Consider the following 71655-nt stretch of genomic DNA (forward strand, 5'->3'; position numbering starts at 1 on the left):
ATATTTTTGTAATAATTAACTAGATCAACTAAATACATTTTTTCTAGCTGTACTGAGGTATAATTGACAAATAAAAATTGTGTATATTTCAGGTATACAAGGTGATGCTCTAATATATATATTCATTGGGAATAACATATGTATTAGCCCATGTAGTTGCCATTTCCTTTTTATTTTTGTGGTGTGAACATTTAAGATCTAACTTCTCAGTAAATTTCAGATATATGATAAAGTGTTTTTAGCTATAGTCACATTACTGTACAGTAGACATGCTGAACTGATTCATCTTTCATAACTGATGCTGGTCAAAAGAATGTCCTAGTTTTCATCTCCTTTACTTCATCCCTGAACCATGATCACAGTAAGCGGCCGTTGTCTCTTAGCCAAGTCTTCAGAGCATCTAGATTCACAGTCTCAGAAGTTGGCATCTGTCATGGAAATCTACATTGTTAGCTCATCAGAGGTATTTCCACCACTCCCATGCTGGTAGGAGGTCCCAAGAAGGTGACCCAGGTCCCCAAACTTTATATTTCTCTCAGAGCCAGTATCAATCAATCCTTCCATGAGTGAATGCTTAACTTACATCAGTTCAGGACCAAAAGCACCAACCTCTGTCTATCATGACTTCTATGAAGGCACAAGTTCTACTTTGCTCCTTTCTTACATTCTTCTGATTTCCCTGGAAACACAGTTTTTAGTTTCTTGTTTTTTTTTCTTTCTTTTTTTCTTTTGAGACAGAATCTCACTCTGTCAACCAGGCTGGAGTACAGTGGCACTATCTTGGCTCACTGCAAGCTCCGCCTCCCAGGTTCACACCATTCTCCTGCCTCAGCCTCCCGAGTAGTTGGGACTACAGGCTCCCGCCACCACACCCCGCTAATTTTTTGTTTTTTTAGTAGAGACGGGGTTTCACCATGTTAGCCAGGATGGTCTCGATCTCCTGACCTCGTGATCTGCCTGCCTTGGCCTCCCAAAGTGCTGGGAGTTTTCAGTTTCTTTAGATGCCTCATCATATTGGTCTTACAAAATGCAGAAGGTTATTTCATTCCCTTCCTTGGTTCAGAGATTAAGGATTGTGTCAAGTCTTACATACCCATTGCATACTTTCTCAATTCCCAGCTTAATTCCTTACTTAATTTCCTCATAACATTTCGATTAGGAGACAAATTGTCTTAATGTGGCATAAGGTATGGTCTGTATTTTACAAGGAATAACTTAGTTTCATTTACTTTGTCAATAGGTATTCAGGAGACGGAGGCCATATAAGAATTTTATTTACGTGATACTGAGAATGAGTCACTTCAGATGAGACTCTCTCTCATGATGATATAATGAATTCTCAAGCATCTTTTCAATGCAGATGAATTGAATGATTGGCTGGTCAGAGGCTAAGATAAAAAGATCCCTGCATTCAGGGCAGCCATTAAATGCAGTCCCTGCTGCCATATCATGCAGCTGTTGCTCACTGAGGTGTGGGAAACTAATTTGGGAATTTTTTTGTGAACAAAAATGTTATCTGCAAATATGAGAGATTATTCCTCTCATTGTTAAATAAACTCAAGTGCATGTCTTGCTAGTGCTGACTTCCAATGTCATTTCTACTATATTGAGAGTTAAATGTAAGTGTCCTTGGCCAGAAAGAGAGGACCTCAGCTTGGATCAGAATCTGTCCTTTATTAGCTACATAACATCACATATTAATTTTTTTTCAGGTGAAAAATGAAGGTAATAACAGATGACCATCTGTTTTGAGAATCAAACTGGATAATACCTATGGTATGTGATACGTATGTGAATCCCATATCAGGAATGCTTTCAAATAAAACAAAACACCATATGAGATGAAGATGGTTCAGAGTTTATTCAGAAACATATAGCTAAGAATCTCTGCTACCAGGGACATAACCCAAAGTTATCATGAAAAGAAGAAAGAAGGATACAAGAACCATGAGGAGGATATTGAAAACAAAAATATGATTGCAAAGATTATTGATCAGTTGCAGAAACCTAAATTCCTTAGAAGCAGAGAATGAAGCTCATGACTTTAGAGTCACAGCTGAGACCATGACTCCAAATTGAGAGCACACGAAGCTGGCACATGATCCACAAGGTGGAAGGAAAAGAGAATCAGGATGAAGTATTCTGCCCTCCCTCCAGCAGATTCCCAAGATTTTAAACATGCAGAGAATTCATAAAAATTTGGGTGAGAGCATGGTGGCTGTCAGCAGCAAAGTAAATTAGTCACCCAAAAGATAAGTCAGTTGAGCAGAAAGTTGTTGTGTGAGGACGGTGGTTCTCTTGGGACTTGATCAGCAGCAAGAAGGCTGGCAGCAGTTGGTCACACAGGTGGGCTGGAAGCAAGTGGTCCTGCAGCAGGTGGTCTCACAGCAGGCTGGGCGGCAGCAGGGCTGGCAGCAGCTGGAGCCACAGCTCTGGTTTAGGCAACCAGGCAGGCAGACACATGTGGGGTGGTAGCAGGTTCTTCTGCAGTAGACAGGTGCACAGGAGCTGGTCTGGCCACAGCTGGACCCACAGCTGGTTTGGCCACAGCAGCTGGACCCACAGCAGGTGGGCTGGCAGCAGGGTGTGCTGCAGTAGGAGGGCTGGCAGCAGCTGGTCACACAGGTGGGCTGGCAGCAGGTGGTCCTACAGCAGGTGTCTTGACAGCAAGTTGGGCGGCAGCAAGGCTGACAACAGCTGGACACACAGCAGGAGGGCTGGCAGCAGGGTGTGCTGCAGCAGGAAGGCTGACAGCAGCTGGTCACACAGGTGGGCTGGCAGCAGGTGGTCCTACAGCAGGTGTTTTGACAGCAAGTTGGGCGGCAGCAAGGCTGGCAACAGCTGGACACACAGCAGGAGGGCTGGCAGCAGGGTGTGCTGCTGCAGGTGGTCACACAGGTGGGCTTCCAGCAGGTGGTCCTGCAGCAGGTGGTCCTGCAGCATGTAGGCTGGCAACAAGGGGAGCAACAGTGGGTCATGGTGTCAGGGGTGGAGGGTGGGTTTCTATTCAGAGGTGAGTTTCCCAGAATCTGATGACCCCTTGCAATCTGGACCTTTTATACACCTGGCCTCCAAAGTTTCCACCAATCAGCAGGACTTTTCCTTGTTGCTGTTTACATTGTTTTTCATACTCCCTTTGCGATCGTCAAAGGGGAAGTTGTTGCTGAAATCTTATGAATCTGTTGAAAGTAAGTGTTTAATCTGTTTGTTAATTGAGAACTACTCATAAAAACTTTGTTTCAGATAAAAGGAAATCAGTCTCATTATCAGCATCATTCCTGCTCTGACCATCATCTGGTCATGTGATAGTTCCTGGTGATCCGGGAGGCAGATAGTACTCTCTGCCCCGCCTCATGGTTGGCTGTATGTAGACTGAGAAATGTCTGTGGGCAGTCGCGTGATGCTGATATATTCACAGTGATGCATTGAATCCATGCCCGGCCCCAAGCCTGTTCACGCACAAAAGTCTAATTCAAGAGTAACAAGCATCATTCTCGCTACAACCTACTCCCCCTGTGCCTTCCAGTTCTCTTAAACTCACTGGGGAAAGGGTATTTGGCACAATGTGTTGCAAAATGCAGAGCTACACCAAAGCAGGTAGGTAGAAAAAGGAGTCCACTGGGATTCAGAAAGCATCAAATGGTTTCTGTGATAGTGTGGCCATTTATCCCCATTTGCCATGAGAATGTGGCACTCTGTGTGACATAAGTGCTCTAGATTCGGGCAAATCAAGCTGAGTTCTGGTCCTAGCTTGTTGATTCTAACACTTTTTGTATTTTGTGGTTTTTTTTTTTGGTGTGACAGAAAATTGTACATGTGCAGTCATGACTCATAAAAAATAGTAATAGTTTTCTCCACTTTATAAGAGTATTTTCAATCTTGCTTTTTTTTTTTTTTTTTCTGCCCTTGTCCAGGCGTAGACCCACCAGGACAATGTCTAATAGAATGGTGTAGTGTGTATCTTTTTATATTCTTTGGATAGAAAGGAGAACTCTCAGTATTTCACAATTAATTATGATGCTTTCTGTCTTTTTTGTAGATTCATTTCATCATAGCAACAGGGCTTGTTCTATTCCTTATTTTCTGAGAGATAGAAAACTGAAAATGTATTGAAATTTACAAAATCCTTTTTCTTTATAAGCTGAAATAATGTTATGATTGTTCTACCTTTTCCAGTAAATGTTATTTTAGTTTATGTTTTTTGAGACAGAGTCTTGTTTTGTCGCCCAGGCTGGAGTGCAGTGGCACAATCTCGGCTCACTGCAATCTCCACCTCCCGGGTTCAAGAGATTCTCTTGCCTCAGCCTTCCAAGTAGCTGAGACTATGGGTGCACACCACCATGCCTGGTTAATTTTGTATTTTAATAGAGACAGGGTTTCACCACGTTGGCCAGTAGATTGCCAACTCCTGACCTCAAGTGATTCACCTGACTCGGCTTCCCAAAGTGTATTATTTAAAAAGTTGACTAATGTTCAAATGTTAGCCCAGTCTTGTATTTCTGTTCTCCATCTCTATCATTTTATTTCAAAGATGATGTACATATGGACTCTTATAGTATTTAATCTTTGGTTATTGACTTTCTTTTGAACCTGCATAATTCCCTTGATATCATCCAAGTTATTGAGTGTATCATTTGTTTTTTCCTTTTTATTGCTTATTAGCAATAAAAAAGTTTACTTTCATTTGTTCCTTTTTATTGCTTAGTAGTATTCCAAGACATGGGTGTAGCATAGTTTGGCTAGTTCAATCATTTTCCTGTTGAAGGGCAACTTGGCTGCTTAAAGGTCAGATTTAAAAATTTATTTATTTAGAAAAATGTATTGTGGCTTCCTACTTGTGGGTAAAACTTGCTGCTTTTTAGTTGCAAGACACGCTGTTGAATAGTAGTATTCTTGGCATTCTTGGATTTAGTAAATTTATCTTTGTTCTCTTTATATCTTGGCTTTAAGGCTTTTAAGAGTTTCTTTTTTTTGAGACGGAGTCTTGCTCTGTTGCCCAGGCTGGAGTGCAGTGGCGCGATCTCGGCTCACTGCAAGCTCCGCCTCCTGGGTTCACGCCATTCTCCTGCCTCAGCCTCCTGAGTAGCCGGGACTACAGGTGCCCGTCACCATGCCTGGCTAATTTTTTTGTAGTTTTAGTAGAGAAAGGGTTTCACCGTGTTAGCCAGAATGGTCTCAATCTCTTGACCTAGTGATTCGCCCACCTCAGCCTCCCAAGGTGCTGGGATTACAGGCGTGAGCCACCGTGCCTGGTCAAGGCTTTTAAGAGTTTCTTAGCCAATCTTCTATTTCTTTGTGGACGAAAGAGTTCTAACATTTTAGTCTTTCTTGTAAGGATATCACTCTTTTCTTATGATAATCCAAATACACTTTTCTGGGTAAACATTAACTTATGTCTCAGTTAAATTTTGAAATGAACATAGGCACAAAACAGGCAAAATGCGTTGCCAGAAGTATAAAAATGCAGGTTGTATTTATTCCTGTGGCCTATCTAATTATGGCTAATATTTAGAGGACTTCGGTGCATTTAGCACTAACCTGGTAATATGGTTGTTGGGAAAAATAATTTTTGAAGAGTTTATATCACTCTTTTAAGTCATAATTTATGTAAGACAGAAATGTTTTTCAGGTATTTGTGACTGGGTATTCTATTTTGAATTGTTTCTCTCCTAGAAGGAGCATGTAGGGAAAATTACTATATCTTATAGGAATCCATACTCTTAAAAATGAGATTTTACATGACTGACCCTGAGGACAATTATACATTTTAAAAGATGAGCATGAACATGGATAGGAGGGATAAAGGACAACAATGAGTCATCAAGTAAAAGGGAATAAAAAAAAGTCACAAATGTATAGGTTTGTAAACTGGGAGTCACATTAGAGATATCTAACCCAGAGATTTTCAAACAGTGAAGTTTGCCATCAAGTAGAGTCCAAAAATGGACTTGACAGTCTATACAAATTAATTATATCCTAAAGCTAGTGTCTTAAAAGCAGTATGGAAAGGATTATTTCAAATATACTATAAAACAGGTAGTCAAATTCAGGAACAAAGAAAGAAGGAAAGGGAAAAAAGGAAGAAAGAATAAAATAAATGAATGAAAGATGTACAGAATGAAGAAAAAAAGGAGAGAATTTCATTTGTTAAATCAAAACAAATTTCCTTCAGATAAAACATTCAACATAAAAATGAAACTGTTCAGTGACCACACCTAGCCGTGGATCCCAGCCAGCAGTCACACATCAACAAAAGCCCAGGCAGCAGCCCCACCGAACCTCAGGGCCTGGGCAGGAGTTTTACCCACCCAGAGACCCCCAAGAGTAATCCCTGCCTGTTCACAAATGCTACCAGCTTCCCCATCCACAATCCCAGGCTGGGCTAACTGCTGAGAGTCTTTCCCTGCTGAAGGGAACTTGCAAAGTGTGGAAGAGGAGACTGTGTCCTCAAAGGCACAAACACCAATGTAAGATTGCAAGGATTTTGCACACACACACACAAACACACACACACACACACTGAAATATTATTAGCCATGAAATGAAGAAAATCCTGTCATTTGGGACAACATGGATGCACCTTGAGGACATTATGCTAAGTGAAGTAGGTCAGACAATGAAAGACAAATCATCTCATTTACATGTGGAATCTAAAAACTCATAGAAACAGAGGGTAGAATGGTGATTGTCAAAGACTGTGGATAGAGGAAATGAGGAAATGTTGGTCAAAGGGAGAAAATATTCATTTATAAGATGAATAGGTTCTGAGGATCTAATGTACAGCATGGTGACTGTAGTTAATTACACTGTATTGTATATTTGAAATTTGCTGAAAGAGTAGATCTTAAATGTTCTCACTATACACACTCAAAAAAATGATAACTATGTAAAGTGGTGGAGGTGTTAACTAATTTGGTTGTGGTAATAATTTCATAATATATACATATCAGAGCATCAGGGTGTACACCTTATATACATACAATTTTATATTTTAATTGTAGCTCAGTAGAGGTAGAAAACATGAAATTGTTAAAGTACTAGAAGAAATCATGAGAGATTCCTAAACATAAGCTAAATTTATCTCAAACACACACACACACACACACACACACACACACACAAACACATCATAAAGAATAATAAATAGTTAATGTAAAGTGAGCTCTCCTGAGTCATCAGCAGGCACCAATTGTCACGGCTTCTCAAGGGCATGATTCTTTTCCAGACTACAAGGTCTCCTGGAAATCTTAGAGTTGTTCTCATACACCACAATGGGGCTCACAGGGTCTTAATCCCACAGCATCATGGAAACCACTTTTGTCCATTAATAAAATACGATGTCTGGGTACATCAGAGCCAGAGAACAGTGCAGGCTCAGAACACCAGCCAGCGCACCAAGCAGGGGTCCACTTGGGAGCCCAGGTTGTTTTCATTCCAGTTGAATCACCTAGAAATTAGGAACAGGGAAGGAGTAGGAACTGGCTAGGAACATAGCAGCATCGTAAGAACACCACAGTTTGATTTATTAGACTTGTAAGCACCTGAGAGCAGAATGGGAATCTCTATCATTCATCCAATCCCCTCCATCTGGCTCTTGGATCTCCCTTAGAAACACCACCTTGCACTGAAACCCCTCCCCTGATTATCTGCAGGGGCGGCCCAGTTCATAAAACATCTTCATCATGGTGAGTCAGACATTTTTCCACCCCCTTCCCTGGGTTCCTTGACCCCTCAAGGGTGGGATGAGTTGACGAATTGACAACATCGCACATTTTTGAAACAATAGTCAGCCATCCCTACATGAAAAATTATAGGCTGATAGCCTTTGTTCTTGATATCTGTTTTCTGCTTTCTTTCTCTCTCTTCATTGATTTATTTTTTGAAAACAAAGATGCAAAGTGTGAAACTGGATCAACAACTTCTATAAGGAAGCAGCAGAATAGATGGCACCTTCAAGGCCCAGCAGTTCAACAGAGAAAGCAAGAGGGCTGGGAGTGAATTAGAGCAAGACAAGGATACGGAGTCATCCAACTTGGGTTGGCAAGAAACTTTTGGAACCTTGGGAGACGAGTTCATGTGCCCTGTTAGAGCTAGGAATGCCAAAAGGCAAAGTCATAAGGAAAATCTGACCCAGGGAGCAAAAACAATGAGGGACTTAAATCTTTTAGTATAGCTGTTCTCTGATGCCAACATTCCCCAAGAGACCCTGAATCTGAATTTTGGAGGGTTGTTTCTGTGGAAAAGGAACTTTCCACAGAACCTTCACGGCTTAGTTGTCCACCTTAAAACAGCTCTGTATTTCTCATCAGAAGCTCTAGAAAATGGGTCATAATTCAGAGTGCAGAAGATGGAAAAGGGATAAGTCCTACAGTGTTCTTGTTCTCACACCAGTGGTCATCTGTTTCACACTGAAACCTTCACAGGCCATCTGACCCATAACGAACGAGCCATCAGACTAAAATGCAGTTTTATCCTCCTGAGTCACCGAGAAGAGTCGTGGGCCTGTAAGAATAGTAATCACCCAAGAGTAGTCAAGATGTGTTAAGCAAATGAGGCTGAAGCACATAGTATGTGCTTACAGGCAGATGTCACGTGGCAGCTCTAGGAGGAAGTTACAGTAAGAGAGACACAGGAGTTGGTTCAGGAAGAGCTGAGCTGAGGAGCCCGAACACATTAGGGAAAGGAGATAGTGTTTCCATCTGTGTGGATGAAGTTAACCAGAACAACCAACTTGCCTAATTTGATAATTGCCTACTTATCAGGACAAACAATAACAAGGAAAGAGTGCTGCAGCTGATGACATCAGGCCTTAGCAGGGTATAAAAGAGGATCTGGGGCAAGGAGACTTCCAAACCTTCCAAACCCACCTTCCTGGAAACCCACCCAGAACCTCCACCCTCTGACACCATGGTCAACTCCTGTTGTGGCTCTGTGTGCTCTGACCAGGGCTGCGGCCTAGAGAACTGCTGCCGTCCCAGCTGCTGCCAGACCACCTGCTGCAGGACCACCTGCTGCCGCCCCAGCTGCTGTGTGTCCAGCTGCTGCAGGCCCTTGTGCTGCCAGTCTGTGTGCTGCCAGCCCACCTGCTGCCGCCCTAGCTGCTGCCAGACCACCTGCTACAGGCCCCAGTGTTGCCAGTCTGTGTGCTGCCAGCCCACCTGCTGCCGCCCCAGCTGCTGCCAGACCACCTGCTGCAGGACCACCTGCTACCGCCCCAGCTGCTGTGTGTCCAGCTGCTGCCGCCCAACCTGCTCTAGTGGCTCTTGCTGCTGATGCCCTCACCTACCCTCACCTGCCTTTATTCACCAGCATTCTTGATAGAGTCCACCTGTGAACTGAATCATGCAAGACCAACTGGACAACCTCAGTTCCAACCAATTCTTGGATTGCGTTTGGCCTCCAAATATGCTCACCCAACACTATGTTGCTACCCTCTACCAAATGAATACAAGTTTGAATTTTCTCTGAAATATGTCAACTCCCATGTTCCCTGAATTGAAATATTTGCTCTCTACCATAATTTATCACATGGAGCTATTCCTCTATCTTAAATAAATTTTAATTTTTGAGGCATACAAATAATATATGGGCATTGTGTCTCATTATTTTTCCTTCTTGAATTCTCGTCCTTACCTGTCAAATTTTCTACTGTTCTTCCCTGCAGAGGACGAAGACCACAGCAGATGATATCAGGGGCTCCACTTCTGTTCTATCAGCACTCTCCATTCAAATACAGGAAAATGGTTCCTTAGAGCAGGCACCTGGAACTCTGCCTGAGGACTTTCTCTGGATAAAGGAGCAAACTCTGGGCTGGAGACTTAAAGCCTCTAGAAACAGCACTCAGAGAATGAGTGGGAGTTGGTAATATGTACCCTGGCTTGTCTCCCTCCGGGGGGGGTTATGTCAAGTTTTCCAGAGGTCCTCATTGGGATTTATTCCAGATGCCTACATGAACATTCTGATCATGAACTCACTCTATAATGACTTTCCCTCCTTCCCAGGGTCATTTCTCAAGTTTCCTCCAGTGTTTCTTGGGTTAATTGCCCAAATATACTACATGTTCTCAGATCCTCTTTTGTGGGTTTGCTCCAGAGGGCACACAGTCTAAAACAGCAGTATTCCCAATCTCACTATCAGTGGCCTTCAAAATGTTTTTGTGCAATATGAATGGTTACCATAGATTTTGGTCAACTCTTGAGTTTATTGTCACCTGAATGGATACCTCTGAACATTTTGCTGTTTTTTTTTTTCTTTTCAGTTTTTGTGCATTAAAATGTTTTTCTATTATTTGTTCATTTACTTTTTTGGTCTTCTGTAAAGCATTTTAATTTTTAAAGTGTTTATTTCACTATGCACATTTGTTTTGAAACTAGCTGTCTTCGATTGCTTTTTTCTTCCACATCATTTTATCTGAGGGATAGGACACAACCACTATGTTGGTTATTCTTATCCTAAAAAAGGCTATATTGAAAAAGGTTTCACCCTGAGTCATGCTGCTAAGTTGGAGGCACCAAAGAAAGACTTAAAACCGGGATGTTTGCACGAGTGATTTTTATAAGAAAATGCTTTCAGGAGAAATCAGTAAGGAACTGTGGGAAACAGAATAGGATTGCAGAAGAGGCTAAGCCCAAAAGGATTTTATTCTCATTTGACCCCACAGGAAGCTCTAGAATGTGAATGGTATTACAGATCCATCTTTCTGAGAGGCAAGGTAGTTGGAACTTTGCAATACTACATCAGTTACCACCAGCTATGGGCCACATGGGAGAGGAAGAGGATGCAGAGAGAGCAGAATCCTCCAGATGAGGTGGCTCCTGGAAGCTGAGGACAACTACCTGGAGAAGCGTGCAGGCGAACACAGGGAGCCGCTGGCTGTCCTACTTACACTAGCTTGGGGATGGGGCATCTTTCTGGCAAATGGGATCAGGATAGGGAGCCCTGTAGTCCACCTCTGGCACTGCTCAACTCCAGCTATTTCTCTTGTTAGGCTCACTCCAACTGGTTGGTCACAGTTTCTAGAGAAACGTATGAGAGGAGGGGTCATGGGCACCCCCGCTTCTGGTCTAGGTCATTTGCTTGGTAGGGTAACCCGAGTCCTCATCCTGAGAGGTCTGAGCCTTGGTTACCGTGTCCCTATCAGGCTTGAGCCCTTGAACTTGCTCATTTGCAGTCAAGGCTGGAAGTAGAAGCACCAAGCATGCCCCAGGGGATCACTTAAATGCTAAATATATTCCTCCCTGTCCCCAATGGCATAGCAGCGGTCCTGCTTCCTCATGATGATGAGGCCAACTGCCAGTGGGAATAGCTCTTTTCTTTATGGTAACAACCATAGTTTTAATTCCAATCAAATCCTTACTATGCCTCCTGGAGGTGGCTCCTCCCCTCTTGGAGCCAGGACCTCTCCATAAAACTTATAGTTATTTGGGAGGGAGCATAAATTCCCTCAGGTGGCTCACAGGGCATGAAGGTGAGTGAGCAACTCCTCTTTCCACACTTTAGTTTTCTGTATTAACGTATTTTACCTATTGTGGACACACTACCATGTGATGGTGATTGGTGTAATAATTCTTACTGCATCCAGAAGAACAGCACTCCGCCTCACAGGGTGTCATCTTCAAGCTGGGATCTCCGTTACGGCTTCAAGAGGTGGTTGCATCACACTATCCATTCAGTTGTTTCTGGATGGTGCAGTATAAAGTATACTGTGGATAATAGGGTGGATAACAGGGTATCTACAGTTACCTGCCCACTGCTACACATCTTGTGCTCCATATGGGGTTGATTAGTCAAAGGTGTAGTTAGGTAGAATTCCACACCGCTACATCAAGTTCTCTTGGGCCCCCATGTAACGGTGCTGGCTGAAGCACTGCAAGCAGAAAATGCAAGCCCATCGCCTGACTGTATGTCAATTCCATCAACAGCAAGTAAATGGCTGATCCCCTCATAGGATGGTACCTTATGAGGGACTCCGGGCTGCTCTCTTGCTGGCAGGTTGGATATTCAGCAGTGGTGTCCTGGTATGCTCTAGACATGATGCTTAAAAATACTACCAGTGTGGCAGCCTCTGGAATCCTTGTCTCTTCTCCTCCAGAGCACATTGATCTTAGCAAGATCTCCACAGAATTCACATTTCGTGTTCATCAAGTCTGATTCACATGGCATTGTCAATATTGTGGGTCAACATGCTGTATTGTAGGATGTTCACAATGCCTAGATCTTTTGAGACGATACTGTGACAAAGATCAGGAGAATTAACATATCCCTGGTTCAGCACAGAGTGTTACCACCACTGTCTGTTCCAGGTGAAATGGATTCACCTACTATGCTGTTTCCTGGTGGTTATTGAAAAGGATATATTTGCCAGTTTGGTTGCCACATACCCCATATTGGAGACTGTGTTCATTTGCCCCAGAAACGATTCTACATGCATCAATCACATTGACTATAATTACATTTTTATTTGACAGGGTTTGCATTCATCCACTGTCATCTGCCATGATCTAGATGGTTTTTGTTGGTCTAAACTAGTGAATCATATGAAGGCCATATTCACCTCTCCTGCATTTTAAAGTCTTGAATATGTCTCTAATTTCTTGCTTTTATCCACTCGCTTGTGTGGAGAATGTGTGAGAGGTCCCAGATAATGTAACGAGCTTCCACTGGGACTTTCCTATTGTAATAATTCTTACTCCGTAGGTCAAGGAATGTTATTGGTGAACTCTACATTGGAGAACTGACCCCATGGTAGGTCTGTGCACCCTGTGAAACTACTGTAAGACTAACCTGGACCAAGACTCCATTTATTTTCTGACCATCATTATGAGATCCTAATGGGGTTTGTGTTCACATTTTGGGTTTCCAGCTTTCAATGTCAACTCAGATCTGGTATCCAACAGCATCCAAATGCATGGGTATTCCACTTTCCCCTGAGAAGATGGCTGTGGGTATTTATGGGAAAGGACTAGTGAGGCTACTATTTACTGTGACCCTCTTTTTGGGAGGACTGGCCTCTCCTTTAGTTGATACATTCTAGGTCCAATAATCAACTCACATCTGGAAACTGGATAAAGGATTATGAATTTCCATTGGAGCAACTTCCCATTTTGCTCGTTTAATCTTAAGCTCTTGAAATATACACAGATGGAGATACAGATATACAGTTGGCCCTCAAATGAGACAAGTGTTAGTAGTGCTAATATCCTGTGCAGCTGAAAATTAAAGAATAACTTTGACTTTCCCAAAACTCAGTTACTAATAGCCTAGTTTTGACTGGAGCCTTACTGAAAACTTAATCAACACACATTTTGTGTGTTATACATATTGTATTCTGTATTCTTACATTAATGTAAGTTAGAGAAGAAAAAATGTTACTAGGAATATCACAAGGAGGAGAAAATATATTTACTGTTTACTAAGTGGAAGTGGATCATCATAAAGGTATTTATCTTGGTCATCTTCATGTTGATTAGGCTGACAGCAGAAGGAGGAAGAGGAGGGGTTGGTGTTGCTGTCTCAGAAGTGGCAGAGGCAGAAGAAAATCCACGTATAAGAGGACCCATGTTGTTCAAACCCGTGTTGTTCAAGGGTCAGCTGTAGATATAGATTATATAGATATAGATGTAGCTAGCTATGGATATAGATATAGATATGAGTATAGATATAGATATTGATCCACAGAGTCTACAGTTATTCCTATGCCTTTTTGGCCACCTATGTCCTATTCTGAGTACCACCATGTTCTGTAGTCCATAATCATAGATCTCTGTGAGTCACAAAATACTCTCCTTAGTTTGCCATTCTTCACTTGCTGCATATCATATAATTATACCTACACTAATTCTTAAAGTTAAATGTTATCTCCTGGCTTTGCTATTCTGAGATCTTATCATCCCCATTACTCTTGGGAAGCTTAGTTCTGTAACAAAACTTTTTATCACAAATGCTGACTTTATGGAATAGGCACTCCTAAATTTCTCATTGATGCTGGTTACTCTCTTACCTGCTCATTCCTTACTGCTTTAGTAAACAGAGTGTCTCCAAGACTCACCCCAGAAACATAGTCAGCTGCTTGGCCTTAAGACAAGAGCTATTTTAATATTTCCACTTCTCTGTGCTTTTTATTTATTTTGAGACAGAGTCTTGCTCTGTCTCCCAGACTGGGGTGCAGTGGCTAGATCTCAGCTCACTGCAATCTCTGCCTCCCGGTTTCAAGCAATTCTCCTGCCTCAGCCTCCAGAGTAGCTGGGACTATAGGTGCATGCCACCACGCCCAGCTAACTTTTTGTATTTTTAGTAGAGATAGGGTTTCACCATGTTAGCCAGGATGGTCTTGATCTCCTGACCTCATGATCCACCCGCCTCGGCCTCCCTTCTCTGCACCTTTTGATCCCTTCCTCTTCTTCCATGGGCTGTGTGTTACCAGATAAATCTATACTAGTTATCTACTGTTGCCTTATATTATCACTTCACAACTTACAGCTTAAAACAACACACATTATCTCACAGCTTCTGTGGATCAAGAATTCAGGCATGCCTTACCTATGTTCTCTACGTCATAGTGTTTTACAAGACTGTAATCAAGGTGTTCACTGTTACTAGAGTCTCATCTAAAGCCTCAACTAGGAAGCAGCTACATCCAGGCTCACTATGTGGTTGTTGACAGGATTCAGCTCCCAAGGACAATTAGAGGGAGCCTCAGTTCCTTGTGGGCTGTTGGATGGGGGCTGTCTTTGAGTTGTTACCACATAGATCACTGTCTCTTACAGCAGCTGGCTTCATCAAACCCAATGAGAGTGAGCGTGAGAGCAAATCAGAGCTGGCCAATAAGAAGAAGGTAACAATCTTTTGTAAGACAACTTAATCATTCAATGTACAGTATGATGTTGGTTAGAAGTAAGTTACTCAAAGGGTTGGAATTACTTAAGACCGTGAGCTCCAGGAAGCGGAAATAATGGGGCTAACTTAGAGGCTGCTGCCCCAGCTCTTACACAATGCTGAGCAAGATAATCAAAACACAAAATACACATCCTATGATTCCATTTAGACTACATTTTAAAATGTGGGAAAATAAGTTGTATTATTATGGATGCATATCTAGGTTGAAAAACTATTAAAAACACAGTAGAAAGATTTAAAATCAGAATAGCAATTACCTCTAGAATGGAGGGAGAGAGACACGGTCAAGAAAAGACATATAGGAGCACCTCTTATGGATGACAAGATTCTATTTCTTGACGAAGGCTTTGGGTACATACATGCTTGCTTAATAATTATTAGTTATATCAATAATTAATTAATGTCTATATGTTATACATTTTTAGTGTATGTGTTTTTCACTTAAAAAGTTTTTTTAAAATCCAAGGTGAACTGAAATACTCATCGTATTTAAATTTTAAAAGTCAAGATAAAGCAGTGATTGAAGACAGTTTAGAACAAAGAGATTTCCTGAACGGCATATGGGTATTCATATTATTTTAAATATTGCTCTAATTACACATAGCACTTCATACCAAGAATGGTAACATTGTTTAATGCTTATTCTTAAATATTTTAACACAGTTTCATTTTTATTATAAATAGGAACTTAATTGAATGGGAAATATGGTAATTTATCTATCAATTAGACATGCCTTTTGTAGGCCTCTCTATGTATTTCACAGTCTTATAACTAAGTCACAGTAACTCACCTAATGAAATTACATTTTATCTCCAAAGTGCATACTAGGTTTTCATTCCAAAAATTTCAGAGTACTAACATAATAGATGTCATACCTGACAAGAGAAGCCCATTTCCCATGTCATTCTTTAAAGGGTATGTTAATACGATGTGTCCAGGTTGCGGGGTAAACACAACACATGTTCTTCAGTGTTGATTGCAAATATCAGCTGAGTTCACTTCATTCTAATTTCCTTGATGTTTACCTAAGCGAGGTCTCTTATCATGAACTTCTAAAAAGACAACAATAAAATTAGTTTAAAATTTAAAAATGAATATGAAAGAAAAACTTACACTCCTTCTACTACTCCATATAATAAAAGAAGGACAGTTTAGATAGACTTGGCATAACTTGTGTGTGTGGTCCTCAAGTTAATATCAAGTATGCTTCACTAGATGGTGAGTAGAATTCAGCAGCAAATACATAAAATGACAGACATCTCGCTTGCTTTTGAGGCTCATTTTGTAAAAATCCAGTGTGCTGTGTCTATAGGAATTTCCCATGGTGGTTCATGCCCTATTGCTCCATTATCATCCATGTGGGATTGTCAGTTTTGGTATTAGAGTCATCTAAAAGAGCAAAGATAATTATCAGTGTTTTAGTTTACAATACGCCAAATTCAGTGTTTAAAATCCAGTATCATTTTCTCTACTATATAGATACTACCAATTGTATTTTAATTATTTTAGTTGCTTCTATTCCCAATTGAATATTATACAATGTATGTCATACAGACAGTTTAAGCAGATGGGTCTCAAGCTTGGCTGCCCTTTACCTGAGAAACTTGAAAAATTCTGGTGCCCAGGCCATAACTGATAGCAGTTAAGTCAGAATGTTTCTGAGCAAGAGTCAGGCATCAGTGGTTTTTAACACTCCCTGAGTGACTCTAATATTCAACCAACTTGTAGAACCCCTGGATGAGGGGTTGTGATTCTCCATACATTTCCCTACATTCAGAATGTACCTGCCTTTGTAGCTGTGGTGATAGGGTTTTCTTAATTTCCATAAATTTATATAGAAACCTCTCGCCTCATAGTCAAAACCTTTTTCTTTTCTTTTTTTTTTTTATTTTTCCTCAGCCCCTGATATACAGCAAATCAAATAAACACCTCCCTCTTCAGGACTCCATGTAGCTTCACAATACAATTGTTTCAATCTTTCACGTTCTCCAGCTTTGCAAACACAGCCCACAAAGTAAAGACTTGTAAATCAAGTGTTTGCTAAACAAGTTAATGTGATAGAAGTATTGCAAGGTGCTTGGTCTTTAATGATCTTAATTAAGACATTTAAGGACGCTATCATAGAGTGAACAACTTGTCTCTTACTTCTTGGGACTTCCTAGTTTTAGCAATGAGAGCCCTGAGTTCAGGGAATGCCCTCAGATTGGGCAATGAGAAACAGTTGGTCACCCTACCATGACATTGGCTGGTACAGTTAAAATGAAGCCCTGGCCATCATTAGTATAGCTCTGAATGAACTAGTGATGCATGCATCAACATTGCGACTCTCACAGCCACATACCAAGGCAAAGATGACAGACAGAAAAAAACAATTATGCTGAATATTATTTGTTTGAATTTTCAAATCAAAACTAACATATGGTGGAAAAATTATTAGAACATGGCTAATAATTTCCCCATATGGCTGCCTCTATGAAGTGATGAGTTTACTGAAGTGACATTTGGGAACTTTCTAGTATAACGAAAATGTTCTCAGTACTCATCCATTTTCAGACTGCATGAAGAAATACCAGAGACTGGGTAATTTATAAAGAAAAAGAGGTTTAACTGTGAGTCTCTAAAAAAGACTCACAGTTCCACATGGCAGGGGAGGCCTCACAATCATGGCAGAAGGTGAAGGAGGAGCAAAGGCACCTCTTACATGGCAGAGGCAAAAGAGCATGTGCAGAGGAACTGGTCTTTATAAAACCATCAGATCTCACGAGGCTTATTCACTATTATGAGAACAGCATGGGAAAAATCAGCCCCCTTGATTCAATTACCTCCCACCGGTTCCCTCCCGTGATACCACAGCACCACACATGGGGAGTACGGGAGCTACAATTCAAGATGAGATTTGGGTGGGGACACAGCCAAACGATATCATTCTCTATCTTGATAGGTGTGGGGGTTACATGGATGTACCTGTGTATCAAAACTCATCAAACAGTACATTTGGACTTTGTTCATTTCAGTGTATGTAAATTTTATGATATCATAAAAATAAATACAAACTAAATTAAAATATTTATTTATTAATGAATCTAGCAAATTGTCATGTTTGCTAATTTGTTCTAAGTATGATTCTTTTAATTAAACTATCATGAGCTCCTTTGAGGTTACTTTATCACAGTATAATACTGTGTGTGTGTGGTGTGTGTGTGTGTGTGTTTGTGTGTTCCTTCTAGCAAACTGTGAGCTCCCCGAAGGAGAATCTACATCATATTTGTAATCCCAATGGCTGGCAACTTGTGTCTCTCAGATGATCCATTTAACACCTCTGTTTTATAAACAAGGCAGGACCTTGGGCCAGGTGCTTCTGTAAAGCTTGAATGAACAGAATAAAGCAGGAGGTGTCTGTGTGTGGCCATCGAACCTTCAGCATTTACATCATCTGGGCACTTGTTACAACTAAGACTCTCCCCAGCAATCAGAAACTCTGAGAGTAGGCCTCGCAATTCGTGTTTTGACAAGCCATACAGATGATTCTAAGGCATGCCTGAGTGTGCCCACTACTAACTAGGGGATAAGGCAAAATCTTAATTCAGTAAGCTGGAATTTGCTGAAGTCTTCTGACATTTCAGATTGATTGAAAAAATGAATCTGGTAATTTCCCAGCACTGGAACTCAGTTCTGATGAGATGCAAATTCTGAACATTCAACATTTTTGCTGTACTGAAAAATATTCAAAATTAAAAATGAGATGAGGAATAAAAATGAGGCTATGACTTCTAGAATCCAAGAGACCAGCTGGAGAGACATGACACAAACCTGTAAGACAGCAAAGTGGGAACTTAAGAAACTAGGACCTTTTAGTAACACCAGCTATCCAGATAAGTAGCCTCCCGGAATTTAAGGATGTAGGACAGGACCCAAAGTTTGAAATATCCGGGGAAACCCATTCCAGTGGTGTAGAGGTGATCAAGGTCACATAAAGGAAGAGCTATCTCTTTCCTTATTGCTCAAAAATGACACACAAAATAGGACGTTTTCTTCTCATCCCAGGCCAGATGCCACACTGAGCAGAAGGGCTTTCCTCTCCCTTGGTCGTTGGAAGAAACGTGAAATTGGTAGTGTAACTGACTAAATCTCATTCGGGTGGGGGTACAGGAAAAGAGAGTGAGAAATGTAATTTCAAATGCAAAGCATCACTTGATAGCCCTGTGTGGAGGAAGAGGAAGATAATTTTGGTCTAGAAGATGCCATTGAGGTGAGAATCGAGGAAAGGTAGATGGTACAGATCTTATTACATCTGGACAAGAGTATTTTCTTCCCAGTGATTTTAAACCATTAAATGGACAAACATTATTGTGTAATCTGATAATTATTTAACAACTAAATAAACAGAAATAAGAAAAACAGTGACAACAGGAAACTGGGGCAGTATATAAGAGCCTGTGGCTCAAGGAGACTTCTAAACTCCAGAACCTCATTCTCCTGGAAACCTACCCAGAAACTCCACCCTCTGACACCATGAACAACTCCTGCTGTGGCTCTGTCTGCTCTGACCAGAGCTGTGGTCAAGATCTCTGCCAGGAGAGCTGCTGCCGCCCCAGATGCTGCCAGACCACCTGCTGCAGGACCACCTGCTGCCGCCCCAGCTGCTGCATTTCCAGTTGCTGCAAGCCTTCCTGCTATATCTCCAGCTGCTGCAGACCCAGCTGCTGCCAGACTACCTGCTGCAGGACCACCTGCTGCCGCCCCAGCTGCTGTATCTCCAGCTGCTGCAAGCCCCAGTGCTGCCAGCCCACCTGCTGCCGCCCCAGCTGCTGCATTTCCAGTTGCTGCAGGCCTTCCTGCTGTATCTCCAGCTGCTGCAGACCCAGTTGCTGCCAGACTTCCTGTTGCAGGACCACCTGCTGCCGCCCCAGCTGCTGTATCTCCAGCTGCTACAGGCCCCAATGCTATCAGTCTGTGTGCTGCCTGCCCACCTGCTGCCAGCCCTCCTGCTGTATTTCCAGCTGCTGTAGACCCAACTGCTGCGTGTCCAGCTGCTGCCGCCCTTCCTGCTGCCAGACCACCTGCTGTAGAACAACCTGCTTCCGCCCCATCTGCTGTGGCAGTTCTTGCTGCTGAGTGACCTGCTCTGGATTTGTGCACCTTCTTTCCCCCATCCTTCAGTTCAGGCAGAAAGTGTCTTTTCAGAGAACTTGGGGACTTCCTGATGTCATGAAAACAGAGGCACGGACTGATTTGAAAAAGCCCAGTCTCTTTATTAGTATTTATTCTCTTTTATAGAAGCTTTTTATTACTATTGAATCTGAATTTACAGGCAAATTCCACATCACATGTCTTAGAATTCTCTATTCTAATTCAATATATGTAAAACTTCAAATGTTACCCTTCTAGATGTTTCTTTCTACTGTTATTCTGTCGAATCAATTTTTATGTGGAATTGTTTGATGTTCCTCAATAAAACTTCATAGTGTTCAAAAGCACCAAAAATGTTTATCTCTTTTCATTTGTTATTAATACAATGGTATGTATTTCTGTCTCTTTTTCTGCACAACACAGGAGTACATGTTGTCAAATACCCTCATAATTAAACCATTCAATTGGCATTCTCCAATGAGATTGTATCCAAGCCAGAATTCAGTCTCACAGTAGAAACAGGAGAATAATTTAAGAGACATTTTTAAACCTAACACATATAGTATGAAAGCTGTGGAATGTAACTGCCAGCACAAAAAATTGTTTTTAATAAACTACCTCCCATGATGTGATTTAAACTAATTTAAACAGAAGCAGCTCAGTGTAGAGTATATTCTGTGGACTGAGAATTATGCAGAGTTGAGGCTGAATTCTGACTGTACTGCATATCAACTATGATCTCAGACATGGTATTTAAACTCTGTCAACCTAGGATTACTTTTCTCTTAAGAAAGGACCATAATAACTCAAAAACACATGAAGATAATCATAAAATATCAATGAGATAAAGATGCCTGATCGATAAATAAAAGCAGGCTCTCTTTTACTACCAATTAGCCTCTGTTTTTTTTTTTTTTTTACTTTTTGTAAATAACTATAGATTTTGAAATAACTATAGGTTAACATGAAGTTGAATAAGACAAAGTTCCCTGTACCCTTCACTCAGTTTCCCTCAGTGGTCACTTCTCATAGGACCATAGTACGTGTCAAATCCCAAAATCTGACATTGGCTCTAAGTTCTAGGGATCTAGTAACTAGTATGGTGATTGTAGTTGATAATACTGTATTGAGTACTTGAAATTTTCTGTAAAAGTAGATCTTAATTGTTCTCATTACACACACAGAAAATAGTAACTATGTTAGGTGATAGGTTATTAACTAACTTGGTTGTGATAATCAGCTCACAATATATGCATATCAAGGCATCGTGTTGTACACTTGATATATGTAAAATTTTATTTGCCAACTGTACCTCAATAAAGCTGGGGAGAATGAAAGTGCTAAAGTACTAGAAGAAATCATGAGAGATTTCTAAACATAATGCAAACTTATATTAAGTAAAACACACACACTCACCTTACAAAGAAAAAAACTCAGTTAATGTAAATAAAAGTGATCTCCACGGAGTCATCAGTAGGCTCCTGTCATCAGGGTTCCTCAAGGGTATGATTCTTTTCCCATAATTCAAGGTCTCAAGGAAATCTTAGAGTTGTTCTCATATATCATAAAGGGGCTCACCAGGGTTTTAACCCCGTAACAGCTTGGAACCTGCTTCTGTTCACTCTGACTGAGGAAAAAGGCTCAGGACCTCAATATGATGCTGTGTCTAGGTACATCAGAGCCAGTGCAGGCTCAGAACACCAGTCGGTGCTGAAGCAGGGGCCCACTCAGGAGCCAGATTGTTATCCTGGTTGTGTACGCCTGGAAATCAGGAACAGGGCAGCAGTAGAAACTGGTTAACAATATAACAACATCATATTCCATTTATTAGACTTACATGCACCTGAATGCAGGGAGAGAAGCTCAAAGTAATTTCATCCAATTCCCTCCATCTGGCTCTTGCATGTGGCTCAGTCAGCAACACCAGCTCACACTGGAACCCCTCCCCTGATTATCTCTAGAGGCAGCCCGTTTCATAAAGCACCTTCCTCATGGTGAGTCAGATTTTGTTTCTCCCTAGGAACATCCTATCTTCCCTATCCTGTATCAGCCCATGGCAGCCATTTGAGGAAGTGCATTCTCATACAGAGGCCCTTCAGGGTGCACTGCCTTTGCTTTGCTCCAGTTTTCTCCTTTTTAGGTTAAATTTCCAAAGCATTTCCATTTGTTCCTCACTGATCATAACGTCACCCTCAGAGCAACTTTGCTTTTCATAAACCCCAGTTTATCTTTATCCTTCTAGCCTGGATTGAAATGCATTTTCCAGATGTGTTCTGAACTCTCTGGGAGGATTAGAAATGCCACATCTACATTAGTAAATGTCCCACTTTCATGAATGTTTCAAGTTTGCATGCAGGAGTTAACACAGCATTAGTGGTAGTAAATGGTTGGCCATAAGTGTGAACTAATACTGAGGTTACTGGAGTGTGAAACACTTAAGTGGTCCTCATCATAAACTGCTTTAAGGTCTTCTTATACACATACAGTGGTTGTTGCTAGACAAGAAGTTCTCAACCTGTCTTTCTACCGCATGCCTGGAGTAATAGGTGATCGAGGTTGTGTACCCCATATCTGAAATGCTTGGCACCAGAGGTGTTTCAAATTTCAAGTTGTCAGAGATGGAATATTTGCATTATACTTGTTGAGCATCCTTAATGCAAAACCCTGAAATCCTAAATGTTCTATTGGGCATTTTCTTTGAGCATCATATAGGTACTCAAAAAGTTTTGGGTTTTGGAGCATTTCAGATTTCCGATTTTCACATAAGATGTCCTCAACCTGTAATATTTTATCTAGTGAAAGGGTGCTAAGAGTGGACAAAACATTAGGGTGTGTGTGTAGTTAAATAAATACTCCCAATAAATTTAGATATATTCACTCCTCCCGAATCTCGTTTGCCATGTGGCATTAATAATCACTCTTTTGATCTACAATTGGTTCTGATACTTCATCTTGTTAGGTTTGATTCCTTGTGAGAGTATTTCTGTTGTTTTGGAACCATGGTTCTGCCATTTGGTATATTCACTTTGTCTTACCTTCATGGCCCCCAAATATTTTGATGAGCATGTTTTGTGGAAAGACCCTCAGCAGAGTTGAGGTGTCCATAGTGTCCTCGGAGAGACGAGTCCAGGCAGAAATTGCTAACCAAGAGCATGCTCAAGTGGAGGGTGACATGTAATCAGAAGAATGTGGCACAAAGACAGGGAGTTTCTGCCTCCTTCCTTGGGTTTCCTTAACACCCAGGTTGGGGGTGTGTGTGTGTGTGTGTGTGTGTGTGTGTGTGTATAATATTCCTAAGGTAAAGGGCCTTAGGAGATAAAGGTAAATAAATACATATATAAAATATATATTCCTAAATATGTTATTATATATATTATATATATTTATATATTACTAAATACAAACATATGAGGAATATGCATTATATATTCATAAATATATAAATATATATATTCCTATATTACCTATATATAAAGCACTATATATACACATGCGTATATATTCCTAAGGTCCTCTGGGGGAATATATATATTCTCCCAAGCTTGTGTGTGTGTGTATATATATATACTGATGTATATATATACATGTGTATAATATGTGTGTGTATATACATATATACACACACACATCGAAAGAAAATTATGGGCCTAGAATAATTAAAATCACCCAAGGTCAGACATCATGTGTACGTGTATATATATACACATATATATGTTTATATATATGTGTGTATGTGTGTGTAGGTATGTGTATTTATTTATATATAATATATAAATATATGTGTGTATATAGATATAGCAAGGATACTAGGTCCTTTACCTTAGGTTGGCAAGTCAACCTTAGAAATAAAGGAGATGACTCAATGTGACTGTTAAAGCCAGAGAGACAGGAAGGAAAAGTCAGAAGGAAAATCAGCCCCTCAGAGCAGAGAGTGGAGGGACCTGAACCTTTTAGTATAACTGATCTCTGTAGCCAATTTCCGCTAAAGGCCCTGACACTGAGTTTTGGAGTGTTGTTTCTCAAGAAAAAGAAGCATCAAAAATTCATGACTTAGATGTCCACCTTAAAACAATTCTGCTTTCCCCATCAGAACGTCTAGAAAATGGGTCATGATTCATTGTAGGGAAGGTGGCAAGGAATGCATCCTAATAGTGTTTGTGTTTTCATGCCACTGGTCACCTGATTCACATTCAAACCTTCATTGCCCACTTGATCCGTAACAAACATGCCATGAGATTAAAGCACAGCTTTCTCCTCCTGAATCACCAAAAGAAAATTATGGGCCTAGAAGAATTAAAATCACCCAAGGTCAGACATAATGTATTCAGGAAAATGAGGCTCAGCACATGGTACCTACAGGCAGATGTCACATGTCAGCTCAAGGAGGAAGCTACAGCAAGAGGCACACAAGAGGTTGTTCCAGAAGAGCTGACCTGAGGAATCCTAACACACCAGGGGAAGGAAATAATGCTTTCCTCCATGTTGATAAATTTAAGCAGAAAAACAAACTTGCCTAATTTGATAATTGCCTACTTATCAGGACAAACAACAACAAGGAAAGAGTGCTGCATCTGATGACATCAGGCCTTAGCAGGGTATAAAAGAGGATCTGGGGCAAGGAGACTTCCAAACCTTCCAAACCCTCCTTTCTGGAAACCCACCCAGAACCTCCACCCTCTGACACCATGGTCAACTCCTGTTGTGGCTCTGTGTGCTCTGACCAGGGCTGCGGCCTAGAGAACTGCTGCCGTCCCAGCTGCTGCCAGACCACCTGCTGCAGGACCACCTGCTGCCGCCCCAGCTGCTGTGTGTCCAGCTGCTGCAGGCCCCAGTGCTGCCAATCTGTGTGCTGCCAGCCCACCTGCTGCCGCCCCAGCTGCTGCCAGACCACCTGCTGCAGGACCACCTGCTGCCGCCCCAGTTGCTGTGTGTCCAGCTGCTGCAGACCCCAGTGCTGCCAGACTACCTGCTGTAGGACCACCTGCTGCCGCCCCAGCTGCTGCAGGCCCCAGTGTTGCCAGTCTGTGTGCTGCCAGCCCACCTGCTGCCGCCCCAGCTACTGTGTATCCAGCTGCTGCAGACCCCAGTGCTGCCAGACCACCTGCTGTAGGACCACCTGCTGCCGCCCCAGCTGCTGTGTGTCCAGCTGCTGCAGGTCCCCATGTGGCCAGTCTCTGTGCTGCTAGCCCATCTTCTGGCAAACAACCTGCTGCAGGAGCACCTGCTGCCACCCTAGCTGTTGCATTTCCAGCAGCTGCCATCCTTCCTGCAGTATCTCCAGCAGCAGTAGCTCCTCCTCCTGTGGCTTCAGCTGCTTCAGGCCCTCCTGCTGCATCTCCAGATGCTGACACACCAGCTGATGCCAGACCACCTGCTGCAGAACTCAATGTCCAATTGCTGCCGTCCCAACTGCTGCCAGACCACGTGCTGCTGCCCAACCTGCTTGTAGTGCATCTTGCTACTGAGACTCTCATCTGGACTCACCCGATTCTCATCAACCAGCATTCTTGATGTAGCTCATCTATGAGCTGAGTTATGGGAAGCTAGTTGGAAAACTTCAGTTCCAACCAATTCTTAGATTGAATCTGGGCTCCAAATATATGCTCCCCCCACATTTTACCTCTCTACCAAATGAACATGAGTTGTAATTTGCTCCAAAATCTGTCAACTATCTTAACTGAAATATTTGCTCTCTGCCATAATTTCTCTTATGGAGCTATTCCATTTTAAACAAATATTTACCTAAATAAATATTAAATAAATTTTCAGGCATAGAAATATACAGATACTGTCTCATTATTTTTCTTTTTTGGGTGTGGTCATTACCAGTCATTTTTCTGTTGTTCTTCTCTGCAGAGGTGCCACAGCATGTAATTTCAGGAGCACCACCTCTATTTCCTCAGCACACTTTATTCTAATATACAATGGTGGTTTCTTAGAGCAAGCAACTGGAACTCTCTTCTTGAAGAGTTTCTCTAGCCAAGGGGCAAGCTCTGGACTGTAGAGTTAAAGCCTCTTGGAACAGCACTCAACAAATGAGTAGGAGTTGGTGAACACATGCTTTAGTTATTTCTCCTCCAGTTCGGAGCATGTTGTACCAGCCTGTCAGAAGTCCTCAGAGACATCAACTTCCAGCTGCCTACAGGGCTATTCTGATCATTAACTCATCTTGTATTCACTTCCCTCCCTTTCCTGGAGCATTTTTTGTGTTCCATACAGCACTTCTTGGGACCACCTCCCAAATATACTCCTGGGTCTGCTCCAGTGGGTACCCAATCTAAGACACCAGTGTTCCTAACCTCAGTATTAGTGCCCTTCAAAACATTTTTCCTTTTTTATTGATATATAATAGATGCACATATAAAATTTTGATATATCCATATAATGTGTAAAGATCCAATCAGGGTAATTGGATTTTCCACATCACAATGTATCTTTTCTTTATGGTAGGAACATCTGAATTATTCTTTTGTAGCTACTTTGAAATATTTAATAGATTATTGTTAACTATAGTCATCCTACAGTTATATTGAATACTAGGTCATATTTTTCTCTGTAACTTATATTTGTACCCATTAATCAACCTCTTCATTTCTCACAGGCACCCTCCTCTGATTCTGATAACCAGCAAACTATTATTTATCTTCATGAGTTCCATTCCATTAGCAATTTGTCTTTCTGTGCTTGGCCTATTTCACATAACATAATTAAATCATTTTTATACAATATCAGTGGTTACCCTGGTGTCACGGTCAGCTCTTGAGTATACTGTCTACTAAATAGGTAAATGTTCTATTTTTCTCCTCCTCCTCCTCCTCCTCCTCCTCCTCCTCCTCCTCCTCCTCTCCTCCTCCTCCTCCTCCTCCTCCTCCTCCTTCTTCTTCTTCTTCTTCTTCTCAGTTTTGGCACAGTTATCTCTGGACTAGTTGTCTTTAATCTCTCTTTCTCTCTCTCTCTCTGCTTTATTTATTTATTTTGAGATGGAATCTTGCTCTGTCATCCAGGCTGGAGGGCAGTGGTGCCATCTCAGCTCATTGCAACCTCCACCTCCCAGGTTCAAGCGATCTTCCCACCTCAGTCCCCCAAGTAGCTGGAATTACAGGTATGTGCCATCACCGCCAGCTAATTTTTGTATTTTTAGTCGAGATGGGGCTTCACCATGTTGGCCAGGCTGGTCTCAAACTCCTGACCTCAAGTGATCCATCTGCTTCAGCCTTGAAAAGTGCTGGGATTACAGGCATGAGCCATCACACCCGGTCTTCAGTCTCTTTTTCTTCCACATTATTATATCTGAAGGATAAGGCAGAATTGCCATGTTAGTAACTTCTATTCTAAAACAAACTGTGTTTAAGAGGTGCGTTAAGTTGGATTCACTCAAAATAGAACCGGAAACAAGGATTCTTGGATGAGTGGTTTATAAGAAAATGCTCTCAGGAGAAATCAGTAAGAAACTGGGAGGCAGAATAGAGGAGTTAAAGAACCTAAGGCAGAACATGGTTTCTGTTGAATGATTTTCTCTTCTGACCCCATAGGAAGCTCTAGAGTGTGAATAGTATCACAGCCCCATCTTTCTGAGAGGCAAGGCAGTTGGAATTTTGCACTCAGACATCAGTTACCACTAGCTCTGGTTCAACCCATGGGAGAGGAAGAAGATTCGAAGATGGTCCAATCCTCCAGATGAGGTATTAATTAGGTAAACATAAAAAAATGAACTTCTAAAGCCACAACAAAGCAATTAGTTTAAAGAGAAAAAAGTGCATAAAAGAAAAAAATTACAGCTGTTCTGTGTAATAAAAGAAGTATCATTTAGGTAGACTTGAGGCAATCTGTGTGTGTGGTTCTCTTTCACTGTTTATTATTAATAAATTGGTCTATGCATATTTCTGCCTCTTTTTCTGCACAACAGGAGGGCACATGTTATCAGGGGATCATACAATTGACAAATTAAATTGATATTCTCCAACAAGATTTTTTATCAAAACTAGGATTCTGTCTCACAGCAGAAATAGGAAAATGTGTAGAAGGAGGCATATTTGAACCTAATACATCTAACATAAGAGCTGTGAATTGCAACACCACTGAAATAGAAAGTCCTCAGTAAACTGCATCTCATGAATTGATTTAAACTTATTTAAAGAAGGGATTTAAACTGATAGGGAAGTTCTATATAGAGTATAGCCTGTGCACTTGGGAATTAGACAGAAGTGGGACTGAATTCTGACTGTACTACATACCAGCTATGTTCTTGTACATGTTAACTATCTCAGCCTAGGGTTTTTTTTTCTTTAAAGAAAGGATCACAGGCCGGGCGCGGTGGCTCAAGCCTGTAATCCCAGCACTTTGGGAGGCCGAGACGGGCGGATCACGAGGTCAGGAGATCGAGACCATCCTGGCTAACACGGTGAAACCCCGTCTCTACTAAAAATACAAAAAACTAGCCGGGCGAGGTGGCAGGCGCCTGTAGTCCCAGCTACTCGGGAGGCTGAGGCAGGAGAATGGCGTAAACCCGGGAGGCGGAGCTTGCAGTGAGCTGAGATCCGGCTACTGCACTCCAGCCCGGGCGAAAGAGCAAGACTCCGTCTCAAAAAAAAAAAAAAAAAAAAGAAAGGATCACAATAGCCACAAAACGTAGTAAGGATGTCATAAATATTCAATGAGATTGGCAAGTAAAAGCATGCTCCTCTTTTTTTTCCAATAGTCCTCCTATATCTTTTTAAAAACTTTTTATTTAGAAAAAACTATAAATTCACAGAAATTAAAAAAAAAATACAGCAAAGTCCTATGCACCCTTCACCCAGTTTTTCCCAATCGTCACATATTCCATCACTAGAGTACATGGCAAACTCCAGAAACTGACGTTGGTAAAATCCACAGAACTTGTTCTAGTTTTATCAGTTTTACATGCACTTATGTGTATGTGTATGTTTGTGTATGTTTGTCTGTAGATGTGTGGATAACTTAGAAGGAATGGATGAATTCCTAGAAACATAATACCTACCAAGACTGAATCATGAGGAATAGAAAATCTGAGTAGTCCAATAATGAATAAGAAGATTAAAGTAGCAATAACAAACCTCCCAGCAAAGACTAGTCCAATACCAGATAGCCTCACATGTGAATTCTACAAGCATCTGAAGACGGATTAATGCCAATCCTTATCAAACTCTTCCACAAAAAGTGAAGAGGAGGGAATACTTCCAACATCTGTTTATAATGCCAGCATTACTCTTTACCAAAGCCAGATAAGGACACTACAAGGAAAGAAAATTATAGGCCAATGTACTTTATAAACATAAATGCAAAAATACAAAATACTCAACAGGATACCAGGAAACCTTATTCAACAACATATTAAAAAGATCATTCACTGTGATCAAGTGGGATTCGCTCAGGTGATGCAAGGTTAGGCCAACACACATAAATCAATAAACATGATATGCCACATTAATAGAATGAAGGACAAAAAGCATTTGATCATTTAAGTAGATGCAAAAAAAAAGCATTTTATAAAATTCAAAATCTTTTAATGAAAAAACTCACAACAAATTACGTATAGAGGGAATGTACCTCAACATAATAAAGGTCACATATGACAAACCCATAGCTGACATCATGCCGAATAGGGAAAAATTGAAAGCATTCTCCCTAAGAACTGGAACAAGACTAGGATGCCCACTTTCACCACTCCTATTCAACACAGTACTAGAAGCCCTAGCCAGAGCAATCCAGCAAGAGAAAGAGATAAACAGCATTCAAATTTGAAAAAAGAAAGTCAAATTATTTGTTTGCTGAATGAAATTGGACCCCTTTCTCTCACCGTGTACAAAAATCAACCCAAGATGGATCAAAGACTTACATGTAAAATGTGAAACTATAAAAATACCAGAAGAAAACTTAGGAAAAACTCTTCTGAACCTTGATCTAGCCAAAGAATTCATGACTAAGATCTCAAAAGCACAGGCAACAAAAGCAAAAATTGGCAGATGGGACTTACTTAAACTAAAAAGCTTCACACAGCAAAAGATGACATGATCTTATATCTAGAAAACCCTAAAGGCTCCACCAAAAAACTTGTGGATTTGATAAGCGAATTCAGTAAAGTTTCAGAATATGAAATCAACAAGCAAAAATCAGTAGCATTTGTATACACCGATAATGATTCAGTTGAATACCAAATCAAGAAGGCAATCTCATTTATAATAGCTATAAAAATACTGACGAATATATTTATCGAATGAGGTGAAAGATACCTGAAAGGAAAACTACAAAACACTAACAAAAGAAATTACAGACAACACAAACAAATTGGAAACATCTCATTCTCATGGATCAGAAGAATTAATGCTGTTAAAATGACCATACTACCCAAAGCAGTCTACAGATTCAATACAATTCCTACTGAAATACTAATGTCATTTTTAAAGGAATTAGGGGGAAAAAATCCTAAAATTGATAGGGAAGTGAAAAACAGAGTCCAAGTGGCTAAAGCAATCCGAAGGGTTGGGGTGGGGGGAAAGCTGGAGGCATTACATTACCTGTTCTCAAATTATATTAAAAGGCTATAGTAACAAAAACAGCATGGTTTGGGGTTAAAAATAGACACATAGATCAGTGGAACAGAATAGAGAACACAGAAATACAGCCGCAAGCTTACAGCAAACTGATTTTTGACGAAGTTGATAAGAACATACACGGAAAAGGCTATCCTGTTCAATGAATAAATGATGCTGGGTACATTGGATTGCCTTTGCAGAAGAATGAAACTGGATCCCTTTCTCTCACTATGTACAAAAATCAACTCAAGATGCACTAAAGGCTAAAACGTAAGACATGAAGCTATAAAAAATACTAGAAGAGGCCGGGCGTGATGGTTCATGCCTTTAATCCCAGCACTTTGGGAGGCTGAGGCAGGTAGATTGCTTGAGGTCAGGAGTTCAAGACTAGCCTGACCAACATGGTGAAACCCCGTCTCCACTAAAAATACAAAAATTAGCCAGGCATGGTGGTTGATGTCTGTAATCCCAGCTATTCCGGAGGCTGAGGCAGGAGAATCACTTGAATCTGGGAGGTGGAGGTTGCAGTGAGCTGAGATCAAGCCGTTGCACTCCAGCCTGGGCGACAGAGCGAGATTCTGTCAAAAAAAAAAAAAAAAAGGAAAAAATACTAGAAGAAAGCCTAGGGAAAACTCTTCTGGACATTGATCTAGCCAAAAACCTCATGACTATGCCCTCTAAGGCACAGGCAACAAAACAGAAAACAAGCAAATAAGATTTATCTAAACTAAAAAGCTTCTGCACTGTAAGGATTAAAGAAAGAGGAAAGAAACACGAAAGACGGGTTTCTTTTAGAGAAAACAACCCTAAGAGAGGGGTTTGGCGGAGTTAGGTTGGAGGCACACTCTTTTACAGACTAAGAGTTTTTAAGGATTTAGGGTGGGAGAGTTTATTAGAGGCTTGGAAGGCTTCTGTGTCTCTTTGCTGTGCTTATCTGGGAGGGAAAGTTGTGTGTCTATTCCCATGCAGGCATAGTCCCTGAGCTTGCTTTTAACTTCCCTATCTTAATACATGTGAAGGGAAAGGAATGCGCTTATTAAGGCCCACTATTTTACTGGGGCCCATTATATGAGGGTGAAGTTTGGCAGTTATCCAAGAGACTTTCCCCCTGCTTCCCTCTGTGCCTGAGCTATCTTATCTGTGTTTTACTGTCTGCTCTTTCTGGCTGCTTGTAGTTAAAAGAGAAGTGATTTCCTTGAAATGCATGAGGCTGGAAAGGGAGCTGCAACTTAAAGTGGCAGCGTTTGTCCAAGATGATGGTGCTCCTGGTCTGTCGTGCACAGCAAAAGACATAATGAACAGAGTGAACAGGCAACCTGCAGAATGGGAGAAAATATCTGCAAACTAGCCATCCATCCAACAGGGGATTCATATCCAGAATTTACAAGGAACTCTAACAACAAAAATATCACAAATAGTCCCACTAAAAAGGGGAAAAGGACATGAATAGACATTTTTCAAAAGAAGACATACAAATGGCCAATAAGTATATGAAATAATGCTCATCATCACTAATCATTAAACAAATGCAAATTAAAACCACAATAAGAGATCATCTTATATCAGTCAGAATAGCGGTTATTAAAAAGACAGAAATAACAAATGTTGATGAAGATGCAGCTGAAAGGGAACCCATAAACAGTTGTTGAGAAGGTAAATTAGTATAACCTCTATGGAAAACAGTATGGAGATTTCTCAAAGAACTAAAACTGGAACTACCATTTGATCCAGCAACCCCATGACTGAGTGTTTACCTGAAGGAAAAGAAATCATTATACCAAAAGTATACCTGGACACATATGTTTATCGCAGCACTATTTATAGCAGCAAAGGTATGGAATCAACCTAAATATCCATCAATGGATGACTGGATAAAGAAAATGTGCTATATACAAACAATGGAATACTCTTCAGCCATAAAACATAATGAAACCATGTCACTTGCAGAAACATGGATGGAACTGGAGGCCATTATCTTAAGTGAAACAACTCAGACATAGAAAGACAAATACTGCGTGTTCTCAGTTACAGTGGGGCCAAATGATGCATACGCATGGACATAGAGTATGGAATGACAGACAATGGAGAGTCTGAAGGGCAGGGGTGTAGGAGGGGGTTGGATGATGAGAAATTACTTGATGGGTAGGATGCACGTTATTTCAGTGACGGATACTCTAAACGACCTGACTCGACCATTATGCAACATATCCATGTAATAAAATTATACATTGACACCAATAAAATATTTTAAAAATATCTGAATTGGAAAGGAAGAAGTTAAATCGTTTGTTTGCAGATGGCATGATCTTATATGTAGAAAACCCTAAAGACTCCACTGAGAAACTGTGAGAACTAATAAACAAATTCAGTAAGGTTGCAGAGTATAAAATCAACATACAAAACCCAGTAGGTTTTCTATACATTAAAAGCAAACTAGTTGAAAAGAAATCAAGAAAACTATTTCATTTACAATAGTTATAATAAAATAAAATAAAATACTCAGGAACAAGTTTAACCAAGGGAGTAAGGATATCTACACTGAAAACTGTAAACATGAATGAAAGAAATTGATGAAAACACAAATAAATAGAATGATGTCCTGTGTTTATGAACTGAAAGAATCAGTATTGTCCAAATATTCTTAAAGCAATCTACAGATCTCATGCAATCCCTATAAATACACCAATGACATTATTCACAGAAATAGAACAAAAGTTCTAAAATTTGTATAGAACCACAAATAACCAAAGGGATCTTGAACACTAAGAACATAGCTAGAAGCATCACACTCCCTGACTTCAAAAGAAACCACAACACTGCAGTAACCAAAATACCATCATTCTGACATAAACACAGACACAGAGACAAATGGAATGGAATAGAGAGACCAGAAATAAAGTCACTCATTTACAGCCAATTGATTTTCAACAAAGACGGCAAGAATGGGGGAAGGACAGTTTCTTCAATAAATTGTGTTAGGAAAACTGGGTATCCACATGCAGCAGAATGAAATTAGTCCCTTATTTCTTACGGTATACAAAAATCAGTTCAAACGAGTTAATGGCTTGAATGTAAGATCAGAAGCTATGAAATTCTTGGAAGAAAGCATGGGGGAAAGATTCATGACACTGGTGTTGGTAATGACTTTTTGAATATGACCTCAAAAGCAGAGGCGATGAAAGAAAAATTAGATGACCGAGATTACGTCAAACTAAAAAGGTTCTGCACAACAAAGGATACAACAAGAAGAGTTAAGAGATAACCTACAGAATGGGAGAAAATATTTATAAGGTATACATCTCATAAGGGGTTAATATACAAATGTACAAGGAGCTCAAACAGCTCACAAACAAGAAAACAAAAACCTGATTAAAAATGGGCAAAAGACCTGACTAGACATCTCTCAAAAGAAGACATACAAATGGCTAACAGGTTTGTGAAAAAGTAATCAACATTACTAATCATTAGGGAAATACAAATCAAAACCACATTGAGATAATCACCTTACTCCTGTTAGAATGGCTATGATAAAAAAGACAAAAGAGAAGTATTGGCAAGGATGTGAAAAAAAATCCCTTTTACACTGTTGGTGGGAATGTAAACTAGTTCAGCCATTATGGAAAACAATATAAGCGTCCCTCAAAAAAATTAAAAATGGAATTACCATATGATCCAGCAATCCACCTCTGGGTACAGTATGTATCTAAAGGAAATGAAATCAGTATGTTGAAGAAATAACTGCATGTCCACATTTATTGCAGCACTATTCACAGTTGTGAAGATATGCACACAATGCAAGTGTCCACCAACAAATAAGTGGATAAAGAAAATGTAGTATATACTCAGTGCAGTACTATTTGGCCATAAAAAGAAGGAAGTTCTGTCATTTGTGGCAACATAGATAAATCTCAAGGAAACTATGCTAAGTGAGGTAAACCAGTTACAGAAAGACAGATAGCACATAATCTCACTCACATGATCGCACTAAAAAAAGTTGATATCATAGAAGTAGAGCAGAAAATGAAGATAACCAGAGACTAGGGGTGGCTAGGGAGTCATGGGCTTGAGGAGATACTGGTCAAAAGATATATAATTGTAGCTGGACAGGAAGAATGAGTTCAAGAGGTCTACTGTGTAGCATAGTGACTACAGTTAATGATGATATATTGCACATATTGTATTCTTGAAAAATTCTGACAATGGATATTAAGTGTTCTCACCTGGATATTAAGTGTTCTCACCACAAAAAATGATAAGTATGAGAGGTAATGCATTTATGAGCTAGATTTAACCCTTCCACAATGTATACATATTTCAAAATATTATGCTGTACATGATAAATACATTATATGTCAATCTGAAAAATAACTGATTGTTTTTAATTTCACTGAGCTTGAGCTCTTTCTATATTCAGCACATCATGCAAGACACAGTAGTGGGGTTAGATAGATTCTTAAAAGCATTATACAGATGTTACACAGTGTTGAGGAGCCTGGGTGAAGTACAGACAGCCTCTCCTGGGACTGTTTGTTACAGCTGTTTGTAAATCTACAATTATCTCAAATGTCTTTTTTAAAAAGTGAAAACACACACCTGCATTATGTTAACAGACAGTTAGAGGCATTTTAAAAAAACAATGAGTTATGGAACAAAAATGGGACTATGTCTTCCAGAATCTAATAGATCTGCTGGAGAGACATGACACAAAATATAGGAGAGCAAAGTATCAACTTAAGAAACTGTGACCTATTAGTAACACCAAGTATAAAAATTTAAGGATATAGACCATGACCCCAAATGTAAAACATCCAGGGAAACCCATTTCAGCAGTGTAGAGGTCACCAAGGCCACATGCAGGCATCGCTGTCCCTTTGCTCATGGCTTAATAATGACCCACAGACTAGGAATGCCACACTGAGCAGATGGGCTTTCCTCGCTATTGGTCACTAGAGGGAATGCCTAACTGGAAGTGTGACTGACTGACCAAATCCCATTTTAGTAGAGGGTAACCGGAAGTGAGAGTGAGAAATGCAATTCCAGATGCAGGGAATCACATGAACAGCCCTCTGTGGAGGAAGAGGAAGAGAATGTGGTCTAGAAGATGCCACCAAGGTGTGAATCATGAGAGAAGGCAGACATGATAGATCTTATTACATCCGGACAAGAAAATTTTGTTTTTAACAAGTTTAAACCATTAAATGGGCAAACATTATTGTGTAATTTGATAATCAATTAGTTATTAAGTAAACAAAAACAAGGAAAACGTGGTAACAACAGGACAGCTGGGCAGTATATAAGAGGCTGTGACCCAAGGATACTTCCAAACTTGAGAACCTCATTCTTATAGAAACTCACCCAGAACCTCCACCCACTGATACCATGGTCAGCTCCTGTTGTGGCTCTGTCTGCTCCGAGCAGAGCTGTGGCCTGGAGAACTGCTGCCGTCCCAGCTGCTGCCAGACCACCTGCTGCAGGACCACCTGCTGCCGCCCCAGCTGCTGTGTGTCCAGCTGCTGTAGGCCCCAGTGCTGCCAGTCTGTGTGCTGCCAGCCCACCTGCTGCCGCCCCAGCTGCTGTCAGACCACCTGCTGCAGGACCACCTGCTGCCGCCCCAGCTGCTGTGTGTCCAGCTGCTGTAGGCCCCAGTGCTGCCAGTCTGTGTGCTGCCAGCCCACCTGCTGCCGCCCCAGCTGCTGTCAGACCACCTGCTGCAGGACCACCTGCTGCCGCCCCAGCTGCTGTGTGTCCAGCTGCTGCAGACCCCAGTGTTGCCAGTCTGTGTGCTGCCAGCCCACCTGCTGCCGCCCCAGCTGCTGCATCTCCAGCTGCTGCCGCCCCTCTTGCTGTGAATCCAGCTGCTGCCGCCCCTGCTGCTGCCTGCGTCCAGTCTGTGGCCGAGTCTCCTGCCACACCACTTGCTATCGCCCAACCTGTGTCATCTCTACCTGCCCCCGCCCCTTGTGCTGCGCCTCCTCTTGCTGCTAAATCTCTCCTTGTGATATTTGTCATACTATGAATGTCTTCATTAGTCATGTAAAATGCACTGTAGCCAGCCAGTCACTGGAAAAATGAACGCTTCCCTGCCAATTTGTCTCATGTGGCATTTAGAGTGGACATTCAGCTCTTCTAGGAAATGACAGACATAAACACATTCATTAAAATATGTTGTGCCAGGCCCTAATGCAGTTATTTTTACATGAGCAGGTGTCTTCATTCAAAGGGGACACTAACTATGATGATTTCATATAATATTGTTTTCATATATTAATAAACAGCCACTTCCCTAATACTGAAATCTCCTGATTTGTTAGTGATTTCATTGTGTCTCTGTGTGTGTGTGTGTGTGTGTGTGTGTGTGTGTGTGTGTGTCTTTACCTGTCACTTCACATCAAGGGCCATCTCTCTTCAAATGCAGGACAGCATGTTTAAGAGCCTGGGCTCTTGATTCATGTTACCTGATTGGAATCACAACTCCCCTAGGTATTTGTTGTGTGGCTTGGGGCAAGATGTTTAACCTCCTCAGGCCTCAGTTTTTTTTCTCTGAGAATAGAGATAATGCATTATGTTCTTTAAATGTTCAGAGACATAACCTATGTAATATACTCACCACACGGCCTGGTACATAATGCAGTATAGGCTCTTAATGTATTCAGCTTCTGGCCAAGTGTGGTGGCTCACATCTGTAATCCCAGCACTTTGGGAGGCTGAGTGGGTGGATCACTTGAGGCCAGGAGTTTAAGACCAGTGTGGGCAACATGGTGAAGTCCCTTCTCTACTGAAAGCACAAAAATTAGTTGGGTGTGGTGGTGCACACCTGTAGCCCCAGCTACTTGGGGGGCTGAAGCAGATGAATCACTTGAACACAGGAGGAGGAGGTTGCGGTGAGCCGAGATCGTGTCACTGCATTCCAGCCTGGGTGACAGAGCAACTATGGCTCAATAAATAAAGAAACAAATACAAGTTCTGCTGTTATTATTATTGAAACAGTACCCTGGGCTAGAATAATATCTTAGCATAATGTTCTTTTTGACAGAACAGCAAGAAAATTTGTATCATTGTTGGACTGTCTTCTATAACTCAAAATTAAGTTTTGGTATATGCCTCAAATGTCCCTTAAAAACTCCAGCAAGTTGAACACCATGAAGTCATCTACATTTTGTCTGACTGTATTTCTACTTCCAGTATGTTCCATTATTGGTTGTGGAAATTTTGAGTGTTCTCCCTAGCTCAAGTACTTTTTTCTCATTTCCTTCCTTCCCCCTCTCTCCCCTTCTAATCCCTTTACCTTCCCTCCACCTGCCCTCCCCTCTGCTTGCCTGCCTGCCTGCCTTCCTTCCTTCCTTCCTTCCTTCCTTTTTTCCTCTCTTAACATAAAATGATCTTTCAGAATACAAAGCGTACCTTCTAAGTCAAGATTTCTGGAAATTTATGACATCCATGGCAGATTTCTCATAAACGTTTTACACCTTTTAATTAATAGATGCTCAAAGTCTTAGTATTTCCAGACTGAAACTCCTTTATAATTTTAGCCTCTAATGTTACTGAGGTTTCTTCATTTTCTTGATGGTTTTACTCCTTCGTTTTGGGCTTTAATCACCTTGCGTTGTCTTAAGAGAACATGGGTGGGACTTCTTCTTAAGACTCAGTTTTCTCATCACCAAAACTCAAATAAGTGTTATTCTATGTAGATGAAAAAATGTGTCACGATATGTGCAATATATCTTATTTATATAAATATAAGGGTTTATACATTTCAGCTAATAATCCAAAGTATATTAAAACTGCTTTAAATCCAAAATTTCTACAAATCAGAATTTTATTTATTAGCTGTGTTATATTTCCAAAGAAATGTAACTAAGAGCTTGTTAGTATTTCTGAAATGTAAAAATAAAGAAGTTTTAAGTTGTCAAGAGACTACATGAATAGAAATTAACATTACGTGGGCTTCACTCCAGCCTAAGTTAGGCGTTTTAAGTCTTAGCATATCATAAAAATGCCTTGCAGACACTTTGAGCTTCAGCCTTTTCCATTCACTCTAAATTATTCTAAAGAGTACAGACTTGTCATTTCATACATCTGAATTAACAAACCTTTTATCCTCCCATATGTTCTTCTTTGACAACTACTCATTACAGGATGTAGGCTTTGGTTTTAACATTATGCTTTATTAGCTAGAATGAAATCAAAGACTATAGGTTTTATGTGGTCTTTTCATTATTAAAGTATATGAAGCTTGTAATTTCCTGTGTCCACAAGAATTGGGCCACAGCAGGAATGAGATGACACAGTGTATCTGTGTAATAAAGAGACTATTTGCAAAGGAGTAGCTAGAGTTCAGGGAAAGCAACAAGGGAAACCTCAGTACCCAGGGCTCACAGTAACAAGGAGCAGGTACCCCAGGCCTATGCAGTAATTTGGGTGAAATGTCCCAAGGGTGGCACGTGAAACTGCTTAGGATGAGTATGCACAGACACTCCAGTACAGTCATTGCCTTTGGAGAGAGTTACGGTGCTCTAAAGGGTCCAAAGATGATATGGAAGACACTGTGGTGGCGAAATCCAAGGTAGATATAAATTCATGGATGGGAAAGTGTGACTGCAGTGATTATTCTGTGGTCACATCAGCTTTACCTAAATGCATAGTAGAGATGGATTTTAAGTGAATGAAACATTGATTTAGTTGATATTTCATTCACTTTAAAGTCACTCAGTATTATTTACTCATGCTAAATACATACCTTCGGAATTGCTCAAGCCTTGCTAGCTAGTGAAACTAAGCAAGATAGAACTCCAGAGGGGCAGCAAGAGATGCCTGTTTTGATTAAGGAAGTAGCTGAAACAAGAGTTTTAATTCCCATGAGCTCCCTGATAATAATCCCATCTGGCCAGTAAATAAGGAAGAGGTTAACAACAGGCTTGGTGATTAAACAAGTTGGTTCCACCAATTGTTTCAGCCGCACCACCTAAGGCAGAACTTTACAGGAAACTCAACAAACCTAGTAAGACTCATACGCCGCTGCAGACTCAGCTAGTGCATCTTTTCAATGCCAGTTTCGGAAGCCAGACAGGTGCAATTTACATTTTCATGTCAAGGAACCCAGTATACATATACCATTTTCCATGCAGATATATGAGTTCACTAGCATATTGCCATAACCTATTAAGGCAGACTTGAACTTGATAACCATTAAAAGTAAGTTAATACCATACATTGATGACTGTGATACTAGCGCATGAAAAATCATTAGCAAATTGAAAATCAAGTCCAGACATAGACTAAAGTACATAAAAGAATTTATTATATAAAAAGGTGGCACTTTAACTCAGTAATGGAAAGATGTATTCTTTAATCAATGATGTTGAGCCGTGGTCATATCTGATTATAAAACATTTAAACCTCATATTTTGTATCTGTATACATTCCTAGTGGGTAAAATCTTTTAAAATATAAAATATGAAACCTTGAAGTTAACAGAAATTATAGGATAATGTTTATATAAATTTATAACTGGAAAGGTCTTTCAAAATATGACACATACCCAGGAACTGTCAAAGAAAAAAACTCATAAATTTGACTGCACCAAAAGCAATATGAGGATAAAGAAAATTCCTTTCATATCTGATTTTGCAGTGAGGTAGTGTGTATAGTGATTAAAAACATGGACCCAGTGCTGGGCTGGCTGAAATAAAATTATAGCTCCCCTGCTTACCGGCTTGAATCCCACCTGTGCCTTAAGTTTCTCATCTGTAAAGGGAGGATTACAATAGAATTTACCATACTGGATTGTTGGGACTAGTAATTGAGCTAATATATGTAAAACATTAGAACAATTGCAAAACATGTCATTTGTTATTTTGTTATTCCAACATCCAGCAAAACTTTCAGCATACAATATTTAGAGCTGAGAGAGAGAGAGAGAGGAAAGAAAGAAAGAAAGAAAGAAAGAAAGAAAGAAAGAAAGAAAGAAAGAAGAAAGAGAGAGAGTAGGAATTCCATAACATGTTGGGTTTTTATTTTGTTTAACTTTCTGGAAAAGAACAAGTATAGTTAGTGCATAACTGTGCCAATGATTCCATTCTAGTCTTTTAATGTTAATATTTCTTCCTTATCTCTAAATGGCTTATTCTTTTTAAGTTCCTCTTTTTTAGGCACATCTTATCCTTTCTGATTTACTTATCCTTTAAAAATGTTAATTGTTGGTTTTAAGCTGGTAGGGGGTATAAATTATATATATAGAAAGTTATAGAATATGTAAACAATTAGTTCAACTGAAATATCTTTTATAACTTTTAGGAAGAAATCTTCTTATACCTCTATTTTCAATTTGTTCCAAGTCTCTACCAATTCTTTCAAAGAAATAATTTAGTTATTTCATAAATAAATTTATTATTTTGTAATGAAGAGAATAATTTATCTTTATTATGCTCAAGGCCATCACCTGATGCTGAGAGTTCAACTTTTACTCTGTCTCACTTCAACTTTTTTCTTTTCTTTTTTTTTTTGAGATGGAGTCTTGCTCTGTCCCCACCAGCTGGAGTGCCGTGGCATGATCTCTGCTCACCGCAAGCTGTGCCTCCTGGGTTCATGCCATTTTCCTGCTTCAGCCTCCTGAGTAGCTAGGACTGCAGGTGTCTGCCACCATGCCCAGCTAATTGTTTTGTATTTTTAGTAGAGACAGGATTTCACTGTGTTACACAGGATGGTCTCAATCTCCTGACCTCATGATCCACCTGCCTCGGCCTCCCAAAGTGCTGGGATTACATGCGTGAGGGCGTGCGCCACTGCGTCCAGCCTCACTTCAATTTTTTAAAGCATCTTTTCCCAGCAATCCAGGAGCATTTTGTTATTTCTAAAGGCAGATCAAAAATTAAAATAAATTGTACATAGCATATATATTGAAAGCACTTTTGCCAAAATTATAACAGTAAGAAAATTATCACAGTGGAAGAGATCTGATTGCACTGACCCCTATCTTGCCTTTAACTGCCAAATTGCCCTGGGCTTGGGCCAAGCTAACTTGAGGAGAAACTTAGTTTATATTTAAATGATAATATCCATTCCACAAAACTAAACCACCTTTATAAAACTAATGAAAATTCACCAGGTTAGGAGGATGAGAGGAGCCTGAATTCTCCTTAGCAGACTAAGGTGTAGACATACACAATTATCAGCCACTATACCAGAGGTCGCAAGATTTGCAACTTCCCCAATTACTCCTGCAGATAACATCACTACTGTTGAATCTAAAATTAGACTTTTGAGATGTGTTTTCATGCTTTTGCATTTCTGACAATCAGTAGCCCCATCTGGACCTATGACTCTTGACTCAACTGGTCCTGCCCCTACTGACCCCTGCTGCCTGAAGCAAACTCAGCTCACCAGGACCATGGTCCACAGCCCTATGATTGCTTCCACAATCAATCAGCAGCACCCGTTCCTTTGCCCACTAAACTATTCTTGAAAAACCCTAGCCTCCTGATTTTCAAGGAGGCAGATACGAATAATAACAAAGCTCTAGTCTCCTTTTTAGCTGGCTCTATGCACGTTAAACTCTTTCTCTATTGCAATTCCCCTGTCTTGATAAATTGGCTCTATCTGGGCAGCAAGCAAAATGAACCCATTGGGTGGTTACAATATCACCTAACATTCATTCCTGAAGGCTTTTCATAGCTCCCCACCATTTCTTCCAGGATTTGAGGGTACCCACAATGTCTCCCACATGCTGTCAATCCCAACTTCTCTCATTTCTTCTTAAAACAGACTTTTCAGCATATCACTTTCACCATCACAAGCCAGGGTCATGCCCAATCTTAATTATGTGCTCCTTTTATATCCCCTTTCTCTTTACCTATTTGAATGGTTTGCATTCTCAAAGGTCAGTGTGACCCTTGAAAGCCTTACCAAAATCTTCATCCATTAAATATACATTTCCTCATTCTATTTCAGGTTCTGTTATATAAAGATGGGATCATAGTCTATGCCCTAATGGAGTTTGTATTTTAGAAGGAGCCAATAGACAAATGAATTTCTGATAGAGAATCAGATGATAGAGGCTATGCATATATAAGGCACAACAGATGTGCAATGGAGGAAGGACCTTGCTTTATGTGAGACCAAGAAAGATATTGGAAAAAAATGGTATTTGGACTAACCAGTAAAAAACAACTAGAAGAATGCTAAATTAAGAAAATAAAAACTATTTTACCCCAAAATATATTTTTGGACATATTTTAAGATGGCTGCCACATGGTCAGCAGACTAAAGTGGCCCTGCAAAGCTGTCTTTTATGAAGGAAATTTGCAGAATTTCCTTTAATGCAGCCATTAATGCAGCCAGGCCTTCTCATTATAGGCGTTTCCTGGATCTAGAAGAGAATAACTGACTGTCTGATACCCTTAAAGTTCTGAAAAAAATCATTTACCATCTCTTTTCTCTGAGGGCTGCTACCTGGGAGATTTCATCCACATAACAAGACCCCCTTTGCTAACCAAGCCTCTTTCTTTCTCCTTCCCATAACCTGTTGATATGGTTAGGCTTTGTGTCCCAACCCAAATCTCATCTTGAATTGTAGTTCTCATAGTCCCCACATGTCAATGGGAAGGACACAGGGGGAGACAATTTAGTCATGGGGTCGGTTACCTTCATGTGACAGTGAGTTCTCATGAGATCTAACGGTCTTATAAGGGGCTTATCTTACTTCTTCTCTGCACTTCTCCTTGCTGCCACGATGTGAAGAAGGACGTGTTTGCCTCCCCTTCTGCCATGATTGTAAGTTTCTTGAGGCTTCCCCAGCCATGGTGAACTGTGAGTCAATTAAACCTCTTTCCTTTGTAAATTACTGAGTCTCGGGTATTTCTTCATAGTAGCACATGAGAATGGACCCATACACCTGTCTTGCCACTAAAACTTGTTTCCTGTTTTTGGCCATGCTCTGAGCCCTCATTCTTTCTGTGACCTCAAGAGGATGTCTAAGCTTCTGTACCTCATTGAGGGGTTGAGTTTTCATTCTGAAGGCTCTTGGGTATACTCATTAGATAAATGTGTATGCCTTTTCTCCTGCTAATCAATCTGCCTCAAGTCAGCAATTTTTCAGTGAGGAAAATTCTTCCTCCATTGCATTTCTGTTGTGCCTTATTTATGCATGGACTCTATCATCTCATTCTCTATCAGAAACTCGTGTGTCTATCGATTCCTTCTAGAATACAAACTCCACTAGGGCAGAGATCTCCAGGTTCCTCAGGCCCCACATAAGCTCACAATAGACATCCCTTCATTCCCAGGAAGAGAAAATATGAAGGTAATTTGTTCTTTTCTTGAATAATTGCTTTTCCCTGAATGTCCATGGTTCTAAAGAAGACCCTTTATTTAGGACCATAATCATGTGAGGCTTTTATTTAAAAACTCTTTATGGGCCGGGCACGGCCCATAAAAAAGTGCTGTAATCCCAGCACTTTGGGAGGCTGAGGTAGGTGGATCACCTGAGGTCAGGAGTTTGAAATCAGCTTGGCCAACATGGCGAAACCCCATCTCTACTAAAAATACAAAATTATCCGGGCGTGGTGGCGCATGCCTGTAATCCCAGCTACCTGGGAGGCTGAGGCAGGAGAATTACTTGAACCTGGGAAGCAGAGGTTGCAGTGAGCTGAGATCGTGCCATTGCACTCCAGCCTGGGCAACAAGAGTGAAACTCCATGTCAAAAAATAAGTAAATAAATAAATAAATAAAAACTCGTTATGAATGCAATTTCTGTGTAAGTGTAACTGGACCCAGGTTCAGCTTCTTGCTACTGGATAGCTAATGCATAAGAGGTAAGGGCTGGTGAAAGGAAAGGTAGTTCTAGTTGGAGAGCCAGTAAACCAAGAAGATAACTTTGCTTTGTGTGAGGCCAAGAAAGATATTGGAGAAAAATGGCATTTGAACTAACCAGTAAAGAATAACTAGAAGAGGCCGGGCGCGGTGGCTCAAGCCTGTAATCCCAGCACTTTGGGAGGCCGAGACGGGCGGATCACGAGGTCAGGAGATCGAGACCATCCTGGCTAACACGGTGAAACCCCGTCTCTACTAAAAAATACAAAAAACTAGCCGGGCGAGGTAGCGGGCGCCTGTAGTCCCAGCTATTCGGGAGGCTGAGGCAGGAGAATGGCGTAAACCCCGGAGGCGGAGTTTGCAGTGAGCTGAGATCCGGCCACTGCACTCCAGCCCGGGTGACAGAGCGAGACTCCGTCTCAAAAAAAAAAAAAAAAAAAAAAAAAAAAAAAAGAATAACTAGAAGAATGCTAAGTGAAGGAAATAAAAACATTTCACCCCAAGATATATCTCACTGACATACTTTAACTAGTGAACTAGCATTCTAAAGTGCCATCTTAAATTTTTAAATTTGCCATAGGATTTTGAAAGGGAAACTTGGCATGGGAGACATGCAGGGATGGTGCAGGGTGCTGAGTCTGTGTGTCATGTTCCAATGGCTATCTTGGGTGTCCAGAGGTTTGGTGGCATTATTTTGACTTCAGCCCAATGATGGTGGACTAAATTGTTCAAGATTCCCCCTAAGCAAGAGGATTCCTCTTGCTTGGTTTGTTTCAAGGTTAGCCTCTGGAATTTCTTAAGCAAAATTATAATTAGATAAGATATTAGATAGTATTGTTTGTGCCTGGTTTGTTTCAAGATTAGCCTCTGGAATTTCTTAAGCAAGATTATAATTAGATAAGATATTAGATAGTATTATCAGAAGGGAGTGTGCAGAGAGGGAAGGAATGAAGAGGTGAGAGGAGAGGAAAGGAAGAGAAAGTGGGTGATTTCTAAAATTGAGGTCCACAGTTACATAAGTACCTATAAGTTAAAGAATATGTCTTTTATATTCCTCTCGATGCTTCGAAAAAATCTTAGAAATAAGTGATACTAAAAAAAACCCTGCTAGATGTTTTAGCTCAGAATGTATGAAAAAGATTTTAATAAAATGTCAATAAGGCATAACCATTACACATTTTGATATTTAAAAAGGCAGATCAAAAACTATGATCCACTGTACTCTACCTCAGCCTGCAGGACACTTTTGAAGACAGACACAACTCAAGCCCAGATGACGCCTTGTTCCTTAGAAACAGTGAGTCACTACTAACTGTTTCAAGGTGCACCCAAGTGATGAGAATTAACACAGCTCGCAATGACCTAGGCATTTGGTTAGTTCAATGACCACCCAGGATACATACAATGAATCATAAGCTTCCTCATTTCTCACACTCAAAAACAGGAGCATACTTTCTTTTTTCCTGTCAGCATTCCAGCTGATTGACACATGCATTTCTCCACGAGGCCTTAGCCCAATCAGAAGCTCTCCCAAAATGATATCAAGATGAGAAACAGACAAGCGACAGTGGCCCTCCCATGTCACATGATACCCAGAGACTGAAGTCATGTGACACTGAAACCAAGAAAAGGAAAACAAGAGGTGATTCATGTGGGAACACCAGGGTGAGAAAAGGGAAATAATCATTTTCTATATAATGGATTTCTTACTAGAAAAACACAATAATATAGTTTAGTAATTGCATTTGTGTCATATAAACAAAAACAAGGAAATAATCTTCTCATAATCACAAAGTCTCCTCAGCTGGGTATAAAAGGGGCCATGTAGCAAGGAAGACTCTCAAACTCACGAAACTCACTCTCCTGGAAACCCACCCAGAACCTTCACCCTCTGACACCATGGTCAGCTCCTGTTGTGGTTCCGTCTGCTCTGACCAAGGCTGTGGCCTGGAGACGTGCCGCCCCAGCTGCTGTGTGTCCAGCTGCTGCAGGCCCCAGTGCTGCCAGTCTGTGTGCTGCCAGCCCACCTGCTGCCACCCCAGCTGCTGCCAGACCACCTGCTGCAGGACTACCTGCTGCCGCCCCAGCTGCTGCAGGCCCCAGTGCTGCCAGTCTGTGTGCTGCCAGCCCACCTGCTGCCGCCCCAGCTGCTGTCAGACCACCTGCTGCAGGACCACCTGCTGCCGCCCCAGCTGCTGTGTGTCCAGCTGCTGCAGGCCCCAGTGCTGCCAGTCTGTGTGCTGCCAGCCTACCTGCTGCCGCCCCAGCTGCTGCCAGACCACCTGCTGCAGGACCACTTGCTGCCGCCCCAGCTGCTGTGTGTCCAGCTGCTGCAGACCCCAGTGCTGCCAGTCTGTGTGCTGCCAGCCCACCTGCTGCCGCCCCAGCTGCTGCATCTCCAGTTGCTGCCGCCCCTCTTGCTGTGAATCCAGCTGCTGCCACCCCTGCTGCTGCCTGCGTCCAGTCTGTGGCCGAGTCTCCTGCCACACCACTTGCTATCGCCCAACCTGTGTCATCTCCACCTGCCCCCGCCCCTTGTGCTGCGCCTCCTCTTGCTGCTGAGCTCCTTTCCTGAAACTATCTCCTCCCCTTCAGCTCACTTATCACAGAAGCAGACCTTGTGCATCTCATAGACAACTCAGGAGAGGCCATTCCCACCAACTGTGTGTCCACATACTGGACATATATGTCCTGGATATACATCTAAAATATATGTTCCCCATGTTGACCCAAGTGTGAAATTAGATGTTATTTACAGCAAGAAATTAATAGAATTTATCAAGTCTTATACCCTATATTTGTATTTATGGATACCAAGTTCTTCTGTGCCAAACATGGAACATCTTGCAGGGTTACTCAGGGCAAGGATGTCTCACTCTCAGATTTGAAAGTCTGATTGTTTCACCCTGTATTTCCTTTTAGAGCAATGTTTCTGTGTCTTATTTTTTCTGCTTCTGAATAAAACTCCACCTTCATCGCATAGAAATACAATGTTCTTTTTGTGTTGCTTTGTAATGATTGTCCTTAGTTCCTGAGAAATTACACCCAAAACACAACTGAATGAATCCTATTCTTGCTCTCACCTTCAAGAAAATCCCAACATGTAATGAGTTTAAAAAATAAATAAATAATGGCAATACATGGATGCTTCCAAAAGTATTGAAGAAAAATAAAGATTTTTAGTTAAGTTTTTTTTATGAATATAGAGAAGGGTTATATCCCACAGCTAAATTTTCTTAAATATTTTTGAAAGTATATCTTTCCCTACAACCCCACTCCTCTCTTATTTGCTTTATTCTTCCATTTTCCTCCTCCACCCATGCTCCCTGATCCTGTCATCTCGTTCTGCCCTTATCCCTTTTATCCCACTCTTGTAAAACCAGAGGCTACTCCTTAGGGTTTATCCATCTCTCATGTAATTCAATTTATTACACTCTAAGTTGCTTTAATTTCATCTCCATCCACTAACAACAAAGTAATTACCTTTAGGGAAAATCAATCTTCTGAGAAGTTGGAGAATTGCAGAAAATGTAAAATACTCAAATGTTAATATTTTTTCTACCTTAATGACTTTTCTGTGATGTGTATTTAACAGCATGGTCTTAGGGCACGTGGTCTTGGTCAATAAATCCCAAAATGAATTTTCATAGAGAAATATGGGGACTTAGAAGAAACCAACTAACAGACTAGTTTGGTTCTTAGGTAAACCCAGAATATGGCCTATAAATTCCATCCTAGGGGAAAATGGTGAAAATAAATTTTACATCAATTGAAGCTAGTAAAAGCAAGAGAAACATTTAGACAGTTCTGTACTAAATACATATTCTAGGAGTTAAAGGTCCAGTGAATCATGCAGTGGCATTGAATCATGAATCTTTAACTTCAATAGGTTTTACTACATGAACAAACAATAATTTAAACTGTGTAGGGGCATTATTCCTCCACATCACTTACAGCACACAACTCCTGATGGGTCAGAGAAAGTAGGTGAAAATTAAATGAACCTTCAATTGGTCTCAGTATATGAAATGGGACTTTGAATGCCGTGGGACTGAATGTGGCTTCCTGGTCATAGGGAATAAGTGTCTGAGAAAAAGACATCTATGCCCTGAGCTGTGGGACACTCCATCACTTGTAAGTTGAAAACAAAGCAACAGAAACCACAGAAGACTGCAAAGGAATCACCAGAGAAGTAAGACAACAACTAGTAGAGTGCAAGGTCCAAAATCCCGATGAAGGAAAGAGTGGTCACTTGAAAAATTAAAGGACACACATAGGTGGGAATTGAACAATGAGAACATTTGGACAGGGTGGGGAATATCACACACTGGGGCCTGTTGGAGGGTGGGAGGCTGGGGGAGGGCTAGCATTAGGAGAAATACCTAATGTTAATGAAGAGTTGATAGGTGCAACAAACCAACATGGCACATGTATACCTATCTAAAAGCCTGCAGGTTGTGCACATGTACCCTGGAACATAAGGTATAATTAAAAAAAATTAAAGGACAGAATTCCACTTCCAGTTGTGACAAAGTAACTGATAGAAGATTCAACCTTTCAGTAGGAATGACTCTAATAATTAGACAAAACTAAGAAAACAGTTGTTTATGAGCATTGGGAGTTGACTTATGCAGACAGTATTTGCGGGACCGTGGTCTCAGAAAACAATTAAATTCCTTCAGGTGAAAGACAAGATCACCTCCAGCCTCTACAGTTTTTCATATATAATTTCTGAATCTCTGGCATTCAATTTAAAAAATTACTATGCATGCCAAAAAAAAAAATGGCTAAATGAACAAAATCAAGAAGAAAAGAAAATAGAAACAGAGCCAAGGATGATCTATATATAGGTACTAACACTGACTTTAGAATACTTACAATTAATATATTTGAAATAATAGATTAAAAATGTAAATTTTATTAAAGAAGTAGAATCTATTTTTAAAGAGTTCAGTGAAAATTCTAGAACCAAAAATCTCAAAAACTAAAATTAAGAATTCATTAAATAAGTTTAACAGAAGATTAGACAGAGAGGGGAATAGCAAAATGGAAGTAGAAAATACTCACAGTGGAATGCAGAGGAAACAAGTTTTAAAATAGAGATAATAGCATAAGACACACTTAGAGCATAGTGAAAAGTCTAAGATACATATAAACTGGAGTCCCAGAAGGAGAGAAGAGAGAATGGAGAAGTAATAAACAAAGAGATACTGGAGGGCAATTTGAAACAATTGATAACTTCAAGTCACAGATTCTAGAACGTCTCTGAACCCAAGCAGAGTGAATAAAAACAAAAACCACATGTAGACACATCAAGGAAAGTTGTTGAAAACCAAAGATAAGGACTTCATATCTAAAACACCAAAAGCAATGGCAACAAAAGCCAAAATTGACAAATGGGATCTAATTAAACTAAAGAGCTTCTGCACAGCAAAAGAAACTACCATCAGAGTGAACAGGCAACCTACAGAATGGAAGAAAATTTTTGCAATCTACTCATCTGACAAAGGGCTAATATCCAGAATCTACAAAGAACTCACAAATTTACAAGAAAAAAACAAACAACCCCATCAAAAAGTGGGCAAAGGATATGAACAGACACTTCTCAAAAGAAGACATTTATGCAGACAACAGACACATGAAAAAATGCTCATCATCACTGGCCATCAGAGAAATGCAAATCAAAACCACAATGAGATACCATCTCATACCAATTAGAATGGCAATCATTAAAAAGTCAGGAAACAACAGGTGCTGAAGAGGATGTGGAGAAATAGGAACACTTTTACACTGTTAGTGGGATTGTAAACTAGTTCAACCATTGTGGAAGACAGTGTAGCGATTCCTCAAGGATCTAGAACTAGAAATACCATTTGACCCAGCCATCCCATTACTGGGTATATACCCAAAGGATTATAAATCATGCTGCTATAAAGACACATGCACACGTACATTGATTGCGGCACTATTCACAATAGCAAAGACTTGGAACCAACCCAAGTGTCCAGCAATGACAGACTGGATTAAGAAAATGACAGACTGGATTAAGAAAATGTGGCACATATACACCACATGTACACCTAGATGATGGGTTAATGAGTGTAGCAGTGTAGCTTTTGACATCAAAAGAGATCTTGGCATCATGAGAACAATCTGCCCAAATAGCATTCTTAAGAATGTTAATTTTATATAAGGGTCTTACTTCCTAGATCCTGCCTTGTGATAATTTCAGGTCCCATTTCTTGTACCTGCCTGAGTTTTAACCACCAGCCTCCAATTCTGAGGGCATCTAACCAGATGCCAAACCTTCCCACAGACCGCAGGACATCAGCTAGTGTTTGCCATTTGAGCTCCCTCTTAGTTTCTGACAAATGAGAATTTTTCTCTACTTTTCTTTTTTTTTTTTTTTTTTTTTTTTTTTGAGGCGGAGTCTCGCTCTGTCGCCCGGACTGGAGTGCAGTGGCCGGATCTCAGCTCACTGCAAGCTCCGTCTCCCAGGTTTTACGCCATTCTCCTGCCTCAGCCTCCCGAGTAGCTGGGACTACAGGCGCCCGCCACCTCGCCCGGCTAGTTTTTGTATTTTTAGTAGAGACGGGGTTTCACCGTGTTAGCCAGGATGGTCTCGATCTCCTGACCCCGTGATCCGCCCGTCTCGGCCTCCCAAAGTGCTGGGATTACAGGCTTGAGCCACCGTGCCCGGCCTCTACTTTTCTCAAGTTCAACTATATGATTGATTTTTTTTTAATTTTTGAAGCATTTATATTTACTTGTACCAGGAAGTGGGTCTGTCAGTATCAACTCAGTCAGCTACATTGCCAGAAATTCTTTATTTTCAGAGACCCAAGGAGATGAAAGATTTACTGTGTTAGAAATATTTTTAAACAGTTTTTTATAGTAGACGCTCCTATGAAGTAAATTTTACTGTATACTTCAGCGTTTCCTCCAAAAGACCCAAACTCCTCACTCTTATTATACTAACAATTGTTAAATTAAGTTTAGCCTAAAGCTGACTCTTTACATATTTTAGGTTTGGCATAAAGGTTTCTCCACGCATAGTAAATTGTAACCTAACAAGATGTGTAAACAAACTGTGACATACCTTTCCAACAAGTATCCAAGTCCACAGCAGCCCAGTTCTGGTCAATCACAGGGGCCAACTATTTAAACCATGTTCAACTAAGGCAATCATTGAGCTCTAACCAACCCAGCTATTTCTGCCTCACTTTGGTTTTATGTACATCACTTTCCTTTTTCTTTTTTTCTTTTTTTTTTTTTTAGATTAGGGCTACTTTTAATAATTGAGGTGTGCGATCATAAGCCAGTTCTTCATCTTAATATTCAGATATTTAATAGAACGTCATATGGTCTCAGTTGCAACTACTCAAATCACTTTCCTTTTTCTATCCATAAATGTTATTTAACCAAATGGCAGCCAAGGAGTTGCTCTGAACCTGTGCTGGTCTGGGAACTGCCCAATTCATGAATTGTTCTTTGATGAATGAAAATCTGTTAAATTTAATTTGTCTAAATTTTTCTTTTAACATCCCAAAGAAAACATACTTTTCTAATCCTAATTCATTTTATTTTTAAACTTTTTTTCATTTTTGAAAATATTTCAAGCTTATAGAATAGTTATAAGAGTAAAGAGTCCCTTATGCCATATAGTCTTCACCTAGATTCAACATTTGACCACAATGGATTTCTCTCTCTCTCTAGAGAGATTACATGGATAGAGATAGACTTATGTTCTAAGACAAAGGACATTTTCATGTATAACCACAGTAAAGATATCAATTAAACTAGATGTTGATGCAATATTATTACCTAATATCCATGCTATATCCAAATGTTGCCATTTTTCCAATAATATCCTATCGAGCAATTTTTATCCATGTTTGTACAGTGCATTTAGCTATCATATCTCTTTAGTTTATTTATACCTGAAATACTTGCTCAGACTGTCTTTATATTAGATGGCGCTAATGTTTTTGAAGACAGCAGGCCAGTCATTATGTGGAGTATTTCTTAGTCTGAGTTTATCTGATGTTTCCTCATGTTTATATTCAGGTTTTGCATTTTAGCAGAAATATTGCATAAGTAATGTGTCCTTTCAGTGTGTGACTTCAGGAGACATATGCTAGTTTGTCCATTATCAATGCTGCTAACTTTGATCCTGTGATTAAGGGTATGTTCTCAAGTTTCTCCACAGTAAAGTTAACATTTTCCTTTTGAAATTAATAAATAGATATTGGGAAAATATTTTGAAGTGTGCAAATATCCTGCTCCCCATCAAACTTCCACCTAATAGTTATAGTATTCATTGATGATATTTACTTGATCGAGTTTTATTATAATAGTTGTAAATGGTGATTTGAAACTCCTTTGTTCCTTCTGCATTTACTCATTGACATTCTACTGTCATGGATAACTTTCTCATCTTCCTTTTTTTTAACTTCTCCATTTAATTCATATCAATATGGACTCATCAATCCTTAGTTTTATTTGATGGGTTGTAATCTATTACTGCCAATATTCATTTTGGTGCCCAAGCTGTCCCATATTAGGCCAGTGAGAGTTTATTCAGAGTAGCTCCAAATGCCTATCCATATTTTAAAACAATAAGTCATTGGTAACAGTTTCAAATTGAATAAAGGAAATGATAGCTGGTGCATACTTTGAAGACATTTAGAGAGTCCACTATCTAATGAATATTTATGACTCACAAATAGAATATGTCTTCCTCATTGCACACAGATAACTAACTCAGAAAGATGAGCTTGTTTCTTTTTATTTCCCTACTCTAATTCTGCTTCTCTTTGACATCAAAAGAGATCTTGGCATCATGAGAACAATTTGCCCAAACAGGATCATGGCATGATACACAGATCACAGGTACATACCAGTGACTGAATCCATGTGATGGGCCATCTTGAGAAGACATAGTAGACAAACAAAGTAATAGGCAAGTTAATTCTGTGAGAAAGTCCAGATTGGAAAATCTTAACACACTGGGAAAGGGAAATCATATTTTCTTTCATCTTAAAATATTAAACCAGAAAAACTTAATGATCTAATTTCACGAATAATGTTTCCATAGGTGAATTTTAAGCTTTCCCTCTACTCTCTAAAGATCTGAGAATTTGAGTCTCTGGAAAAACAGTGACAGCAGACAGATCAACAGGAGAAAAGGCATACAAATTTATTACATGCATATGCAGAGCCTCACAAACTATAAGACTTGAAGAAAGGCCAATGATTGAAGCTTGTATAGCATCAGAATAGGGTCTTGGGGTTTCTTAGGGGAGGTGTCCAGAAGCTATGGGAAGGTAAGGGGAAGAAATACATGGCGAACAAAGGCTGTCTTGCTATGTAGGTAAAGTCCTTCAGGCAAAGCCTCTCTGGGGTGATGTCAACTTTTAGCCTCTTTTCCTGTTATGTATCTTTCCTGGATGTCTTCAGGCAGATGTGGGAATCTCAGAGAAAATCTCTGCTTATAGCTGCTGTTCTCCACAATTCCCCAGTCAACATACCAAAGAATCATATTTTGGGGTTTGGTTTTCTGAGCCCCAACATCTCCATAAGAAAATAAAGTAGGGCTGGGCGCGGTGGCTCAAGCCTGTAATCCCAGCACTTTGGGAGGCCGAGACGGGTGGATCACGAGGTCAGGAGATTGAGACCATCCTGGCTAACACGGTGAAACCCCGTCTCTACTAAAAAAATACAAAAAATTAGCCGGGCGAGATGGCGGGCGCCTGTAGTCCCAGCTACTCGGGAGGCTGAGGCAGGAGAATGGCGTAAACCCGGGAGGCGGAGCTTGCAGTGAGCCGAGATCGCGCCACTGCACTCCAGCCTGGGTGACAGAGCGAGACTCCGTCTCAAAAAAAAAAAAAAAAAAAAAAAAAAAGAAAATAAAGTAGGAAATGATTCAGGATATGGTCACAGCAGCTTCAGCAGAGTACAAAAAAGGACAGGTAGCAAAGGGACTTTCAAATTTACTAAGCTCACTGTCTTACTAACATGTGTATTTAGAATTGTTATATCTGCTTATTCAATTGATCCCTTTATTATTATATAATGACCTCCTTTCTCTGTTTTTACTGTTGTTGATTTTAAGTTTGTTTTATCTGCTATAAGTATAGCTACTCCTGCTGGAAAAATAAGCTCATAATGGTCAAAATTGAAATGTAACAGTATAAAAGCCTTGAATTTTAAAGAAAAACATAATAATTATTGAAAGAAAAATAATCATTTGAACATCCAGACAAATGTCCATGTCAACTAGAAGGAAATAAAACTAGCTTGTTTTCACACATTTTGATGAAAATGTTGGAAGATAATAGAGAAACACACAAGGGAAGAAAAGGTGAGGCAAGGATTTTAAATTCAGCCAAACTGAACTTCAGGTATAAAGGCCACAAACAAACTATTATAAGCATAAAAAAACCCAGGGAATATTCTCCCCCATGGGTGTATCCTGAAGAATTTATTAACAAGCGAACTTCATAAAATCAAATGACTAAAGATACTGGAAGGACATCTACATGAGGTCTGGATCTATATGTATCCTTTGGAACTAAGAACAAGAATGCACGATAAGCCTAAGAGAGGAAGTGTGATATATAACAGCTATGTACTGACAATGTCGATACAGCACGACTGACAAAACAGGAAGGAAAAGGAGAGCAAATACATAAAGTAGAAGTTTGCTGATTGCCTTATAGGTATTAACCAGGAATTCAAATCTCATGCTCAGGGAGTGAGGAATAAAGAAGTAACTAGATAATTTCAATATTTCTGTAAGCAGAGAATCCACTGACAGTAGCTAAAAAATAGAGCTCATGAGGTATATAAAGGTAACCATTAGTACAAAATACAAACATTCCTAAATACCAAAAGGCATGCTGAGAAGAGAGAATTTAAAAGGTGAAAGATTAGAAGTTTAAAAGTGAAATACAGAGAGATAGAAAGATAAAGAGACAGAGAGGAGAGAGAGAAATATTTAACAAATATATAAAGATAATTTATTATATATCACTATTATATATAGGTATAATAAAAATGACATAATTAAAGTTAAGCATATTGATTATAACCATACATATAATAGGCTCAACTCACTTTTAAAAAGATTTTCAGATTAGCTTATGAAAAGGAAAACTCAACATTATGCCATCTATAAAGAGACACAAGTGAATCAACAAGCATCAGAAGGTTAAAAGTGAAAAGGTAAAGACAGAGATGCATATAATGAAAATGCAAATGGAAGAACGCTGAGGCCACAATTTTTATATCTCACAAGTTAGACTTACACAAAAAGCACTGCAGAAGACAAAGTAGGAAAAGGTATTATGCTAAAGGCTACAATCAACATACAAATACAGAGATAAAACTTCACATACAGAAGCTACAAGTAATATAAGAATAAAAATGAGACAAGCCAATAATCAAATATTCTAATCTACTATGGAATTAATGAGAGAACCTGTGGAGAAAATGAGAATAGAGAATAAGTAAATGAAATAATAAGGTAGATCTTATAGGGATTTATTGACTATCCTTTGCTTTCAAGTCAAGAATATTATTTTAATAGCAAAAGCCTGGAAACAACCCAGATGCCCATCAGGAGGAGACTGGCTAAGGAACCTATATTATATCCACAAAACAGGATACTTCTTCATTGAAAATGGAGTGAGGAATATCTGAACATACTCCTGTGCAATAAACAACATATCACCACAAGTGATGAAAAGTGAATTGAAACAAAGCATTTAGAGTATGTGACCACTTATCTAATAAATAAAGAAGATATAAATATGTAAATACAGACACACTTATATTTAAAATAAAGATGTCAAGAAAAACCTTAAATTTAAAAAATGTTGATTTTTTAAATGGGGAAAGGAGAGAATATAAAGAGGGAACAGAAATATAAGAAAAACTTCCTTCAATATGCCTCATTTTGTAGAATTTATTTTGGAACCATAAAGATTTTGTGTAGGTCAGGCCTACATCACTCCTGTAATCCCAGCACTTTGGGAGGCCAAGGTGGGTGGATCATGAGGTCAAAAGATTGACACCATCCTGGCCAACATGGTGAAACCTCGTCTCTACTAAAAGTACAAAAATTAGCTGGGCGTGGTGGCATGCACCTGTAATCCCAGCTACTCGGGAGGCTGAGGCAGAAGAATCGCTTGAACCCAGGAAGTGGAGTTTGCTGTGAGTCAAGATTGTGCCACTGTACTCCGGCCTGGCGACAGAGCAAGACTCTGTCAAAAAAAAAAAAAAAAAAAAAAAAAAGATTTTATGTAATTACAAAACAAAATTAAATTTAAAAATAATGTCTAAATTAAAAAAAAACACTGATGATGTACTCATTTTCAAGCATGATGATAAAACCATACAAATAAAGTATTCATCTTGGGTGTTTACCATCCAGCTGGACACACATAGATAAACACCTTCAGCTTACAGTCAGATGTGCTGAGTTAGAGTACTCTGCAGCATAATGTCAGCCATAAAGGAGGAGATGAGACTTCAATAAAATAATAGGCTAAGGAAAACATCAGAAAGGAGAGGGAATCTGGGCTGGAACTTAAAGGAAGAATAAGAATGTATTGCATTTATATGGAAAAAGGAACATTCTAAGGAGATGTAACAGCACAATCGAAGGTGCGGAATTACTATTGCTTATAGTAAGACTCTTACAGGACACAGTCACTTTAATTCACTTCTGTATAAACTCACAGAGAGTACTGAGAACCTCATGTGTTCTTTGAGAATAAAGATCAAGACTATAATTACCAAGCATTCAACAGAAGATCTGGCACGTGGCAAGCACTGTCATACAGTAGCTGTGTATGTTATCTCACTTTTCACTGAAAGTACCTGAAACTTGGCTGACCACGGTGGCTCACACCTGTAGTCCCAGCACTTTGGGAGGCTGAGGCAGGTAGATCACTCGACGCCAGGAGTTTGAGACCAGCCAGGCCAACTTGACAAAACCTCATCGCTACCAAAAATACATAATTAGCCAGGTGTGGTGGCACATGCCTGTAATCCCAGCTATGTGGGAGACTGAGGCATGAGGATTGCTTGAGCCAGGAGGTGAAGGTTGCAGTGAGCCAAGATCATGCCATGGCACTCCAGTCAGGGCAACAGAGTGAGACTCTGTCAACAAAAGGAAGAAAAAGAAAGAAAGAAAGAAAGAAGGAAAGAAGGAAGGAAGGAGGAAGGAAGGAAGGAAGGAAGGAAGGAAAGAAAGAAAGAGAAAGAAAGAAAGAAAGAAAGAAAGAGCAAGAAAGGAAGGAAGGAAGGAGAGGAAACTGAAATACATAATGCTTGTTTTGAACCCTAATCTTACGATAATTCAAATTTTTGCCAAAACCTTTCCTGTTATTATATTATACGTCAGTGCCTATGAACACTTAAGAGTAAGGCTTATCTTTTTTCTGAATAGTGTTGCAACAGGATTTTCTAAATTTTTGTTATTTTATTTTTCCATAAGTTATTCAGGTACAGGTAGTATCTGGTATCAGGTTACATGAGTAAGTTCTTCAGTGGTGACGTGTGAGATTTTGGTGCACCCATCACCCAAGCAGTATACACTGCACAATACTTGTAATCTTTTGTCCCTCAACCCCTGCCCATTCTTCCTCCAAAATCCATTGTATCATTCTCATGCCTTTGCATCCTCATAGTTTAGCTCCCACATATCAGTGACAACATACAATGTTTGGTTTTCCATTCCTGAGTTACTTCACTTAGAATAATAGTCTCCAATCTCATTCAGGCCACTGCAAATGCTGCTCATTCATTCCTTTTTATGGCTGAGCAGTATTCCATCATATATATATATATCACAGTTTCTTTATGCACTTGTTAATTGATGGGCATTTATTTGGGTTGGTTCCATGATTTTGAAATTGTGAATTGTGCTGCTATAAACATGGGTGTGCAAGTATCTTTTTCGAATCATGACTTCTTTTCCTCTGGATATATACCCAGTAGTGGGATTGCTGGATCAAATGGTAGTTCTGCCATCTGTTCTACTTTTAGTTCTTTAAGGGATCTCCACACTGTTTTCCATAGAGGCTGTACTATTTTACATTCCCATTAGCAGTGGAAAGTGTTCCCTGATCACCACATCCATGCCAATATCTACTGGGTTTTTTTTGTTTGTTTTTGTTTTTGTTTTTGTTTTTTTTGGCCATTCTTGCAGGAGTAAGGTGGTATCACATTGTGGTTTTGATTTGCATTTCCCTGATCATTAGTGATTCTGAGCATTTTTTCATATATTTGTCGACCATTTGTTTATCTGCTTTCGAGAATTGCCTATTCATGTCCTTATCCCACTTTTTGATGGGATTTTTTTTTTCTTACAGATTTGAGTTCATTGTGCATTCTGGATGTTAGTCCTTTGTCAGATGTATAGATTGTGAAGATTTTCTTCCATTCTGTGGGTTGTCTGTTTACTCTGCTGACTGTTTCTTTTGCCATGCAAAAGCTCTTTAGTTTAATTAGGTCCTAGTCATTTATCTTTGTTTCATTTGCTTTTGGGTTCTTGGTCATGAAATCCTTGCCTAAGTCAATAACTAGAAGGAATTTTCCAATGTTATCTTCTACAGTTTTCATAGCTTCAGGTCTCGGGTTTAAGTCTTTAATCCATCTTGAGTTGATTTTTGTATAAAATGAGAGATGAGGATCCAGTTTCATTCTCCTACATGTGGCTGGCCAATTATCCCAGCACCATTTGTTGAAAACGGTGTCCTTTTCCCATTTTCTGTTTTTGTTTGCTTTGTCGAAGATCAGTTGGCTCTAAGTATTTGAGTTTGTTTCTGGGTTCTCTATTATGTTCCATTGATCCCTGTGCCTATTTTTATACCAGTACCACACTGTTTTGGTGACTATGGCCTTACAGTATAGTTTGAAATCAGATAGTGTGATGCTTCCAGATTTGTTATTTTTGCTTAGTCTTGCTTTGGTTATGCGGGCTCCTTTTCGGTTCCATATGAATTTTAGAATTGTTTTTTCCAACTCTGTGAAGAATGATGGTGGTATTTTGATGCAGATGGCATTGAATTTGTAGACTGCTTTTGGCAGTATGATAATTTTCACAATATAGATTCTACTCATCCATGAGCATTGGATGTGTTCCCATTTGTTTCTGTAGCCTATGATTTCTTTCAGCAGTGTTTTGTAGTTTTCCTTGTAAAGGTCTTTTGACTCCTTTGTTAAGTATATTCCTAAGTATTTTCTTTGTAGCTATTGTAAAAGGGGTTGAGTTCTTGATTTGATTCTCCACTTGGTCTCTGTTGGTGTATAGAAGAGCTGCTGATTTGTGTACATTAATCTTGTATCTGGAAATTTTGCTAAATTCTTTCATCAGTTCTAGGAGCTTTCTGGAGGAATCCTTAGAGTTTTCAAGGTAAACAACCATATCGTCAGCAAACAGGGACAGTTTGACTTCCTCTTTACTGATTTGGATGCCCTTTATTTCTTTCTCTTGTCTGATTGCTCTGGCTAGGACTTCCAGACTATGTTGAAGAACAGTGGTGAGAGTGGGCATCCTTGTCTTGTTCCCGTTCTCAGAGGGAATGCTTTCAACATTTCCTCATTCAGTATTATGTTCGCTGTGGGTTTGTCATAGATGACTTTTACATTAAGGTATGTCCCCTGTATGCCAATTTTGCTGAGGGTTCAACAATAAAGGGATGCTGGATTTTGTCAAATGATTTTTCTGAATCTATTGAGATGATCATGTGATTGTTGTTTTTAATTTTGTTTATATGGTGTATCACATTTATTGACTTGCATATGTTAAACCATCCCTGCATCCCTGGTATGAAACCTACTTGATTATGGTGGATTATCTTTTTGATATGCTGTTGGATTCAGTTAGCTAGTATTTTGTTAAGGATTTTAGCATCTATGTTCATCAAGGATATTGGTCTGTAGTTTTCTTTTTTGGTTGTGTCATTTTCTGGTTTTGGTATTAAGGGTGATGCTGGCTTCATAGAATGAATTAGGGAGGATTCCTTCTTTCTCTATCTTGTGGAATAGCCTCAAAAGGATTGGTATCAATTCTTCTTTGAATGTCTAGTAGAATTCTGCTGTGAATCTGTCTGGTCCTAGACTTTCTTTTGTTGGTAATTTTTTTTTTTTTTTTTGAGGCAGAGTCTCGCTCTGTCGCCCGGACTGGAGTGCAGTGGCCGGATCTCAGCTCACTGCAAGCTCCGCCTCCCGGGTTTACGCCATTCTCCTGCCTCAGCCTCCGGAGTAGCTGGGACTACAGGCGCCCGCCACCTCGCCCAGCTAGTTTTTGTATTTTTAGTAGAGACGGGGTTTCACCGTGTTAGCCAGGATGGTCTCGATCTCCTGACCGGTAATTTTTAAATTACCATTCAATCTCACTGGTTGTTATTGGTCTGCTCAGGGTAGCTAATTCTTCCCGGTTTAAGTTAGGAGGGTTGTATTTTCCCAGGAATTCATCCGTCTCTTCTAGGTTTTCTAGTTTGTGTGTGGAAAGGTGTTCATAGCAGCCTTGAATGATCTTTTGTACTTCAGTGGTGTCAGTTGTAATAGCTCCCGTTTCAATTCTTAGTGAGTTTATTTAGACTTTTTATCCTCTTTTCTTGGTTAATCTTGCTAATGGACCATCATTCAAAGCTGACCGAAGCATTTTTTTTTTTTTTATTTCTGTCAATATGAACCTGTGGGTTCCAGTTCATATCCCCATTGGTGCTCAAATAACGAACTTCAAGTTGGTCTCTGGCTACTTTTGACGTGAATCTAGTAGATTTGTTTGTTTTGTATATAATAAGATATTCCAGGTTCATTTGTATATTTCCTTACCCACACTTATATTCAGCCATTTCTCCAAGGAACCCCTGTTCCTTGTAGTGAATATGGCATTTGGGACCAGAGATTGAAATGTAAAAATGATGAGTATTACTAAATTGATTATTTTCTCTCAACTTTTTCAGTGTCCTCAAGCAGAAAATATTACTTAAAAAATAAAGTATATCAGCGTTTCTACTGATAATTACAGGATTTTACTTAATCTCATATCTTTTTCCCAAATCTCCCAAATCTCTTTTCTTCCTTGCCAAAAATAACAGTTCCTTGGTGTAATTACTCATTTTCTTTATTCCATAATGCTTGCACAACACTCTTGGAATAATATTGCCAATACTAATAACAACAGTATAGTTATTGCAAACAAACTTAACAGGTTTTTGAAAAAAACATTTTGGCCTTGGGATAATTAATTTCTCTGAAGTTATGCCTGGACATACAGTTAGATTCCATTGTTGCTGTGGTGGTTTTAGTGATTTGAGAGATTTTAAAAATTTAATATTTTTATAAATATGTGAAATATTTACATGGGTGCAAAGTCAAAGCTACAGAAAAAGGTACATTCAAAAATAATCTAGTGTCTGTTTCTATCTTCTCTGTTCTATTCCCTCCATCCTCTATGGGTCAACTTTTTTTTTTTTTTTTTTCACTGCCCACTGAATAAAAGTCCCTGTGTTCATCAAATAAGCCTCTGGACTTAGATCCAATTATAACCAGCACTACAAAAGGATACACTGTAGGGAAAAGTAGCTGGAATGGCCCCAATTCATAGGGGATTGGTTCCAGGACCACCTGCAGCTACCGAAATCCATGCCTACTCAATTCCAGCAGGCCGCCCTGTGGGCCCTGCAGCTAGCAAATGCTGGTCCTCTGTGGAGGTGGGTTTCACATCCTGCCAGTTCTGAATTTGGTTTTTACCTTTGGTTGTGGATGCAGAACCTACGTATACAGAGGGCCAATATATTTATTGAAAATAAATTTATTTATAAGTAGACTCCCCCAGTTCTAGCCTGTACTGTTCAAGGATCAACTGTTCTTTTTCTCACCCCCATCTTGAATACAAACTCTAAGGGAAAACACTAAGTATTTGAAGTTCATCGGAGAGTAACACAAAAAAACAACAAGGCTTGCTTGGTTATAAAAGGACACAGTGAAACCTCCCAGGTCAAAGGTTGCCACAGTGAGCTTCTTCCCCAGATCCTCTTTGCCCTCCGGTTCATGTCGCCATAACTCTTCTTACTCCATCAAGACTACGGATGGGTGTGGCTTAGGGGCCACATCAGGAGGGGTGAAAACATGATTAGTGGGAAGGTTTTTAAATTGTTATATTTAGATTCTAAAACTTCTTTGTGAAATTGACTCTGCATAAGATCAGGCAGTGATCTTACTCCAATGGCATGTGCTAGTCCAAATAACTAATAAAGTTTGCTAGGATTCACCAGCCAAACATTTTCATTTCACATTTCAGTATGCCCATAGGGTTCAATTTTTTTTTTTTTTAATTATACTTTAAGTTCCAGGGTACATGCGCATGACGTTTATATCATGTATAACTCCCCAATGCAATCCCTCCCTCCTCCCCCCTCCCCGTGATAGGCCCCAGTGTGTGATGTTCCCCTTCCCGAGTCCAAGTGATCTCATTGTTCAGTTCCCACCTATGAGTGAGAACATGCGGTGTTTGGTTTTCTGTTCTTGTGATAGTTTGCTAAGAATGATGGTTCCAGCTGCATCCATGTCCCTACAAAGGACGCAAACTCATCCTTTTTTATGGCTGCATAGTATTCCATGGTGTATATGTGCCACATTTTCTTAATCCAGTCTGTCACAGATGGACATTTGGGTTGATTCCAAGTCTTTGCTATTGTGAATAGTGCCGCAATAAACATACGTGTGCATGTGTCTTTGTAGTAGAGTAATTTATAATCCTTTGGGTATATACCCAGTAGTGGGATGGCTGGGTCATATGGTACATCTAGTTCTAGATCCTTGAGGAATCACCATACTGTTTTCCATAATGGTTGAACTAGTTTACAATCCCACCAACAGTGTAAAAGTGTTCCTATTTCTCCACATCCTCTCCAGCACCTGTTGTTCCTGACTTCTTAATGATTGCCATTCTAACTGGTGTGAGATGGTATCTCATTGTGGTTTTGATTTGCATTTCTCTGATGGCGAGTGAGATGATGAGCATTTTTTCATGTGTCTGTTGGCTGTATGGATGTCTTCTTTTGAGAAATGTCTGTCATATCCTTTCCCCACTTTTTGATGGGGTGTTTGTTTTTTTCTTGTATATTTGTTTGAGTTCTTTGTAGATTCTGGATATTAGCCCTTTGTCAGATGAGTAGGTTGCAAAAATTTTCTCCCATTCTGTAGGCTGCCTGTTCACTCTGATGGTAGTTTCTTTAGCTGTGCAAAAGCTCTTTAGTTTAATTAGATCCCATGTGTCAATTTTTGCTTTTGCTGCCATTGCTTTTGGTGTTTTAGACATGAAGTCCTTGCCCATGCCTATGTCCTGAATGGTACTACCTAGATTTTCTTCTAGGGTTTTTATGGTATTAGGTCTAACATTTAAGTCTCTAATCCATCTTGAATTAATTTTCGTATAAGGGGTAAGGAAAGGATCCAGTTTCAGCTTTCTACTTATGGCTAGCCAATTTTCCCAGCACCATTTATTAAATAGGGAATCCTTTCCCCATTTCTTGCTTCTCTCAGGTTTGTCAAAGATCAGATGGCTGTAGATGTGTGGTATTATTTCTGAGGACTCTGTTCTGTTCCATTGGTCTATATCTCTGTTGTGGTACCAGTACCATGCTGTTTTGGTTACTGTAGCCTTGTAGTATAGTTTGAAGTCAGGTAGCGTGACGCCTCCAGCTTTGTCCTTTTGACTTAGGATTGTCTTGGCAATGCGGGCTCTTTTTGGTTCCATATGAACTTTAAAGCAGTTTTTTCCAATTCTGTGAAGAAAGTCATTGGTAGCTTGATGGGGATGGCATTGAATCTATAAATCACCTTGGGCAGTATGGCCATTTTCACGATATTGATTCTTCCTATCCATGAGCATGGTATGTTCTTCCATTTGTTTGTGTCCTCTTTGATTTCACTGAGCAGTGGTTTGTAGTTCTCCTTGAAGAGGTCCTTTACATCCCTTGTAAGCTGGATTCCTAGGTATTTGATTCTCTTTGAAGCAATTGTGAATGGAAGTTCATTCCTGATTTGGCTCTCTGCTTGTCTGTTACTGGTGTATAAGAATGCTTGTGATTTTTGCACATTAATTTTGTATCCTGAGACTTTGCTGAAGTTGCTTATCAGCTTAAGGAGATTTTGGGCTGAGACAATGGGGTTTTCTAAATATACCATCATGTCATCTGCAAACAGGGACAATTTGACTTCTTCTTTTCCTAACTGGATACCCTTGATTTCTTTCTCTTGCCTGATTGCCCTAGCCAGAACTTCCAACACTATGTTGAATAGGAGTGGTGAGAGAGGGCATCCCTGTCTTGTGCCAGTTTTCAAAGGGAATTTTTCCAGTTTTTGCCCATTCAGTATGATATTAGCTGTGGGTTTGTCATAAATAGCTCTTATTATTTTGAGGTACGTTCCATCAATACCGAATTTATTGAGCGTTTTTAGCATAAGGGCTGTTGAATTTTGTCAAAAGCCTTCTCTGCATCTATTGAGATAATCATGTGGTTCTTGTCTTTGGTTCTGTTTATATGCTGGATTACGTTTATTGATTTGCGAATGTTGAACCAGCCTTGCATCCCAGGGATGAAGCCCACTTGATCATGGTGGATAAGCTTTTTGATGTGCTGCTGAATCCGGTTTGCCAGTATTTTATTGAGAATTTTTGCATCATGTTCATCAGAGATATTGGTCTAAAATTCTCTTTTTTTGTTGTGTCTCTGCCAGGCTTTGGTATCAGGATGATGTTGGCCTCATAAAATGAGTTAGGGAGGATTCCCTCTTTTTCTATTGATTGGAATAGTTTCAGAAGGAATGGTACCAGCTCCTCCTTGTACCTCTGGTAGAATTCAGCTGTGAATCCATCTGGTCCTGGACTTTTTTTGGTGGGTAGGCTATTAATTGTTGCCTCAATTTCAGAGCCTGCTATTGGTCTATTCAGGGATTCAACTTCTTCCTGGTTTAGTCTTGGGAGAGTGTAAGTGTCCAGGAAATTATCCATTTCTTCTAGATTTTCTAGTTGATTTGCGTAGAGGCATTTATAGTATTCTCTGACGGTTGTTTGTATTTCTGTGGGGTCGGTGGTGATATTCCCTTTATCATTTTTTATTGCGTCTATTTGATTCCTCTCTCTTTTTTCTTTATTAGTCTAGCTAGCGGTCTGTCAATTTTGTTGATCTTTTCAAAAAACCAACTCCTGGATTCATTGATTTTTTGGAGGGTTTTTTGTGTCTCTATCCCCTTCAGTTCTGCTCTGATCTTAGTTATTTCTTGCCTTCTGCTAGCTTTTGAATGTGTTTGCTCTTGCCTCTCTAGTTCTTTTATTGTGATGTTAGAGTGTCAATTTTAGATCTTTCTGCTTTCTCTTGTGGGCATTTAGTGCTATAAATTTCCCTCTACACACTGCTTTAAATGTGTCCCAGAGATTCTGGTATGTTGTATCTTTGTTCTCATTGGTTTCAAAGAACATCTTTATTTCTGCTTTCATTTCGTTATGTACCCAGTAGTCATCAGAAGCAGGTTGTTCAGTTTCCATGTAGTTGAGCGGGGTTTTGATTGAGTTTCTTAGTCCTGAGTTCTAGTTTGATTGCACTGTGGTCTGAGAGACAGTTTGTTATAATTTCTGTTCTTGTACATTTGCTGAGGAGTGCTTTACTTCCAATTATGTGGTCAATTTTGGAATAAGTGCAATGTGGTGCTGAGAAGAATGTATATTCTGTTGATTTGGGGTGGAGAGTTCTATAGATGTCTATTAGGTCCGCTTGGTGCAGAGATGAGTTCAATTCCTGGATATCCTTGACTTTCTGTCTCATTGATCTGTCTAATGTTGACAGTGGAGTGTTGAAGTCTCCCATTATTATTGTATGGGAGTCTAAGTCTCTTTGTAGGTCTCTAAGGACTTGCTTTATGAATTGGGTGCTCCTGTATGGGTGCATATATATTTAGGAGAGTTAGCTCTTCCTGTTGAATTGATCCCTTTACCATTATGTAATGGCCTTCTTTGTCTCTTTTGATCTTTGATGGTTTAAAGTCTGTTTTATCAGAGACTAGGATTGCAACCCCTGCTTTTTTTTGTTCTCCATTTGCTTGGTAGATCTTCCTCCATCCCTTTATTTTGAGCCTATGTATGTCTGCATGTGAGATGGGTCTCCTGAATACAGCAGACTGATGGGTCTTGACTCTTTATCCAGTTTGCCAGTCTGTGTCTTTAATTGGAGCATTTAGTCCATTTACATTTAAGGTTAATATTGTCATGTGTGAACTTGATCCTGTCATTATGATATTAACTGGTTATTTTGCTCGTTAGTTGATGCAGTTTCTTCCTAGCCTCGATGGTCTTTACATTTTGGCATGTTTTTGCAATGGCTGGTACCCGTTGTTCCTTTCCATGTTTAGGGCTTCCTTCAGGGTCTCTTGTAAGGCAGGCCTGGTGGTGACAAAATCTCTAAGCATTTGCTTATCTGTAAAGGATTTTATTTCTCCTTCACTGATGAAACTTAGTTGGCTGGATATGAAATTCTGGGTTGAAAATTCTTTTCTTTAAGAACGTTGAATATTGGCCCCCACTCTCTTCTGGGTTGTAGAGTTTCTGCCGAGAGGTCTGCTGTTATTCTGATGGGCTTCCCTTTGTGGGTAACCCGACCTTTCTCTCTGGCTGCCCTTAAGATTTTTTCCTTCATTTCAACTTTGGTGAATCTGGCAATTATGTGTCTTGGAGTTGCTCTTCTGGAGGAGTATCTTTGTGGCGTTCTCTGTATTTCCTGAATTTGAATGTTGGCCTGCCCTACTAGGTTGGGGAAGTTCTCCTGGATGATATCCTGAAGAGTGTTTTCCAACTTGGTTCCATTTTCCCCCTCACTTTCAGGCACCCCAATCAGACGTAGATTTGGTCTTTTTACATAATCCCATACTTCTTGCAGGCTTTGTTCATTTCTTTTTCTTCTTTTTTCTTTTGGTTTCTCTTCTCGCTTCATTTCATTCATTTGATCCTCAATCGCTGATACTCTTTCTTCCAGTTGATCGAGTCGGTTACTGAAGCTTGTGCATTTGTCACATATTTCTCGTGTCATGGTTTTCATCTCTGTCATTTCGTTTATGATCTTCTCTGCATTAATTAGTCTAGCTGTCAATTCTTCCACTTTTTTTCAAGATTTTTAGTTTCTTTGCGCTGGGTACGTAATTCCTCCTTTAGCTCTGAGAAGTTTGATGGACTGAAGCCTTCTTCTCTCATCTTGTCAAAGTCATTCTCTGACCAGCTTTGATCCGTTGCTGGCAATGGGCTGCGCTCCTTTGCAGGGGGAGATGCGCTCTTATTTTTTGAATTTCCAGCTTTTCTGCCCTGCTTCTTCCCCATCTTTGTGGTTTTATCTGTCTCTGGTCTTTGATGATGGTGACGTACTGATGGGGTTTTGGTATAGGTGTCCTTCCTGTTTGATAGTTTTCCGTCTGACAGTCAGAAGGACTGTCTGTTGGTCTGTTGGAGATTGCTTGAGGTCCACTCCAGACCCTGTTTGCCTGGGTATCAGCAGCAGAGGTTGCCGAAGATAGAATATTGCTGAACAGCGAGTGTACCTGTCTGATTCTTTCTTTGGAAGTTTCTCTCAGGGGTGACTCCACCCTGTGAGGTGTGGGGTGTCAGACTGCCCCTAGTGGGGGATGTCTCCCAGCTAGGCTACTCAGGGGTCAGGGACCCACTGAGCAGCAGGCAGTTGCCGTTCTCAGATCTCAACCTCCGCATTAGGAGATCCACGGCTCTCCCCAAAGCTGTCAGACACAGAGTCGTTCGCGTCTGCACCGGCCCCCGCTCTTTCCCCTATTGACTGCAGCTGTGCGCTGTCCGCAGAGGTAGAGTCTACAGAGACAGGCAGGCTTCCTTGAGCTGCTGTGAGCTCCACCCAGTTCAAGCTTCCCAGCGGCTTTGTTTACCTATTTAAGCCTCAGCAATGGCGGGCGCCCCTCCCCCTGCCTCGCTGCTGCCTTGTGGATAGATCGAGGCAGACTGCTGTGTTAGCAGTGAGGGAGGCTCCGTGGGCGTGGGACCCTCCCGGCCAGGTGCGGGATATATTCTCCTGGTGTGCCTGTTTCCTTAAAGCGCAGTACTGGGGTGGGAGTTACCGATTTCCAGGTGTTGTGTGTCTCAGTCCCCTGGCTAGGAAAACGGATTTCCTTCCCCCTTGCGCTTCCAGGTGAGGCGATGCCTCGCCCTGCTTCAGCTCTCGCTGGTCAGGCTGCAGCAGCTGACCAGCACCAATTGTCCGGCACTCCCTAGAGAGATGACCCCAGTACCTCAGTTGAAAATGCAGAAATCACCGGTCTTCTGTGTCGCTCGTGCTGGGAGTTCTATGGGTCAACTTTTAAAAAACAAATATAGGCCGGGTGCGGTGGCTCATGCCTGTAATCCCAACACCTTGCGAGGCTGAGGCAGGTGGATCACGAAGTCAGGTGTTCAAGACCAGGCTGGCCAAGATGGTGAAACCCCGTCTCTATTAAAAATACAAAAATTAACCAAGCGTGGTGGTGGGCGCCTGTAATCCAGTTACATAGGAGGCTGAGGTGGAGAATTGCTTGAACACGGGAGGTGGAGGTTGCAGTGAGCCGAGATCGTACCACTGCACTCCAGTCTGGGTGACAAAGTGAGACTCCATCTCAAACAACAACAACAACAACAACAACAACAACAACAAAACCAAATACGGTTGATTCTTCCATTATTTTTTTCTTTGTTTTTCAGCTACGTTAAGCTACAACTGACATATACTTAAAATGCACAGTTTGATGTTTTACAGAAGTCCCTCTTTCCTGTTTTCTCATCTCCTCTCTCTCTATTCTTCTGTCATTTTTTAAAGTGTAAGCAAATATGCTTTCGATATTTATATCCTGGATTTTTAAAACATATTGTTGTAGAACAATTGTACACATTTTTCTCCACTGCTTTATTGTCTCTTAACAATATCTACTGGCAATTAATTTATAGCAGCCTATAGAGACACTCCTTATTCCTTTTGACAGCTGCATAGTACTCCACCATGGGAAGGCATCACAGTTTACTCACCAGTACTCTATTGAAGGACACCCGGGTTGTATCCAGTATTATTGTAGGTTTTAGTTTTTTTCCCAAATAGAACTGTTATGAATCATCTTGTGCAACATCTTTCATATATTTACCTGAGTATCTTTGAGATATTCTATGGAATTGGGATAGCTGAGTCAAAGAATAAGTCTGCTAGTTATTGCCAAACCTTCACAAGAAAAATGCGAGCATGCCTATTTTCACATCATTTCACTTCCAGAGAATGCTGTCAGATTTTGCATTTTTGACAATCTAACAGGTGAGAAGTGTCATACCATATTATTTCATTTCTCTTATAATGCATGGGATTGAGTATATTTATATGGTGGTGAAATATTTGCATTTTATTTTCCCATTAGGCTGTTGGTCTGTTTTCTATCTATTTTCAGAAGTCTTTTTTCCTTCTTCTTCTTCTGTTACCCAGACTGGAGCACAGTGGTGCAATTTTGGTTCACTGCAACCTCCACCTCCTGGGCTCAAGCAATCTTCCTACCTCAGCTTCCTGAGTAGCTGGGACCACAGATGCATACCACCTTGCCAAGTTTTTTCTTCTTTTTTTGTGTTTTTTTTTGGTAGAGACAGGGTTTTACCAAGTTAACCAAGTTGGTCTCAAACTCTTAAACTCAAGTAATCCGCCCGCCTTGGCATCCCAGAGTGCTGGGATTACAGGTGTGAGCCACCGTGTCCGGTCTCAGAAGTCTTTTATATATTATTAACCCTTTGTCTGTGATATATATTGTGAGTCTGTTTTTATTATTTAGTCATTTGTGTTTTTACCTTGCTTATGATGGTTTCTTATCACGCATCTTTTTTTTTTTTTTAATTTTACTTTAAGTTCTGGAATACATGTGCAGAATGTGCAGCTTTGTTACGTAGTTATACATGTGCCATGATGGTATGCTGCACCTATCAATCCGTCATCTAGGTTTTAAGCCCTGCGTGCATTAGGTATTTGTCCTAATGCTCTCCCTACCTTTGTCCCCCACCCCCTGACAGACTCCGGTGTGTGGTGTTCCCCTCCCTGTGTCCATGTGCTCTCATTGCTCAACTCCCACTTAGGAGTGAGAACATACCATGCATCTTTTTAATTATAAATAATTGTTTTTAAATACCAGCAGGGATTTAATTGCAAAATGTGCATGTGCAAAACGTTCCTTGAACACTCTAGGAGAGACGCACTTTCCCTATTATAGACTGTATGACTTCAATCTATCTGGTCCTCAAGTACCTTGGAGGTAAAGAATTCAGAAAAATTGTGTCTACATCATAGAATCCTTGTGAAGTATAAACAAGATAACAATTATAGAGGACTCAGAAAATTCCTGACACATAGTAAGCACTCAACAAATGAGAACTATTAGTATTGTTTCATCTTTCATTGGGAGTGCACAGATTAAATACGTAATTGTTATTTTGTTCACTAATCACACAATTCTCTAAATAGTTGCTAAACCCTTTCCTATACATGTTTCTTATTTGTCTTGTTTAAGCATCCATAGGACAGAAATTAAAGCTTGATTTCTTTTCTCCGTGTATCAGGCAAAATATCTCCAACATACACTGTGAGAGAAAACAGCTTTTGAGTACGAGAAAATATACTTTCAATAACACTTCAGTTAAACACATTCATTGGGTATCTTGACTTACCAACAAAATAGAACAGAAATGTTCCCTATGATCCACATCTTTGAAGAACATGCTAATAATAATTTATAAAGGGATCCATCATGCCGACGTGTTTTTACTTTTAAAAGCAATGAATCATTGCAGTATATCTGTGTCAAGCTGAATAGATTCAATAACATGAAACAGACAGGAATCTCAGTGGGATCTTTTCCATCTCACTGACTAGCCACAAAATTCAAAGAATCACAGTGTTCCTCATTATACAAAAGTTACCTCCCATCACCCCCCAAGTCTTTCATCCCATTTTCCTACCCACATTCTATGTGATTTATTTTTAACCTCTTTGAGAGCAGAGGAGATTTAGTCATCTTAAAATCTATTCTCAACTTATTATCCAGGAGTCAAATAAATAAAGAATTAATACTTATGGAATCCAATCAAACAATGTCATGTAATGGGTCTACACATCAGAAGACACATCAGATGAGGGAAGGAGAATGAGAGCTGATTCACTTGGCTTAACCAAATTGGATAGCTC

At 40.1% G+C, this 71655-nt stretch overlaps 5 protein-coding genes and 1 long non-coding RNA gene across 7 annotated transcripts; 4 read left to right on the plus strand and 2 right to left on the minus strand.

Annotated features, from left to right (window-relative positions):
- Positions 1-1842: 1842 nt before the first annotated feature.
- On the minus strand, positions 1843-3360 carry LOC117067019 (keratin-associated protein 9-2-like). Its single transcript, XM_033183070.1, has one exon. It carries the CDS (start codon positions 2976-2978, stop codon positions 2310-2312), a length of 669 nt encoding a protein of 222 aa, XP_033038961.1. The 5' UTR covers positions 2979-3360; the 3' UTR covers positions 1843-2309.
- Positions 3361-8817: 5457 nt separating this feature from the next.
- LOC117067035 (keratin-associated protein 4-2) lies at positions 8818-9584 on the plus strand. The gene has a single exon (XM_033183091.1). It carries the CDS (start codon positions 8908-8910, stop codon positions 9271-9273), a length of 366 nt encoding a protein of 121 aa, XP_033038982.1. The 5' UTR covers positions 8818-8907; the 3' UTR covers positions 9274-9584.
- A 9749-nt stretch (positions 9585-19333) lies between these two features.
- Positions 19334-20380, plus strand: LOC117067024 (keratin-associated protein 4-3-like). Its single transcript, XM_033183076.1, has one exon. The coding sequence runs from the start codon at positions 19409-19411 to the stop codon at positions 20009-20011; it is 603 nt and encodes a 200-aa protein (XP_033038967.1). The 5' UTR covers positions 19334-19408; the 3' UTR covers positions 20012-20380.
- Positions 20381-24635: 4255 nt separating this feature from the next.
- On the plus strand, positions 24636-47374 carry LOC117067017 (keratin-associated protein 4-4-like). Of its 2 annotated transcripts, XM_033183068.1 has the most exons (3): positions 24636-24857; positions 24903-25181; positions 46483-47374. In XM_033183068.1, exons 1-3 carry the CDS (start codon positions 24712-24714, stop codon positions 46946-46948), a joined length of 891 nt encoding a protein of 296 aa, XP_033038959.1. In that variant the 5' UTR covers positions 24636-24711; the 3' UTR covers positions 46949-47374. The 2 variants fall into 2 exon arrangements, with proteins under 2 accessions (XP_033038959.1, XP_033038958.1); XM_033183067.1 differs by having other exon boundaries at positions 24636-25181.
- LOC117067022 (keratin-associated protein 4-12) lies at positions 35878-36874 on the plus strand. Its single transcript, XM_033183073.1, has one exon. It carries the CDS (start codon positions 35959-35961, stop codon positions 36562-36564), a length of 606 nt encoding a protein of 201 aa, XP_033038964.1. The 5' UTR covers positions 35878-35958; the 3' UTR covers positions 36565-36874.
- LOC117067041 lies at positions 46361-46898 on the minus strand. Its single transcript, XR_004430578.1, has 3 exons — positions 46759-46898; positions 46519-46563; positions 46361-46413 (listed from the first exon to the last, which is right to left on the minus strand). It is a non-coding gene; the product is annotated as an uncharacterized LOC117067041 (long non-coding RNA).
- Positions 47375-71655: the final 24281 nt, after the last annotated feature.

This window comes from Trachypithecus francoisi, unplaced genomic scaffold (assembly GCF_009764315.1).
Source record: "Trachypithecus francoisi isolate TF-2019V2 unplaced genomic scaffold, Tfra_2.0 Lachesis_group20, whole genome shotgun sequence".
In the NCBI taxonomy this organism is placed as follows: domain Eukaryota; kingdom Metazoa; phylum Chordata; class Mammalia; order Primates; family Cercopithecidae; genus Trachypithecus; species Trachypithecus francoisi.

Bases quoted from the DNA above. Each gene is read 5' to 3' on its own strand.
- LOC117067019 (XM_033183070.1), bottom strand. From the start codon at position 2,978: ATGACCCACTGTTGCTCCCCTTGTTGCCAGCCTACATGCTGCAGGACC.
- LOC117067024 (XM_033183076.1), top strand. From the start codon at position 19,409: ATGAACAACTCCTGCTGTGGCTCTGTCTGCTCTGACCAGAGCTGTGGT.
- LOC117067017 (XM_033183067.1), top strand. From the start codon at position 24,712: ATGGTCAACTCCTGTTGTGGCTCTGTGTGCTCTGACCAGGGCTGCGGC. The intron at 25,182-46,482 runs GTCCCCATGTGG...CAGCTGCTGCAG, and splicing joins TGTGTGTCCAGCTGCTGCAG to GCCCCAGTGCTGCCAGTCTG.
- LOC117067035 (XM_033183091.1), top strand. From the start codon at position 8,908: ATGGTCAACTCCTGTTGTGGCTCTGTGTGCTCTGACCAGGGCTGCGGC.
- LOC117067022 (XM_033183073.1), top strand. From the start codon at position 35,959: ATGGTCAGCTCCTGTTGTGGCTCTGTCTGCTCCGAGCAGAGCTGTGGC.